The following is a 72,089-nucleotide window of genomic DNA, read 5'->3' on the forward strand; positions in this document are numbered from 1 at the left end:
AGTACCAGAGATGGTCATGAGTTGGATTAAATATCAGGGTGAAATAATGTCAACGATAAGATTCGCTGATTACATTGATATCCGCAGTGGAAGGGAAGGAGAATTACATGAGCTGTTGAATGAAATGAGCAGTCTAATGAGTACAAACATGGACTGGTGTCAAATCAAACATCGACCTTAATTTGAGGAAGAAATTCTGAGAATTTGGTTTTGAGGGCAGCATTGTTTGGTAGTGAAGCATTTGTAATGGAAAACCGGAACAGAAGGGAATCGAAGTGTTCGAGAAGTGTTTCTACAGAAGAATGGACTAGTAAGAAATGTACGAGGAATTTCTCCGCAGAATCAGTGAAGAGAAGAATATACCGAAAACACTGACGAGAGGAAGGGACAGGACGATACGACATATTTAAAACATCAGGGATTGGACTAGGGGGAGGGGGGGTGGCTGTGCAGGGTAAAAACGGTAAGGGAGGACAGAGACAGGAATATATGCAGCAAATAACCGAGAACGTAGGCTCGCGTTTAATGTGAACCATTGATAAGAATAAACGAGATCATTACCTTTTCTCTAACATACGTAACCAAAAATTTTGTATATAGATACTTTGTGTTGTACAAGAAGTAAGTTACTTATTATATTTGTGTGTCTGAACTACCGAGTCCGTTGTGAAGCTTTTTAAAATTTATAGAGGCATTTTTAAAGCAAAGTATGTTGATATAGCAATGTAAATAATATGGGAGAGTTATTTAATTACAATGTCATTAACAATGCACTGTAAGCCCCAAAATAAAGCGTTTGAGGTGTAATGACATGGAAATGGAGTTTCGTGAATGAAAGTTTCAGTGTTTATGATTAAGCTCTAACTATGAAATGTGTTTTGCTTAGCATATAAGTTACTGAAGAAGCAGTAGATGGAAGATATTAATAAGTTTCATTACCACTCATGTTCCTTCCAAAATTTTTGAAGATCAAGGAATCTACGACGGAAATCTGCAAAGTCAGTACAATTACGTGAAAGACAGAGCCGCTAAAATGCTTCCTTCAACCGTAAGAGGTACTAGCCCTTTGCTTATTATCTGCAAGAAAGTAATTTTCTCACACCAATGTAATTTCGCAGCTATTTAGTCGGTCAGCATCAACATTTGTATGCCAGTTTAGAAAAGGGGATAAACCATAAATTGGCATATCGAAACATTTACTGTATCTTACATAAAATAAATGTTCTCATGTTTGTAATTATTTTCTTATAAAAATATATATCTGTCCCCTTAGCTGAAAACTTTTAAGCAGTATTACTGAAGAAAGAATAATTTACACGTCTCTCGAAAATTATACAAAATAGTAAATTCAGCACCGGAACGTTACAGTCGGTTTACTTGTAGGCTATCTGTTTACTCAAAGAACTGTTAAGATAGCTAGTCATAACTGACACATATTCCTAGTACCTCTGGTACCCTCTTGCCGGGCACTTAAGTGTGATTTGCTGAGTATCCATGTAGATGTACCTACATTCTTTTTATTTTTTATGTATGGTTGTGAAGGCGCAAGCAGCGTATGTCATCAGCAAGTGCTAGTAGCTGAGTCTAAGCCAAGGTCGGCGAACGCAGTGCTTCACTGGAGACGATAGGGACCCAGTGATTCCACAGTTGACATCTTGTGGATCTCACCTCCCATTACTTTCACCTGTCCACCCATTGTACTGCGTCCAGTATCCTGCCTAACTGGTCACAGCACCAAGACCTTGTTTAGAAAACTGCCCTGTTAACATTCAACTCTGAAGATATCATCTCGGCTTCCGAATCTTGGATGTGACATACACTCACAAGAGATCTGGCTCGTTGTTATTTAGAGATTTTTATAAGTTGATACCCAAACTTTCTGTTCTGGTCATTGTGAAGAACGTAGTCGGCGACATCACTTAATTGGAGTGTAAATCCCCGGAGACACTGACGGAGATGCGCTACAGTATCAATTAGGAAGCGGTAGACAATCCCGAATTAGAGCAAACCGTGCCATCTGTTTTATCCATTAGCACGGGACTGCGTCGTTACTCTCATATTGATCAGCGACTATTTCCGTGAAAGTGCCGGCGTTACGTCTGTCAGCGTCGAAGCGAAACCAGGCTAAACAGAATTCCAATCGAGTTGCCAGGATTTACGGAATCCACGACCGTTCCATGCAGTGCGTTCTATGGCAACTACGTAAGAGGATAAAAGGTAGTGTCGCGAAGGACCCCTAAGGAAAGAATATTATTTTATTGTCCATAATGAATAAACTAACCAAGTTACAAATTATTAGACACTATCAGAAAATATATTCCTACCAAGATAAATTTAATCAGCAAAACTAACTTGATATTTCCGTCGTATTACGTGTGATTGTGTGCGGCTGGTCCCGGCGGAGGTTCGAGTCCCCCCTTGGGCATGCGTGTGTGTGTTTGTCCTTAGAATAATTTGGGTTAAGTAGTGTGTAAGCTTAGGGACAGTTGACCTTAGTAGTTAAGTCCCATAAGATTTCACACACATTTGAACATTTTCGAACGTGTGATTGAGGGCGTCGTGCTTGCCTACATTAATAGGAAAGCAAAAGCCGAGCGAATAAATGCGATTACGGTGTACACATCTCGTCTGAGACCTATCACGCCCAGTGATACCATTACATTTTTTTTTTTTTTTTAATGTCTGAAGCTAACTTCTGTTCTCCCCTTGTCCTTTGACGTCACTGGAAGTATTCTTAGCTACTCATGCGGCTGTGGTCCTTGCAACTTCGTGCTGATTTTCCGTCACACCAGGTCTTATAAGTACCCAACGAAGGCGAAATTTGGGTGTCTACCGCTATATGCGTGACAACAGCCTCATATACGATTAGTTATTCAGTAGCAACAGGGGTTGACTGAAATAGTGTGTAACGTGTAACAAGTATGTGAATCTGACTCCTAAGTTTGATATTCTTCTATGGAACACAGTGTCGATAAATCACTACGATGGGAACAGCTTAAACGAAGATGACATGGAAGAACATCAATTGAACTCTTAACTGTAGTTCATTCAAGCAGGAAAGAAATAACGTCTGCTTACAAAATAAAGCACTACTTTACTACGTAATATCCTACCGAAAAAACGCCCTCTAACTGCCTGCTCTACCTATCACAATGCTGATTCAGGTGTAAGGCTTTGGATGTACGCCAGTCTAATGAGTAGTCATTAAACATGTACAGTTCGCTTTATTATGTCGTGTACTAGCTGGACTCATAATGTCGTTCGCATTCTACCAGACTGCATTTCTACAGTAATTTAGTTAATCATGTGCTATGGACATTCATATAAAGCGTATTCAGAAAATTATGTAGCAACTTCTTTAGCTGTTCCTGACCTCCTTGCAGGGAGGGTTTCCAGATTTTCTTCAGCAGACATCCTTGGTTACTCATAATTACACAAATGAATCACAGTAAAGAACGTAATTGACATAAGGAATGGAATCTGAATAAATGAGTCTAATTTTAAATAACCTAATACAAATGTAAAACCTATATACAAAAAAGCATTGACACTATGCATCTGTCAAAACTACAGTTACAGGCATAAAACATTTTATCAATTAACTATTGAAATTTGTAAATTGGCACACAGCACACAGACTACTTACACAAAAATCAGTACACACATTTAAAGAAATATTTTCCAATTACAACCAAGTTACATTGAGTGAATCATTTATAATCGAAAGACATTTTGTTGGGCTGAGCACTTTTCATACCATAAGGAAATATTGGGTACTCTGCTTTGGTGCCCTACCTATAAGCTGAGCAGAACTTCACACGATTTCACTAGGGGAAGTGGCATCGTCGCCGCTGAGGACTCACAAACACTATACGTAACCCCGCACTTGTTACTCTGCTTTTATCACTGTTCTATGTGTTGAGCTGGTCGTCACACGCAGTTACGACGTTTGATCCAAGGGAAAAGTGACATCGACGCAGCCGGAGACAGATCTAGGAGCTTTTGTGACGCCCATTCCATCGTACGGTTGGTCGGCGGCACGTTCCCGTTATGTTGACAAGTGCCGGATGCCAGTCAGCTGTTCGTGACGTCAGCCACCTCCTCCTCCCCCAAACCGTAGCGCGCCGGGCTTCGAAGGTCATTGGCAGACACGCATGGAAACAATAAAATAACATTACGGCAGCGTGAGGTAACAAAAGACTAACGCGCTGCGCGCTTAGCTGTGCACTGTTGCCTGCTTCCTGAAAACCAAAACACAAGCTACAAGCGTCGCTGCGTTGTCCACTGCTGCGCCTGTCACAGGACATAAGAGAAAGTGTTGTGTTGGCAGAAGAGCCAACACCGTGTTACTAGTGGAGGCCGAAATGCACGCGTTTTAGCTCACGCAGGCTGGCGTTAGGAGCGAAGAACTTTACTGACGTGAGGTCTGGAACATGACAAGGAATTAGAATTCAGAAAGCGGGCGTAATTAGTTTGATACTTAACTTTAATCCATTAATGACGAACGTCACTCTTGACGGTACATGATTCACAATATTATCTGTTCAGAATACATTCGTAGCAACTGAATATGGCGCCTTGCTAGGTCGTAGCAAATGACGTAGTTGAAGGCTATGCTAAACTATCGTATCTGCAAACGAGAGCGTATGTAGTCAGTGAACCATTGCTAGCAAAGTCGGCTGTACAACTGGGGCGAGTGTTAGGGAGTCTCTCTAGACTAGACCTGCCGTGTGGCGGCGCTCGATCTGCAATCACTTATAGTGGCGAAACGCGGGTCCGACGTATACTAACGGACCGCGGCCGATTTAAAGGCTACCACCTAGCAAGTGTGGTGTCTGGCGGTGACACCAAATTCCATCCCCGCACATGGGCGGACGGTTGTGGTATAAGGCCTCCGCCCGCTGTGGGGAGGACCCCATGTTGAAGTATGCGATGAGGTGGGGAGCCTAACAACAGGCGAGGCTGTGCCACCCGCACCCTGCCACTCGGACCGCCGGGAGCTAGGGAACGTCTGAAAACCTAGTCCAGGGTGCACGCCAACATGCGGTGTATGCGCCCGTACAGAGACAGGAGGGGCCGAAGGGTCGACCTCCATCGATCCGGGGCACCCGACGGGTGAGAACGACATATGATCTGGAGTGGGCAACAGTTCCATGTAGGAGGACAACTGGTTCTGGAGAGCGATCGGCCGCGCGTGACCCAGGGGGGCGCCCGGCGGCTGCAGCGACACGTCCACTGCAGGCGGCGCCGGCGGGAGAACAGGCGGCGGCGGCTGCGCGTCGCCATGGGGAAAAATGGAAGGCAGCGACGGTAACACCTGGGGCTGAGGCGAGCCAGTAGAAGTGTCTCCGGGGCGCTGACCGGACGGCACCGTCGCTGAAAGCAGACGGCGAGCGGCAGATCCCGTGCGACGACAGAGGCGCAGCTGATTGAGATGCCGGCGCACCTCACCAGAGGCTCCCAAAACCAGATACATAGCGCATCCGAGGCAGCGAAGAATACGCCCTTCGAGCCAACGCCGTGAACCTCGATAGTGGCGGTAGTAGATAACGTCGCCTAGGGCAAAAGCACGTGTCTGCCGCTGCACAGGATCCGGATGCGGCGGATGTAGTAAAGACATCAAGGTTCGCTGATGGCGACCGTGGAGCAACTCAGCCGGTGGGCGACCATCTCGGGGCTGAGAGCGATACGAGGACAAAAAGAGCAATAACGCGTCCTCCCGAGAATGTGACCATTTCAACTTCAACATCTGTGACTTGAAAGTCCTGACCAATCGTTCAGCGGCACCGTTTGACTGTGGCGAAAACGGCGCAGACATCAGATGTTGAATACCATTGGCCTTGCAAAACGACTGAAATTCTGCGGATGTGAATTGTGGGCCATTGTCGGAAACAAGACCTTCAATGCAAAAGATAGCAGATAACGCTTGGATGGTGGCAGATTATGCCGTGGAAGACATCAGGACAACAAAAGGAAAATTACTGAATGAATCGATCACAACCAACCATCGAACATTCCAGAATGGACCAGCAAAATCGATGTGTAAGCGTTGCCAAGGGAAAGTGGCTTTTGGCGGTGATGCTGATTGTTGTTTGGTACACACCATGCAAGAAGAGCAAATATACGTAATCGCGGCATCGATTCCGAACCAAGTACAGTGCTGACGTGCAAGTTGTTTCGTTCTCACTATACCCAAATGCCCTTGGTGGAGAAGCTTTAAGACAGAGGACTGTAACGAACGTCGTATCACGACCCAGGACTGATCATTATCAGAACGCAACAGCAAAACACCAGGTCAAACAAAAAGTCCCTCCCTGTGAGCAAAAAATCGGCGAACCCACGGGTCCCCGATCCGTGACTTTGACAAGCTCCATTGCGTAGCAACAAAACGCAGAACGGTAGCGAGGACAGGGTCGGCAGTTGTGGCTGTAGCTACATGACGAAAATCAATCGGAAACGATTCGACCACGTCATCGGTTTCCGAATCAATGAACATGCAAGCAAGTTCGGAGGAATCGAATGCTCTATCCTCAGCAACAACCAAACGGGACAACGCATCGGCGTTTCCGTGCTTAGCAGTGGATCGATACAAGATATCATAGCGGTACTGCGAGAGGAAAATAGACCAGCAAATGAATTACTGCGCTGTGCATGGAGGTACAGGCTTGTTCGGATGAAAAAGCGATGTCAAAGGTTTGTGGTCTCTGATTATTGTAATGTGACGACCATACAAGAAGTCATGGAACTTTGTAACACCAAATACGAGAGCCAACGCGTCTTTCTGTGAATAATTTCTTTGCGGAGACGAGGGCAATTTGGACGCAAAGGCAACAGGGCGATCGTGCGAGCCATCTTTGTGCGCAAGCACAGCACCGATCCCGAAATCCGATGCATCCACCATCAACAAAAGGGGCTTCTGGGGATCGAATGGCGTAAGGCAAGTATTAAAAAGCAACGCCGATTTCAACCGGCGAAAGGCGCGTTCGCATTCCGTCGTTAAGACGAACGGAACAACTTTACGGCGTAAGCGATGAAGCGGAGCTGCAATGGAAGAGGCATGCGCCACATATCTGTGATAATAGTTGATTTTTCCCAGCACACTCTGTAGCTGCTTCAAATTCTGCGGCGAAGGTAAGTCTTGTATGGCACGGAGGTGCGTGGGACTGGGATGTATGCCTTGGGCGTTGAGTACATGTCCCAGATATGGCAAGTCGCTAGCAAAAAACACACATTTTTCCTTCTGTATCGTGATTACTGGGTGTTGTGTGATGTCCTTAGGTTAGTTAGGTTTAAGTAGTTCTAAGTTCTAGGGGACTGATGACCATAGCTGTTAAGTCCCATAGTGCTCAGAGCCATTTGAACCATTTCCTTCGGTAAGCGAAGACCATTTTGTCGTAAGACCTGAAATAATGTTCTGAGATTGGCTAAATGTTCTTCTTCCGTCTTTCTGGAGATCACAATATCGTCCAGATAGTTTGCTGCAGTAGGAACGGACACACAAACAGTTTGTAGATATTGCTGAAACAATGCAGTGGTGGATGCACACCCGAATGGCAGTCGTTTGAATCGATAGAAACAAAGATGCATGTTAACCACCAAAACGCGCTGGGTTCTTCGTCCACCGGTATTTGCAAGTACGCATCTCCTAGGTCCAACTTCGAAAAATATTTGCCCGGGCGGGGTAAAGGAAAAGTTGCAATCACTAGATGTGGATTCACTGTCTCCTTGAAGTCCACACACAGTCTCAATTTTCCCGAAGGTTTTGGCAAAATTACTAAGAGTGATGCCCAGAGAGAAGCCTGCACACTTTCATTTATACCTTGTGATTCCAAATCGTGTAATGTTTTTGCGACCTCATCACGCAATGCGTGGGGAACATTGCGCGCTCTGAAAAATTTCTGTTGCGCGTTTACTTTCAGTTCCAAATGTGCCTTATAGTTCTTAGCGCAACCGAGGTCTGGTGCAAAAATGTCTGCAACTTCTCCACATAGACGAGAAACACTGTCTGATGGCGCAGTCTGGTTCACTGATAGGACCTTATGTTCTATAGAAAAGTTAAACAATTGAAATGAATCGAAACCAAACAACTTCACTGCAGAAGAAGAACGAAGGACATAAAATGACACAAGTTTTGTTTGTCCTTTGTATGTTGCAAGTAGGGTGCACTGTCTTAACAGAGGGATGTCTTGACCTAAATAGCTAGTTAACATTTGCGGCACGCGACGTAGGTGTGCCCAGCAGTTTTTAAGTGTCTTGATTGATCAGTGAAACTGCAGCTCCGCTATCGAGCTGGAATGGGATCCCTTTGCCGTTAATGTCCAAGTCTACAGAAAGTTTATTGTCCTGCTGTCGACAAGAGCGACTATCTCGTGCAACGTGAACTGACACTGGTACAAAATCACTTGCGACTTGATGAGAGATCCATCGATGTCGACGCACACTATTTGTGGGATGAACACAGTCACTGTTAGAGAGAGTGGCACTGGGCGGAGTGGAATGAACGACATGAATTTCCATGGGCGAAGTTTCGCGAGCCTGAGTATCCTTGGTTCGATTCCGATTCCGGCACGAAGCAATGGGCCTGGAATGGTTTTGAGTTTCCGATTTGAGCTTTTTCTGGCTAAGCAGGCATGGCTAGAGGATAAATGTAAGGATGTAGAGGCTTGTCTCACTAGGGGTAAGATAGATACTGCCTACAGGAAAATTAAAGAGACCTTTGGAGAAAATGGAAACACTTGTATGAATATGAAGAGCTCAGATGGAAACCCGTTCTAAGCAAAGAAGGGAAAGCAGGAAGGTGGAAGGGGTATATAGAGGGTCTATACAGGGACGATGTTCTTGAGGACAATATTATGAAAATGGAAGAGGATGTAGATGAAGATGAAATGGGAGATATGATACTGCGTGAAGAGTTTGACAGAGCACTGAAAGACCTAAGTCGAGACAAGGCCCCGGGAGTAGACAACATTCCATTAGAACTACAGACAGCCTTGGGAGAGCCAGTGCTGACAAAACTCTACCATCTGGTGAGCAAGATGTATGAGACAGGCGAAATTCCCTCAGACTTCTAGAAAAATATAATAATTCCAATACCAAAGAAAGCAGGTGTTGACAGATGTGCAAATTACCGAACTATCAGTTTAATAAGTCACAGCTACAAAATACTAATGCGAATTCTTTACAGACGAATGGAAAAACTGGTAGAAGCCGACCTCGGGGAAGATCAGTTTGGATTCCGTAGAAATGTTGGAACACGTGAGGCAATACTGACCCTTCGACTTATCTTAGAAGAAAGATTAAGGAAAGGCAAACCTACGTTTCTAGTATTTGTAGACTTAGAGAAAGCTTTTGACAATGTTGACTAGATTACTCTATTTCAAATTCTAAAGGTGACAGGGGTAAAATACAGGGAGCGAAAGGCTATTTACAATTTGTACAGGAACCAGATGGCAGTTATAGGAGTCGAGGGGCATGAAGGGGAAGCAGTGGTTGGGAAGGGAGTGAGACAGGGTTGTAGCCTCTCCCTGATGTTATTCAATCTGTATATTGAGCAAGCAGTGAAGGAAACGAAAGAAAAGTTCGGAATAGGTACTAAAATCCTTGGAGCAGAAATAAGGACTTTGAGGTTCGCCGATGACATTGTAATTCTGTCAGAGACAGCAAAGGACTTGGCAGAGCTGTTGAACGGAATGGACAGTGTCTTGAAAGGAGGGTATAAGATGAACATCAACAAAAGCAAAACGAGGTTAATGGAATGTAGTCGAATTAAGTCGGGTGATGCTGAGGTAATTAGATTAGGAAATGAGACACTTAAAGTAGTAAAGGAGTTTTGCTATTTGAGGAGCAAAATAACTGATGGTGGTCAAAGTAGAGAGGATATCAAATGTAGATTGGCAATGGCAAGGAAAGCGATTCTGAAGAAGAGAAATTTGTTAACATCGAGTATAGATGTAAGTGTCAGGAATTCGTTTCTGAAAGTATTTGTATGGAGTGTAACCTTGTATGGAAGTGAAACATGGACGATAAATAGTTTGGACAAGAAGAGAATATAAGCTTTCGAAATGTAGTGCTACAGAAGAATGCTGAACATTAGATGGGCAGATCACATAACTAATGAGGAGGTATTGAATAGAATAGGGGAAAAGAGGAGTTTGTGACACAACTTGATAAGAAGAAGGGACCGGTTGGCAGGACATGTTCTGAGGCATCAAGGGATCACAAATTTAGTATTGGAGGGCAGCGTGGTGGGTAAAAATCGTAGAGGGAGAGCAAGAGATGAATACACTTCGCAGATTCAGAAGGATGTAGGTTGCAGTAAGTATTGGGAGATGAAGAAGCTTGCCCAGTATAGAGTAGCATGGAGAGCTGCTTCAAACCAGTCTCAGGACTGAAGACCACCACAACAACAACATGTTATCATCCTCTTGTTGTAGTTGACCGTGTATATCGAGACTTAGTTCATTGTTAAATGCAATGGTGTGTTACTAACTGGTGGAGACACATTAAGAACTGGTAAAATTTCCTTTATCACACTGCACAAACATAAGCACACAATGATTCAAACTGTGTGCCACTACTATTAAACATAGAGATAAATCCTTCCCTACGCAACCACCTTTGGGTCACGCAGGCTACACTTTCCACAGCCTCTAAATAACTACCTCTGCTTGCACCTCTCTGCGCCACTGGTCATTGTCGCCCTCCAAAGAACAACCACTTACAGATACTATACACCAGTATCCTTACAAACTGCGGTCGCAGTTGAGTGTAACAGTGAAATCATATGGTCTTGCATATCAGGTGCAGGTGAAACCAAGTTAATTGTTGAACGTTTTTAACGGGCACCCGATTCTTAGAGTGACAGTTCTAGATTCATTCAAACGAAGTCTACAGCTAATAGCGCGTAAATACCCACATCATGCAGTACTGGTTGGAGGCGACTTTAATCTGCCGAGAATAGACTGGGACGTCTATGTATTCGTTACGGGGGAGGATATCTTTGAACACGTTTTCCGAAAATTGCCTTGAGCAGCTAGCAAGGCAGCCCCCACTAAACGGAAATATCTTAGTCTTTGTAGCGTCTTTGATTAGTAATCGAAACGTCCTCGATTCCGGGTTCCATCCCGCCGCTGCCTAAACTATGATTGATAATCAGCACTGGCGATCGAAGACTTCTGGCGTAAAATGTCACCCTCATTCTGCCAACGACCTCGTCAAACAGGCGAAAGAGAGGACAGAGGTTCGGGGCCCTCTCTTGTCCCAGAGGTGGGAAACTGCCCCTCAAGGCGGAAGAATCACGAATGATCAACGCCAGAAGGCAACGGAAACCACTGCATTAAAGACACGTAAAGTGTATCCACAAGACATTTGGCCCGAAACTGAAAAAGTGTCATGATGATCTCTTCATTGGCTAAAGATTCCGGATTAGTCCCCCATTCGGTTCTGTAGGAGGGGACGGCCGAGGGGGGAAGGGGGAGGTGACAATGAGAATAAGAGTGAATAATCCACGAAAGAATAACGTTCTACGAGTCGGGGAGTGGACTGTCAGATGATTAAACGTGGTAGGGAAACTAGAAACTCTGGAAAGGGAAATACAAAGGCTCAATATAGACATAGTAGGGGCAGTGAAGTGGAAAGAAGACCGGGATTTCTGATGATATGAGCATAGGGTAACATCAACAGCAGCATAAATTGATGTAGCGGGAGTAGGATTCTTTATGAATAGGAAGGTAGGGCAGAGAGTGTGTCATTGTAAACAGTTCAGCAATCGGTTGTTGTTATCAGATTCTACAGAAAACACCGACAACTATAGTTGAGGTATACAAGCTGAAGAAGAAGAGACGAAAGTATATAAGAATGTTGAAATTGTAATACAGTACGTAAAGGGCATGAAAATCTAATAGTCATAGGGGGCTTGAATTCAGTTTTAGGGGAAAGAGTGGAAGAAAAGCTTACAGGAGAGTATGGGCTTAGGACAAGGAATGAGAGAGGAGAAAGTGTAATTGAGTTCTGTAATAAATTTTAGCTAGTAGTAGCGAATACTCTGTTCAAGAATCACAAGAGAGGGATGTATACTTGGAAAAGGCAGGGTATTACTGGATTATTTCAATTAGATTACATCATGCTCAGACAGAGATTTCGAAATCAGAAATGGGATTGTAAGGCGTACCAAGGAGCAAATATAGAGTCACATCACAATATAGTAGTTATGGAGGAAGTTTAAGACATTAGTCAGGTAGAATCAAAACGAATCTAGTGGGATACGGAAGTACTATGGAATGATGAGATACGCTTGAAGTTCTCTAAGGCTATAGATACAGCAATAATGAATAACTTGGCAGGCAGTACAGTTGAAGAGGAATGGACATCTCTAAAAAGGGCCATCACAGAAGTTGGAAAGAGAAACATAGCTATAACGAATGTAACTGCGAAGAAACCGCGGGTAACAGAAGAAATACTTCAGTTGATTGCTGAAAGGAGGAAGTACAAAATGAATGTTACGGGAAACTCAGGAGTACAGAAACACAGATCGTTGAGGAATGAAATAAATAGGATGTGTAGGGAAGCTAAGACGAAATGGCTGCAAAAAATGTGAAGAAATCGGAAAAGGAGTGTTGTCGGAAGCACAGACTCACCATACAGGGAAGTCAAAACAACCTTCGTGTGACATTAAAAGGAAGGGTGGTAACATTAAGAGTGCAACGGGAATTGCATTGTTAGGACGTCAGGGACTGACTTCATTTGTACTAGAGGAAGCTGTACAGGGCAAAAACTGTAGTGGAAGACATAGATTGGAATACAGTCACCAAATAATGGAGGACGTAGGTTGGAAGTGGTACTCTGACATGAAGAGTTTGGCATAGGGGAGGAAATCGCGGCGGGCCGCATCCTTCCAGTCAGAAGACTGATGACACCAAAAAAAAGTCTACTAATAGGCCGGACTTATCAACAGTGTCAGTACTGAAACGGGGATTTGCGATGTAATTGTAACAACCATGATTACCATAGTTAATAAATCAGTTAAGCAGGCTAGGAGAGTGTTTCTGCCAGACAGAGCAGATAAGCAGTTATTAACATCTTACATAGACAGTGAATTGGTGTCTCTTAGTTCCAGTAAGATGGATGTAGAGGATTATGGTCTGGAGAGTTATGTGCATAATAAGTGAACAAAGGACCCACATAAGTGAACAGAAGACCCACCATGGTTTAATAACGAATTTCGGCAAATGCTGAAGAAGCAAAGGCTGTTGCACTCTCTATTGAAAAGGGAACGCATAAATGACGACAACGAAAGGTTAGAAGAGATTCCTGCGTGTATGAACAGATCTATGCGCGAAGCATACAGCAACACAACCGTCTCACATCAGCAAAAGTTCTGGCAAAGAACCCGAGAAAATTCTGGTCTTACGTAAAATTGCTAAGTGGGTCTAAGGCTTCCATTCAGTTCCTTGTTGAGCAGCCTGGTGTGGCAGTTGAAGATAGCAAAACGAAAGCCAAAGTTATAAATTTCACGTTTAAGGAATCTTTCCACACAGGAGAATCGTACAAATGTATCGTCATTTGCCCATGGGACAGCCTCCCGTATGGACGACATAGTAATAAGCATACCTGGCGTAGAGAAACAACTGAAGGATTTGAATGCAAATAAACCACTAGGTGCGGATGGAATCTCAGTTTTACGAAGAGCACTTTACGGCATTGATCCCTTACCTAGCTTCCATTTATCGTGAATTTCTCTCCCAGCGCAAAGTCCCTAGCCACTGGAAAAAGTGCACGTGAGTCCAGTATTTAAGAAAGGTTGAAACAACAGACCCGCAAAGTTACAGACCAAGATCCCTAATTTCTTTTTTCTGCATAACCCTTGAACACTGGCTCAGTTCGAATACAATAATCTTTCTTGAGATTGAGAAACTTATGTGCACGGATCACCAAGATTTTAGAACGCAACTCTCGTCGGAACTTCAGCTTTCCTTAAACTCACATGATACACTGAGAACTACGGGTGACGGGCAACAGGCAGATTCCATTTTTCTGGATTTCCGAAAAGCATTTGACATGGTGCCCCTTTACAAGCTGCCAACGAAGGTACGAGCATATGGTATAAGTTCACAAATATGTGAGTGGCTCGAAGACTTCTTAAGTAACAGAACCCAGTATGTTGTCGTCGATGACGAGTGTTCATCAGAGACAAGTGTATCGTCAGGAATGCCCCAGGGATGTGTGATAGGGTCGTTGATGTTCTCTGTATACATAAATAATTTGGCGGACAGGGTGGGCAGCAAAATCCGGTTGACTGCTGATGATGCCGTAGTGGTTTGTAAGGTGTCCAAGTTGAGTGACTGTAGAAAGATCTAAGACGACTAAGACAAAATTTCCAGTTGGTATGATAAATGGCAGCTAGTCATACATGTGAAAATATATAAGTTAATGCAAATGAGTAGGAAGATCAAACCTGTAATGCTCGGTTACAGTCTTACTAGTGTCCTGCTTGACAGGGTCAAGTCGATTAAATGTCTGGACAGCGATATGAGGTGGAAAAAGCATGTGAGAACTGTGGTAGGGAAAGCGAAAGGTCGACTTCGGTTTATTGGGAGAGTTTTACAAAAGAGTAGGTCATCTGTAAAGGAGACCGCATATACTGCAAGGACCCTGGTGTGGCATGTTTTTGAGTATTGCTCGAGTGTTTGGGATCCATACCAGGTTGGATTGATGGGAAGACATCGAAGAAATTCAGAAGCGAGCTGCTAGATTTGTAACTGGTAGGCTCGAATAACATGTGATACGGAGATGCTTCGGGAACTCAAATGGGTATCCCTGGAGGGAAGGTGACATTCTCGTCGAGAAACGCTACTGAGAACAATTATAGAATCGGCATTTGAAGCTGTTTACTGGAAGATTCTATCACCAGCGACATACATTGCGTTTAAGGACCACGAAGATAAGATATGAGAAATTAGGGCTCATATGGTGGCAAGCCGATCGTCGTTTTCCCCTTGCTCTATTTGTAAGCGGATCAGGAAAGGAGGTGGCTTGCGGAGTATCTATGTAGATGTAGAATGGAAAAGATCATACATATCAGAGTCACGATAATTAAATGTTTCTTGTAACGTTGGGATACATGTATATCAATCACATATTACTTCAAGTATCCACAGATAACATATATTTTACTACGAGGCATATCAACTTTAAAAAATTAAAAATTATAATGAAGTCTTATCTATTTTTATGCACTTAGTTACATAATGACTTACATCAAAAAATAAGCATACTTTCTTCCGGCTGAAACCACTACTACTACATTTGCTCATCCGATTATAAGAATAATCATAGTTAATATAGCTTTGAAAGAATTAGCGTATTCAGTAGATGAAGATGAAAGGATGTATGTATCATCCATAATAGGTTGTAGGTATGATACTGTCAATTAAGTTGTACTGGCAAAGAATCTTGTAGAATGGTTTCTTTGTTATTATTTTGTTATATAGCCATCGAGCTCTACCCAATGATATATATATACCAATTGCTGTAGAACCTTGTACAAAGGCTTTTCAGTTAAGAATTTAAATAGTTATCGAGTTCGGCCAGATGTCATGTAAATAACAATTGCTGAAGAACAGGACCTCAACTGATGCGTTTTTAATGAATTGGATATCATTGTTTTTTAGCCTCCTTAAAAAACTTATTATTCACTGTTTCCATCATTGTTATGAATATTCTTACTGCATATCCCTCTGTATATCAAACACCATTTTCTTTCCTCTCAACTAGTATTTAAATTCTAGTTACGTTTTCCTTTTATTTTACACGCATCATGAGTGCATTTTTAGCTACATTTTGCCTGTCCTGACTGTTTCTGTATTTCCTGTCATGTGATCATAAGTTGAGACACTCTTCAACTTTATTTCAAAACTTCCAGTTGATAGCACGAGACATGCGATCACTTTTGCTGGAAGATCTGCTGCTGAATATGTAGACACTAACAGATTTGATAGTGGTTTTAGTTTTTCATTTATTTTTTATTTTTTCAACAATTAATACATGTTACATCTGATTCTCGATCCATTTGCTGATTTTATAACAAAAATTAATACAAAATGTATTAGTACATGTTCTTAAACGGTGCCGTAAAGCCCTCAATTCTTTAAACAGACCCTAAAAATCACTCCTACCAGTGCATGTAGTGTTTACTGTTGCAGGCTCTGCAGTTTATAGAGAAACTCCCAGAAAATGAGTACATACCTAAGCATTAAGCGTTTGTAGGATTAGTGCAGTTCCTGTGACCACGTGTCGATTAGGGACTTGGAACCTGCTGTTGGGATAGCCCTTTAAGCCTCAATCAGCATCCATCGAGATCTCAGATAACCTGGGGCATCGGTCTTGACTAGTAAATTACAAATAATAAGTACAAAGTCGTCAGCAACTGCCAATAGTAGAGCCAAACAGTTTATCCGCGGGTAATTTCTAATATTTGTGTCAACAAGGAAATAACTTGCTGAATAATCGGTACTCCTCTACCGCCAGCATTCTCCAATTACGCGGAATTCATTCTTGCGTTAATATTGAGTTGGTGCATAAGTTCGTAGCGCTTTTCCATAAATTTATTAAACACAACAGTTACACACAACAGTTCGTAGTAATAGACGCCAAATCATCGAGTAAAACTGAAGTGATATCAGGTGTTCCCCAGGGAAGCGTCCTGGGACCTCTGCTGTTCCTGATCTATGTAAATGACCTGGGTGACAATCTGGGCAGTTCTCTTAGGTTGTTCGCAGATGATGCTGTAATTTACCGTCTAGTAGGGTCATCCGAAGACCAGTATCAGTTGCAAAGCGATTTAGAAAAGATTGTTGTATGGTGTGGCAGGTGGCAGTTGACGCTAAATAACGAAAAGTGTGAGGTGATCCACATGAGTTCCAAAAGAAATCCGTTGGAATTCGATTACTCGATAAATAGTACAATTCTCAAGGCTGTCAATTCAACTACCTGGGTGTTAAAATTACGAACAACTTCAGTTGGAAAGACCACTTAGATAATATTGTGGGGAGGGCGAGCCAAAGGTTACGTTTCATTGGCAGAAGATGCAACAAGTTCACTAAAGAGACAGCTGACACTACACTCGTTCGTCCTCTGTTAGAATATTGCTGCGCGATGTGGGATCCTTACCAGGTGGGATTGACGGAGGACATCGAAAGAGTGCAAAAAAGGGCAGCTCGTTTTGTACTATCACGTAATAGGGGAGAGAGTGTGGCAGATATGATACGCTGGAAGTCATTAAAGCAAAGACGTTTTTCGTCGCGGGGATATCTATTTACGAAATTTCAGTCACCAACTTTCTCTTCCGAATGCGAAAATATTCTGTTGAGCCCAACCTACATAGGTAGGAATGATCATCAAAATAAAATAAGAGAAATCAGAGCTCGAACAGAAAGGTTTAGGTGTTCGTTTTTCCCGCGCGCTGTTCGGGAGTGGAATGGTAGAGAGATAGTATGATTGTGGTTCGATGAACCCTCTGCCAAGCACTTAAATGTGAATTGCAGAGTAGTCATGTAGATGTAGATCTAGATGAAACCTTTGTCATCAATAACACATTCTCCTTCACTCTGTCCGACAGTCTGCCAACGCTGGAGGAAACTTTTCGATTCCGCGAATGTAGAAATCACATGGTTTTGAGGCGAAGGACTCGTGGAGCCATCTTCGGTATGCATTTTCACCAGGTAAGGAAGTTTCTTTAAGGTTGCTCGACAGAGAGCGGAAACGATGAAAATCTGAGGGCGCAGTATCAGGTAAATAAATGGGTGCGGAATGATTTCCCAACCAAACTACTGTATAGAGTTTTTTTGTCAGTCTAGCAGAATGCGGCCGTACGTTATCTTGGAGTAACATCACTTCACGCACTCTTCCTGGTCGTTGTTCTCGGACTGAATCTGCAAGACGTCTAAGTTGTTTACTTTAAATATCTTCTGTGACTCGAAATTTGTGGTAAATTCCTATACGACCAAACTACCGACGTCATCGGTCCCTAGGCTTACACACTGCTTCATATAACTTAAGCTAACCTTCGCTAAAGCCAACACACCAGGGAGGACTCGAACCGTGGTAAGGCGTGCTAGCCCGCGGGGCTACCCTGCGTGGCTCTCAGCTGTGATGGTTACACCTTGCGCCAGAAATTCGTAGCTCACTGTCCCCGTTCTACCAGATGTATAATACTATCTTTGTGGATGGCAGGTATTTGTAGAGAGTTCTGATTTTGGTTGGGCTGATCCACCCTTTTTTTTAGCATGGAACCCTAGTTCTCGTCACCAGCAACAATACAGGCTAGTAATGGTCGGTGTTGTTCACGATTCATATTTTTTGTAGTTCGGCTTATAGCATGCTGTACGCACACACTCGATTTTTTAACCTTCTCCATTCCTTGCAAATGCCACAAGATGGTGAAATGATCATAGTTTATCACATCCGCCAGTCCTCTAGTACGCTGACGTGGATCGTTCTCGTTTAATCAAATATCGAAGGTCATCCTGAACGTGGAGAGTCACTAACGCAAAACGATCCTCCTTAAAAAGAAAAAAAGTTTTCTTGCCGTACTCTGTCCAATAGCAGTATCCCCATATACGGCGAAAACGTTTCTGGCTGCCTCCGCTGCCGTCACACCTCTACTGAATTCAAACAGCATATGTTGCATATATTCCGATTCCTCCACTCGGTACTACATTTTCTAGCGTCCACAGTCCCACTCACTATTTCCAAATGACAATATGTAAACTCAAATAGCAACAGTGAATTCCATATAGAAAATAACAATAGACAAATACACCTATAGCAAATGGAATAGCAAAACAAAAGCGCTATGACCTTTTACACAAATACACTCCTGGAAATTGAAATAAGAACACCGTGAATTCATTGTCCCAGGAAGGGGAAACTTTATTGACACATTCCTGGGGTCAGATACATCACATGATCACAGGCACATAGACACAGGCAACAGAGCATGCACAATGTCGGCACTAGTACAGTGTATATCCACCTTTCGCAGCAATCCAGGCTGCTATTCTCCCATGGAGACGATCGTAGAGATGCTGGATGTAGTCCTGTGGAACGGCTTGCCATGCCATTTCCACCTGGCGCCTCAGTTGGACCAGCGTTCGTGCTGGACGTGCAGACCGCGTGAGACGACGCTTCATCCAGTCCCAAACATGCTCAATGGGGGACAGATCCGGAGATCTTGCTGGCCAGGGTAGTTGACTTACACCTTCTAGAGCACGTTGGGTGGCACGGGATACATGCGGACGTGCATTGTCCTGTTGGAACAGCAAGTTCCCTTGCCGGTCTAGGAATGGTAGAACGATGGGTTCGATGACGGTTTGGATGTACCGTGCACTATTCAGTGTCCCCTCGACGATCACCAGTGGTGTACGGCCAGTGTAGGAGATCGCTCCCCACACCATGATGCCGGGTGTTGGCCCTGTGTGCCTCGGTCGTATGCAGTCCTGATTGTGGCGCTCACCTGCACGGCGCCAAACACGCATACGACCATCATTGGCACCAAGGCAGAAGCGACTCTCATCGCTGAAGACGACACGTCTCCATTCGTCCCTCCATTCACGCCTGTCGCGACACCACTGGAGGCGGGCTGCACGATGTTGGGGCGTGAGCGGAAGACGGCCTAACGGTGTGCGGGACCGTAGCCCAGCTTCATGGAGACGGTTGCGAATGGTCCTCGCCGATACCCCAGGAGCAACAGTGTCCCTAATTTGCTGGGAAGTGGCGGTGCGGTCCCCTACGGCACTGCCTAGGATCCTACGGTCTTGGCGAGCATCCGTGCGTCGCTGCGGTCCGGTCCCAGGTCGACGGGCACGTGCACCTTCCGCCGACCACTGGCAACAATATCGATGTACTGTGGAGACCTCACGCCCCACGTGTTGAGCAATTCGGCGGTACGTCCACCCGGCCTCCCGCATGCCCACTATACGCCCTCGCTCAAAGTCCGTCAACTGCACATACGGTTCACGTCCACGCTGTCGCGGCATGCTACCAGTGTTAAAGACTGCGATGGACCTCTGTATGCCACGGCAAACTGGCTGACACTGACGGCGGCGGTGCACAAATGCTGCGCAGCTAGCGCCATTCGACGGCCAACACCGCGGTTCCTGGTGTGTCCGCTGTGCCGTGCGTGTGATCATTGCTTGTACAGCCCTCTCGCAGTGTCCGGAGCAAGTATGGTGGGTCTGACACACCGGTGTCAATGTGTTCTTTTTTCCATTTCCAGGTGTGTATATTGTGCACACGTGTTAAAATGCTCTAGCTTCTCACGAACAGTTATCAGGAGAGACTCAGGAATTTTTCTTCCTGTCACAATGTACTGTCTCAATTGGTAGCCAATTTATATTGAGTATTCCTTTGCTCTTCAAGACGTCACCATTTCTTGCAGCTATAGGTAAGCGGCTACACAGCCGATTATCATGTTGGTCACGTGAATACAAGTATTTACGAGTACTGCACGACATTTGTTACCTAAGTTTTGTTTTTACATTTAATCGAACATATTTCACCTTGTTGTTTTAAGAATCTTCATTACAGAGGTAGAAACTAAGGAAAACCTATCTACTACATAGTTTGTAGTGCTCACAGTTGTGGAATGATGCAGCTACCACATTTTACTTGCTTATTGTTATGAGAACAATAAAGAGGTACGACAGTGAAAAACTGATTGAAACCGATATGATATGTGATAACACAACACTACGAAGTCCCACAAAACTATTGAATTCCATGAAGTCGGTCAGTTAAGCTCCTAAGCGTTAGTAAAGACCTGGAGATGGTGTACTGAGGCACTGAAATTGGTGGCCAAACTAGACGTAACATCGTAAGGACGGCATTAGGTGTTCCATTTTGTTATGCAAATGAACGTCCGAAGTCCCTCAAACCTCCCATCAGAAGTACGGACATAAAAATCTTACTATTGTTCGAAAAGACGTATTGAGCAAACGTCACAATGTAACAAGCAGACCAAACAATCGAATAGCAAACAAGGCTGTATGTAATTCCGCCGTTGAAGATAATAGACTGGAGAACAGGTTCAGGTGTGGTATTCTTTAGCTTGATCGAAGGTGATATGTCGGCCTCTTGCGACGGGCGTCGGTTTGATTTGTTAGGACTCTGAAGCATTTTATAGAGAACTGCAGACACATTTTCTGGTTTGCGGGCACGCTTCCGAATGTTTTTGACTGGTTCGAAACAAATCCTGTCTGACCCCATTTTCAGACTAAGCGTTGCGGGGCACTCGTTCCTGGCACCTTGACACCTTTAAACTTCTCAGCAAACAACTGACCACACCGTTTCCCCGACTTTGATGTCGTGTAACTTTCCACAATGAATATTCGCAGCTCCACAGTGAGTACCATCGTAGCCTCTGCACTGCTCCACTCACACTGACAGAGGCCCCACTACGCTCTGAACTGATGTGGATCACATGGGAGGTACACAAGGGCTGTGGGTATATGCATAGACTCATGTCCAATCGTATCCAATCGTTCGGACCATCCTGCATTTGTCATTGTTGGGAACTAGAAAGACAGAAAGACATCTAATCCTGTTTTAGATTCGGCACTTAGCAGTTGTCATTGAGCCACTCCGATTACCGAGTCACTCCTTATAGACTTAAACGTCGGTTTTGACCAAACTGTCCTTTTTGGAGTAGTCAGCCTTCTGACTGCTTTGATGCGCCTTGCCACGAATTCCCTTCCTGAGCTAACCTCTTCCTCACAGAGTTGGATGTGCACCCTATTTCCTCAATTATTTGTTGAGCATATTCCAATCTCAGTCTTTTCCTACAGTTTTTACCTTCTACAGCTCCCTAACGTACATGGAGGTTACTCCATGATGTCCTAACACATGCCCTATCGTACTCCCTCTTCTCCTCAATGTTTTGCATGCTTCTCCGATTCGGCAGCGAACCTCCTCATTTTCTTATCGTACAAGTCCACTCACTTTTCAACATTTCTCTGTAGGAACATATCTCAAACGATTCTCCTCTGTTACTGTTTTCTCACTGTTCATGATCCAATGCCATAAAATGGTGTCCTCCAAACCTAATTTTCAGAAGTTTCTTTCTTATATTGAGGCCCAAGTTTGACACCAGTTGGCTTCTCTTGGCCAGGGATGCCCTCTCTGCCTCTGCTAAACTGTGTTCCATGTCCTCTTTACTTCGTCCTTCATACATCATTTTGCTTCCAAGACCGTAGAATTTCTGAACTTCATCTGCTTCGAGATCATCAGTTTTGTTCGGAAGTTACTAGCTATTCTCAATCCTGATTCTCATTAGTTCTTTTTCCGATTTATTCTCAATCCACATTATGTACTCATTGGAATGTCGTTTCATTAAAACATCCTTTAATTCTTCTCCACTTCCACTGACAGCACTGTCGTCAGTGAGCCCTATCACTGATATCGTTAGAGCCTCAACTTTAATCCCACTCTACAACCTTTCTGTTATTTTCCGTTATTGCTTCTTCGATGTAGGAATTGAGTAATATGGGTGAGAGACAGCATCCTTATTTTACACCCTTGTGTACTGTGTGTTATCGCAATATTCACATCCTTAGCAAACTTCAAACGCTTTTTCTCATTTCTCCTCACTTCAGTATTTCACTTCCTTCCGCACTGATTCTTCAGGAGAATTTCCTTGAACTTCAGTCTACTCTTCATCATCACTAAATTGTAAACTGAGCCCATAACTGCTTCTGGGCACCCCTTGCTCTCCAGTATCTGATGCCAAAATTCTCTCTGGACCAACATGTAATCCAACTGGAATCTTCCTATCTCCCCAGGTCTTTTCCAAGAACATACCCTCCTCACCGGTATTCGTTATCAGTATCTGAAATTTATTGCCGAACCCAATTAGTCTTTCGCCTCTCACATTCTTAATGCCAAGTCCTCAATCTCCCATAACCCATTCTTTTATTCCTTCCCCTATACTGCATTCCAACTTCGAGCTATTAACAGATTTCCTTCTCCCTTTCCATATTGAATTACCCTTTCAATAAACACATAGAGGAAAGTACCCAAAAGTGGACCCCCATTTTAATTTTATTTTTTAAAATATATCATATCAGAAATTTACGCATTATGAGCATTCTGTATATACCAAATTTAGTTGTCAACTTGTTTAAGTGAAATTTATGGCAGTTTAAAATAATTTTCTTACTCTAAAAAAGTTACAAAAAAGCTTGCTTTTTTCCTTTTCGTAAAATTGGTGCCTAATTCACACCACTTTTTAAAATATTTTTAACAGCAATGAAAGTGAGTCACAGAGATGTCACAGTGCAATAAAACACAATTAAGGTTAGAAGTAATGCTTTAATGAAATAAGTATGTATTTTTAAGTGGAAAAAATTACAAAATTAAACAAAAACCGAACAATTTATGAATACATTGCCATTAGCAGCAGAAGTCACAATTGTAATAGTCTTCTTCAGCCCCTGCACACTCTTTATGTGCCCATAAGCTACACATCAGGGACATGAGCCACAACGTTCCTATTGTGGCTTCATCATCTTGGGAAGACTAACTCCTGGATTGACTTCTAATTCAGACGTTCTACTAGAGATGCTGGCATGTTCATCTTCATTGCTGTATTTATAATCATCTTTCTTGAAATGAAGTCACTTTTTACTGGTGCTTCTCCTTTTCCTGAAGGCCTGAATGATACGGAACCGTTACTGCGACCACGTCTGTCCTTTTGTCCTTGACCACTTCTCTGTTGCTTTGTAGCTGCTTTTTCTTCTCCAGCTTTCTGAGCTACAACCAGTTGTATTTTGTAGGGCGAGGAAGTGATCGCAGTAGAACTACAACCTTTTCGTCCCCTAGTAGAGGTTCGCTTTTTGATATGCAGGACCGGAAATATGTCGAATGGACTTTTTTTTGGTAGGAGCTAAATTCTGGTGATGCACCACACGGTGGTGGAGTCAACCGCTAATCTGCCAAAGAGGTTGATGGCTTGTTTGGATTGAATGGCTCTGGCTGAGCTGCTGAAAATGTCGATGGTTTGTTTAGATTGAATGGCTCTGCCTGGTTTGCCAAACAAGTTGATGGATTGTCTGATATCAACGGTTGTGTCTTAACGGTTTCATAAAGAGGCTGTTCGCTTTTTGTTTGCTTCGTCAGTGTATTCCGCATCTGAAAAAAGCGTATTGTTCAAGGATATATCCCTGTATATTCATAGCAATTGGGTGAGCAGTTTGACATTTGACATAAGCTCTGCCAAATAACTCCATGATGTCATAAGCACAGAGAGCCCGTCGATTTTGTCTCAGCCATTGCCTGACTTCTTCGCTGTTATAGACTTTCAATGAACTCATAAGCGTCCTATCCAATGGCTGCAATTTATGCGAGCTATGAGGAGGCAATGACACTATGGTAACATGGTTTTTTCACCAGAGCAATTAAATCAATGTTCTGTGTATGGCTAAAGTGCCCATCCTGTAGTAGTTGGTGTTAGAGCTGCACCTTTTTTAGATTGAAGTCAGCTGATAGGTATACCTGCTTAAAGGAAGTCCCTCTAACTAAGAATTAACATATTTCATCAAAATATAAGAGGTATTGGGGATAAAGTTCCTGAACTGCTTGTAGATGTTGACTCTGAAATTATTGATATGTCTTTGCACCCGTTAAATATTTTGACAATTCGGATGATTCCTTTACCAGGATACAAATTAGCTGTCTGTTTTCAAAGGAGTTCCTTGCGGGGTGAGGGAGTGGCTATATACATAAAAACAGTATTCCATTTGAGTCCATAGATGTTTCGCGACACTGCACTGAACAGATATTTGAATGTTGTGCAACTACTAATTGTTGTTGTTTATAGGTCCGCTAACTCAGACTTCAGAGTATTTATTCTCAAGCTAGAGAGGGTTCTTGATTCACTTTGTAGGAAGTATCAGAAATTAGTTATATGTGGTGACTTCAATATTAATTTTGTGTATGATGGTGCAAGAAAAAGGATGTTGGTAAATCTCCTGAATTCATGTGTTTTTTCCAACTAGGGTGCTGGGGAACAGTAGGACAGCCATAGACAATATTTTTATTCATTCTTCATTACTAAATGGGAATTCTGTTAGTAAAAGAGTGAATGGCCTTTCGGACCATGATGCACAAATTTTAACACTAAAGGGTTTTTGTACTCAAACCAATGTCACATTTAATTACAAACTATGTAGGAAAGTTAATCCAACAGCAATAGAGAGTTTTTTAAACCTTGTCAAGGAACAAGAGTGGCAGGATGTTTACAGTGCTGATAACATAGATGATAAATACAATGCTTTCCTTAACACATTTCTCACGCTCTTTGAGAGTTGCTTTCCATTAGAATGCTCAAACGGGATACTAGCAGCCCGAATGGCTGACTAGTGGGATAAGGCAATCTTGTAGAACAAAGCGGGAATTATATCAAAATGTTAGAAGTAGTCACAATCAAGCTACAGTAGCCTATTACAAACAGTATTGTGAGGTGCTCATAAATGTTACTAGGAAGGCAAAGAGTATGTGGTATGTAAGCAGAATAGCTAATTCACAGGATAAAATTAAAATCATATGGTCAGTTGTGAAAGAAGTGTCGGGTCAGCAGCAGAAAGTCGAGATATAATGTCATTTCGTTGTAAAAATAATTTTGTTACTGATAAATCCGATATATGTAATTTAACAATCATTATCTGAGCATTGCTGGTGAAGTAAATAAAAATTTAGTTTCTACAGGAAATCATGTAACTTTCTTGGCAAATGAGGGAGATTGAGTCAATAATTAAATCACTAAAGACTAAGGTCTCTCATGGTTATGATGGAGTTTCTAGCGGAATATTAAAGTACTGTGCTGTACATGTTAGCCCAGTATTTTGCCATATTTGTAATATTCCTGACCGATATAAGTACTCAGTAGTGAAGCCGCTTTATAAAAAGGGGGAAAGGGACAATGTAAATTTTGGACCTATTTCTGTGCCACCAGTGTTCATAAAAGTTATTGAAAAGGCTGTGTATATAAGGATAATTGATAGTTTCATATCACACAAGTTCCTGTCAAATGTACAGTTAGGCTTTAGCAGTAGTTTAACAACTGAAAATGATATATTCTCTTTTCTCTGTGAGGTACTGGATGGGCTAAACAAAAGCTTTCGAGCGCTTGGTATATTTATTTAACTAAAGCATTTGATTGTGTTGATCACAAAATATTGCTCCAGAAGTTGGACCATTACAGAATATGGGGAGTAGTTCACAACTGGCTCATCTTTTACCTCTTAATTTAGCAAAAGGTCATTTTTCACAATGTTGATAACGGCTGTGATGTGGGGTCTGAGGGGGGTACTGTCAAGTGGGGGGTGGTGCCCCAGGGATCAGTGTTGGGGCCACTCCTGTTCCACAATTATATAAACGATATGCCCTCTAGTATGACAGGCAACTCTAAAAATATTTCTGTTTGCTGATGACACTATCTTGGTGGTAAAGGATGTTGTGTGAAACATTGACTCGGTTTAAAATAGTGCAGTACATGACCTATCACAGTAAGACACAGTTTTTACAGTTTCTAAAACACAGTTTAACAAAGCCTAACGTTTTAATTTCACAGAATGGGCATATGATTAGTGAATCTGAACAGTTCAAATTCCCAGGTGTTCAGATAGATAGTAAGCTGTGATGGAAAGCGCACTTTCAGAAATTTGTTCAAAGTCTTAATACTGTAATTTTTACTATTCGAACAGTATCTGAAGTGAGCGACCGTCTGACACGAAAATTAGTGTACTTTGCTTACTTTCATTCGCTTATGTCGTATGGTATTATATTTTGGGGTAACTCTTCCCATTATAAAAGGATATTTTTGGCTCAGAAACGGGCGGTTTGGGCAATAAGTGGTGTAAGTTGACGAACCTCTTGTCGACCCCTGTACACGAGTGTGGGTATTTTGACAATGGCCTCTCTCTCTCTCTCTCTCTCTCTCTCTCTATATATATATATATATATATATATATATATATATATATATATATATATATATATATATATTCCCTACTGTCATTTCTTGTTGATAATATTAGCTTATTCCCAAGAACAAGCAGCTTTCACTCGGTTAATACTCGGCAGAAATCAAACCTGCATTTGGAGCGGACTTTCTTAACTCCTATGCAAAAATGTGTGCAGTGTACTGCTGTGGCCATTTTGAATAAACTACCACCCGAATTCAAAAATCTTAGCAGTAATACATGCGCTTTCAAATCGAAACTGAAGAGTTTCCTCATGGGTCCCATCTTCTATTCTGTCTAGGAGTTCTTTGAAAAATTAAGCTGATTCTTATTGTATTCTTGATTGCGTTTACTTAAACTTATGGAGTGACGTTTTTCGGGTTAATAAACATTTAATTTTTATCTGCTATTACTTTTATATTGTAATTTCATGTACTGACACATTCCACTACCTCGGAGACTTGCTCCTCAAATTGGTCCTACGGAACTTGGAGTGTAAATAAGTAAATACAAATAATGATCAGTAGCATGGGCTTTTCCTTTGTAGTATAGGTGTTTTCAATGATGTGTTGGAACCATAGAGTGAATAGATTGGTTTGTATCCAACCAGAAGGACACTCTGCAAATACTGTGCCTGGCGGTGATCCTTTATTTAATTGGTCACTCATATTTTTGCGCGGAAAAATTACCAGAGGAGGTACAAATGAACCAGCAGCATTCATACAGCAGACTATAGTAATAAGAGCTCCTCTTTCTGCTGATGTTAAAGCAGCTATATGTTTTTTCCCCTTCAGGCTGATTACTTTCGCAACTTTGAATTGTATGACAGTAATTCCGCTTTCGTCCACTTTCCTTTATCGTAAACTTCCCCAGACGTTTGTAGAACTTCTTTGTGTTTTCTTAGGCGAAACCAAAGGCCCTGCAGTAAGATGTATCAGTAGGTTTCCTTTCTGATAGTTAAGCATGATGACGTTTTAAAAAAAGTCCAACCCATTTTCTTCCAGTGATGTCATTATTGAAAGGATGTTCAAGGCCATTGTTTTCTGCCAACTGAACAACCATTCTCCTCAGGTCACTACGAGTAAGCCAGAAAAACGTTGCCTCCATCGCAAGACAATAATATGCAAGCTCATCTTCAAGGATAGTGCCTAAAACTGTACGTCTGCCCCTTTTAACATTCGCTGCTTCCTCTGGAGTGCTGTATTTCATGTTAGATAATCTCATTAGCACAGTTTTCGGGACATTATACTGCTTTCTTGCTTTTTTCCAGCACATCTTTTTACTTCTAATAGCATCTATAGCCTCTTCCATTTTGGTTGGATTGCACCCCTTCTGCATCGTTTTCACCATTTTATTCCCTTGGTTTCTGGAGCAGAAATCCAAAAGAATATATTAAAAAATAGGGGATCCGATTTGGGAATCAGAAAGGGGTCTGATTTGAGGCACCCATACTATCAGATTTATAATTAAAATAACTTTTTTAGATAAATATCAAAATAACGTAACTTAGGGATAAACATGATCCCCAATCCTTCCCATTAAAGAATGTGTATAGATATTAGTACTCATCTTCCAGTATCCTAACGAAAAGTAGCACTATCTCAAAACTTTGATTTCACGTAAAACCCCTGATGTCATCTGAGAAAGTGGCAGCTTGGGCGGATGACGGGAGGCTCCACTACATAGTGGCACAAGCCTAAACAAACGTTTGGAGGGATTTCCACCAGATGTCAGCAAAATGCAGAGTCTGGGACCCTAGGGGTCCACATTGGGCCCGGGGGCCGGATTTATGTATTTTACTCTATACTTTATCCCTTCATAGTTCGCGTGGCATGTTGGCATGTACACCTGAATTACCATTGTCGTCGTTCGTTTTCTGTCGAATCTGATGAGAACAATGTTACTGCTGAGCCATTCACAGTAGCTCACTTTCCTACTCGTAACTAAACCTATCCCCATTATAACATTTTCGGCTGCTGTTGATATTAGCCTATGTTCGTTATATCAGATATCTTTACCTTCTTTCCATCTCACTTCACTAAGACCCACTATATCTAGACTGGCACTTAGCATTTATCGTTTCATATTTTCTATCTTCCCTAGCAGGTGCCAAATTCTGACGTTTCACACTCCGTCTCGTAGACGCGTTAAACTGTTGTTGGTTATTCCACATTTTTGCCTTGGTCACCTCCCCTTGGGCAGTCCCTTTTCTGAAATATGCTGTGGGAACTAGTCCAGTGTCTTTTGATAGTTGAAAGATCATCAGTTACAGCCCTCACTTACTGTGGACACGCATTATGTATCTTTCATGCATTGGTTTCCACTGAGTTCTGCGTCCTCACACCGTTGTTCATTGCTGATTCTTCAACCTTTTCAGGGCAGTTTCCACCCCAAGGGCAGGAGAGTGCCCTGAACCTCTATCTGCTTCACGTTCTTTGACATGGCTGTTGGCAGAACGAGGGCGCCAAATGCCAGAAGTTTTCAGCCACCACTGCTGATGAATTTTTTATTAAAAAATTAAGGAATGGCTGAGTCCCAACACGGGTCCAGGACATTTCTGGCATTAGACAAAGGCGCTGCCCCTAGACCAAAGGTGCGTTTGAGATTATATGATAAGATGTAAGTCTTTTAGAAAATTTGTAGAACTGAATTTGAACGTTTATACAAGTTAGACACGCAAATCTCGTCAATATTAACAGTATATTCATTTTTATTTCAAAAATGTGTTTGTTTTCCTATTCATCGTCATATATTGCGTCCGCTCCCGGTAGCTGAGTGGTCAGCGTAACAGAATGTCAATCTTAAGAGCCCAGGTTCGATTTGCGGCTGGGTCGAAGATTTTCTCCGCTCAGGGTCTGGGGTTGTGTTGCCAGAATCATCACCATTTCATCCCCAAGTGGCGTCAAATCGAAAGACTTGCACCCGGCGAACGGTCTTCGCGACGGGAGGCCCTATTCACACGACATTTACATTTTATCATATATTGCACATTGTGAAAATATAAATTAAATTGTTGTACAGTTTCCTTTAATTTTACTTGCGCTGTCTTCGATATGAAAGGGTTGTTGGGAAGTAGTTGTAAAAGTAGCTGGAACATGAGGTATGGCCTGACCAGCAGAGTAGAAAGTGAGATATGCGTGTTGGATATTTTCTACATCCAGGTAATAGCATTATTTCTAAAACTTCATTTTGTATTATATCTTATACAACAAAACATTACCCGAAATAGTTGTGGAAGCTGATTCCAGAAAAACACTCACTCTAGTAATCACAAGCAGGTAATTTCCCCGACCAAAGCTACCAGACGCAGTTCTGAGGGAAGGAGAATTTTGCAACGGAACGCCTGTCCCAGTGTTCGGCTGAAGCTTCAGATGCCAGAGCCACTGCGCAGGCCATCGGCTAAACCTGCCCGTCCTTGTCCCTGCTTTTAATGATGACCCTTGTACAGGACCTTTCTAGAGGAACACAGTGGGAGATTGTGGAGAAATGTCTAGAGAAACCCAGCTCAGAACAATGGAGACTTACTGTAGCTATCTGTGTTAAAACTCACATGAAGAAAAAAGCTGTTTATCTCATTATTACGTAGGAGAAGTTAAACTCTGCCCTATGAAAGAAAGGACGGGTGTGATAGGCTACACCCTATTGGGTGGAGTTATACCAAGTATGAATGCTATGATTGGCCAGAAAGAAAATACGTGGCCACCAGCTTTGATATAGGCAAATTGTAAGGAGACAAATTCATTCTTTCTCTTGCAGCGAATCGTTGAGTGTTTGAGCAAGGTGACTCGCGCCACACTGAGACGATTGCGAGAGTTTTATGTGAACACTTGTTCACGGGCCCCTTCTTCACTCCTAGGGAGTTAAACTGCAAAGTCTCCTAGTATGGAGAATCGCACCGAGAACTGACAGTTAACGGTTGTGAGCGATTTGAGGACAACGACGTACGCATTAATCCAGCCAAATAGCGTGTACCATGACAATTAACTTTGATAGGGAACAACTAGGAGCCTCGGCTTTACCAAAGATGTAGGAAACGTATCAGACTGGTGCTTAACAGTCGAGAGAGATTTAGAATAGATTCTCAGGTTCATAGCTCGCCGCTACAGCCACCACTGCCAACGACGACGAAATATAAACACGTGCTCTCGTGCTACACTGGCAAGTGATATTCAGTTGACACTCAGAACTGTGATCGTCTCCATCTCTGCGATTTTCAGTACATTCAATCATGACCAGTAGTTAACCATTTCGACGATTGTCAGGCTTAACTGAACCAGAAACGCGAGCTATCCGATTTAGTGAAAAGAACTGATCAGCCACTGAAGAGTGCTTTATAACCTAAAGTTATTGAATTGTTTTAAATGAGTAATTCTTTCTGATTGCTCTTTACCGAACCCATCTATTAACTGGTTATTTTAATTGTGCATTTTTTCTTAAGTGATATCTCTGGCCCCTCGTGTATTTAATTTATTTGTATTTTATCGACCCCCAGACACGGTCATCAACCATCTTATTATTAAAAAACCTTAGAATAGTCGTGAACACCCCATATCGGTATTTTACCACCCTGTACATATTATGATACGTCATGAAGGCATATTTTGAATAAAAATAAACCTTAATAACGAAAATCTAAGATTTTTATTTCATGCTAAGTTATAGTTACACCTGAACCCGTACACTAATTTCTGTTAGCGATAACGTTTCCTTTACAGGGAGTGTAGTGGAAGGGACATTGAGATCATTGTCTGATTACATCACTCTCCATACTGCTGCACTCTTCTGAACTCCGTGTGTGGGATGTTGTCTTCCTATCTTGCAAGTCACAAGTAAGGACACTCACAGAGCGTCCTTGCGCAACTGTGGTAGGAAGATAGATCAGAATCGGTCTCATACATGTTACAAAGTGTTGTATATGTCGCCCTTGTAGAGGAGCTTCGTTATACAAAGACTTTCTCAATAAATCGATGTCGACCATTCGCCTTCCCTAATACCATCCGTATGTGCTCGTTCAAATTCATATCACTTTGTCATATTACGCCTAGATACTTATTCGACATAACTGCGTAAAGCAGCATACCACTAATACTATAAACGTACAATACAGGATTTTTCCCTAACTCATCTGCATTAATTGAATCTATTCTGCACTCAGAGCAAGCTGCCATTCGTTATGTCAAATAGAAGTTCTAAGTTATCCTGCACTCATCGGCTGTCATTCAACGACGATACTGCCCGTGTAACAGAGCGTCATCAGCAAACAGACACAAATTGCTGCTCAACCTTTCCGTCAGATACATTATGCATACAGGAAAAAGGGCAGTCCAATCATGTCTCCTCGTGCACCCTTTTCTCTGATGAGCACTTGCGTCGAAACAATTGAGAGTTTCCCCCTCATCTTTTAACGTGTGTGTGGGTTTATGTGTGTGTGTGTGTGTGTGTGTGTGTGTGTGTCTGTGTGAGAGAGAGAGAGAGAGAGAGAGAGAGAGAGAGAGAGAGAGAGAGGGAGAAAGAGAGAGTATCTAGGTAGGAACATTTGAATGGTAACGTATAAAGACTTCACATAGGATACAATGGATGAAACACATTGATTTCTTTTAGAAAGAATTCTCCACAAATTTTCCATAAATTCAATCAGACCAAGAGGAGGAACAATTTTCTGTGCGTGGGGCACCAAAATGCGCTCCACTTTATCAGTTTCTGGTGTTCTCATGGAAGATATATGGACAAATATACTGACAGGGGATTGATGAACTTTAATAGATAGGTCTATAACTGACTTGAATTTACTAGCATTTGCGATCTGTACTTGTAATTCGCCTTGCCTTTGGTGTCTGCCCTACGACGCTACGAATTTAAGAGAATAAAAGTGTTAATGATTTCATGGGCATCGATTATTGAGATCCAGTCGAATACATGGAACTCTGGGGATTACAGGATTAATTAATTTCACCATTACACTTGGACTCTCATGTACTCCATCACACGAGAACATGCTTTCGATGACAGTATGGGAATGATTGTTCTAAACAATGGAGGAGGGATAGCAAAACGCGATTAGGCAGTTGGAGCCACGAGACCTGATAAATTGCATGCAAGGTGAAACAGTATGAAAGGTATTATGTAACTTGGGGGGGGGGGGGCACACGGAAACGAAGACTCGTCTTATTGAAGACCAAGTGGTGACCATAACTGCTTACACAAATGCAATCATAACGCGGGTTCCCGTCCAGACATTCCGCTGCACTACTGACAAAGAACGAATCCCCAAAATACCTAGCTGTAACATCGCACAGTAGCCACGTCCCACTTTGTTCTGGAGATGTTAGGTGATTTACCGTCTGTGAGATGTGCCACATTTGAGACTACACTCCTAGAGATAGAGGCCACTCAAAATACCAGATCTTGTTCTGGACGGCAGTTTCATTTCATCCTTTACCTACCAACTATCATCAGAGAACCATCCGTGATGTTTAATATCTTCTCTATTAGTAACTACACATTTCATTTTAATGAAGTTTTAGGACTTTCTGTACTTCGTCAAGTTACTCATAATTTTGGGAAAAAGTTATAAAAATTTACCTACAGATTTGTTGGAGCACGTTTCCTCCCTTACGGGCCTCGCAAGCCTATGCTGTTAGAAGCAATATTTCAACAAACAGATGTCTGTCTGTGCAGCTTCTGTTACGTCATTTACCATTGTTGACTCGTCCTGTTATTCTTCCAGTATTCAACAATCCTCTTCGTGGAAAGCACGTGTTTATTTTGGTGGATTATTTCATAACAGTTGTCTGTTCTACGATTGAAAATGTTACGGAGAAGAGGACTATCAGATGTGGAGATAAGGGAATTGTTGGAGCAGTCTTCTGATCCTGAAAACCTATCTGGTGAATGTGAATCTTCCAGAGATGATGATAATGAGGAAGATGTCACTGAACACTTAGAACTACACGAAGATGATGATAATGAAGAATATCTTCACGACGATGGAGAAGAACAATTTAGTTCAGATTCTGTTGAGTGTGACTTATTGTTTTCTCGTAATAGGAACGAAATATGGGCTTCAGCTCATCAAACTGGAATTTCTGGTAGGTGGAGCGAAAAAGCTTCATTGAAAGAATACGAGAGACCTACAGGTTATTCGATTAGGAAGTGTGATAATGAAGTATCTTGTTTTATGTTGTTCTTTTGTATACCCCTCATTGGCAACATGTGTATGTGATCCTGACTGGGGTTTACCAGTCACGAAATGAAGATACCAGGCAGCTTTGTAGTGTTGAGAATGGTCGACCACTGTTCAATATTATTATGCCTCGCAACCGCTTACATGCTATTCTGAGGATCTTGCGCTTCGACAGTACAGCAGGCCGACTGAACATAGGTCAAGTGACAATCTGGAACCAATCAGAGAACTTTTAGAGATGTGACATTACGGCTAGAGATGTCTAGGTTCCAGTATGGCACATGACCGGTAATGAAGAGTTTGTCACATTTCAAGGTCGCTATCCACTTCGACAGTACATTCCTTCAAAACCTAGCAGATAGGAAATAAAGTCTCTTGGCAGTTTGTAACAGTGCAGCAACCTACTACCGTAAAATGAAAGCGTAATTTGGGAAGGAGGAAGAAACGAGAGCCGGGCGACTTGGAGAGAATACTGTGTGAACCCTAGTGATTGGACTTGAAAAGTCTGGACGTAATATCACTTGTGATAATTTTTTTAGATCTCTCGATTTAGCTCATTATCAGCTGTCGAAAGATCTGACACTAGTAAGTACTATCCGCAAAACAAAGGTGAACTGCCTGCCGATTTTATTACTCCTAAAGGACGTGAAGTATAGTCTACATTATATGGTTTTCACGCAGATGGAATGATAGCCTCTTATTTTCCTAAGAAATACAGAATTCTTACCGTCCTTAGCTCTCTTCGTGACCAACGAACAGTATCATCATCATCATAAGTATAGAAGCCTGAAGCTATGATGACATATAGTGCCACAAAAGGACAGCGATGACGCCCTGGAGTAGAAGCGATACTACAGTGTGAAGAAGAAAACAAGGCACTACCCAACGACATTTTTTCATTTTTTTTTTTTACAAAATGATCGATGTAAGAGTAATGAATAAATACATGATTTGGATGATGGTGGCTATTAATAAAAAAATGATACGTAGGACGTTCATCGTCAATTTGGGAAAGCAGCTAGCAGGGGTAAGGAAGTAATTGAATTCATTAGTACCGGCTACAGGAAAGGCAGTGAAACCACGAACTAAGGAAAGGAGAAGATGAGCCTATTGTGTAGAGAAGAAAGATAGGAAATGCCAGATTACACGTTAGTGCGCCAAACCTGTAATTTCGGAAGATTCTGCTATTCTTTGCAGATCCTGCACAAATTTGCAAAAAGAATATAAACCAGCAGTAAAAGTATAAAAATTTTGTTTTTTTAAAGTGTTAATTTTAAATAAATTATATCAAAAGTATTTATATCTCTAAAGTCGCTCACATCGAAAGCAGTAATTTAAACAACACGAGCCTGAGAGGCCCAGCTGGTAAGCAGTGCAATGTGGATTTTCTGGTACGCACAGGGTTAATCTCCTCAGTTCTTATACCACATCACTGCGTATTTTACTCAAAAGCGTTGTGTGGTAGGAAGAGCCATTTTTAACAACTATACATGTGGTGGGGGGGGGGGGGGGGGGAGGGACTGAAACCTGATAATGAATGTTGATACTAAGAGAATTTAACGCAATATCAAACACGGACGGTGTATCTCAATATTCTATATACTGCATCGTAATCTATCATACAGAGGAGTACCTGCTTCTTCCAGACTGCACAGGTAATTTTAGTAAACCACCTATCTCATTAATTTCACTCAACGAATGACATTCAACATGAATACGACAATAAAATAACCGATACCATTACCCGCGATGTACTATATACTAATGACCCCCATAAGAAGGTGCGGTCTCTAAATCAGACAGACTTCCACAATTATTCGAGGTCCGCACCAGGTGGACGGAAAGGCGACGGATCTGCATCATGATTAAATTAATAACATTAATAACATTTGCATTCTCCTTTAGCCAAGACTCTGAGTGTTCGGTGATACACGAAAGGAAACACAATAAAGAGGGCTACTCAAAGCCATTGATGGTTGTGCATTACATTATTACAAAAAATAAACAAGACGTGTGCAATTTAAATGGAAGAGTGTCTAACTGCTAATGAAGTTCTTCTAGCGTTGCGGTATTATTTGAGAGCACTTGATAGTTTAATTTGCATCACGGTAATACATTATAGAGAGATAAATAAGGCGATCTCAAAAAGTCCCGGAGACTTCACTGCCTATGACGTCTCCACTAACCACCCTTCCCTTGAACGCGTGGTAAGGTTGCTTGTTTGCTTCGGTCTGTTGCTGCATCTTGTCTAGACGCCTAGGTAAGGCTTCTTCCGATTACTAATTATCTGATTGGTGTATAGACGAAGTTGTCACGAGATGCTCAAAACTCAGAACAGACCTTCGGAAACCACAAGTCTTTGGGTCAGTACAAAGTAGACAACTGTTACAACGATTTTGGCATTCTCAGTGGATACTGTCGTAGCATGCAAGTATATAAATGTTTCCCGACGGAAACGATCTATGACACTTAGAAAGTCAAATGGAAAATTGGACGAACATTTCAAAAAGTCATGATTACTGTCTTGAGCTGCTGATTAAATCTGTCTCTAAACAATGAGTTTCCGTCGACTGACCACCATCAGGTTCTCAAAAGTATTTACAGAATCATAATAGGGGAAACTATAAACACAGGCGACAGATCATAAAACCAGGAATCTGTCACTGTTGTTAATAGTAAAATAAATTACGTCACCAATACCAGTATATAAACAGTGCTGGACACTACACTCTTTCATGTTACACCAGCATGGAACCAACTGTAGAGCTATCGGCTCTGTGTGGTGTGCATACTTTCACTGGGTTAACACCCACTGCTGTGGTTCAGGGATATTTATCCTACAAAACAAACAGATAGTCTCTGATTTTTATGAAGTGTTACTGAATAAATAAAAATTTCCTAAAGCTATAAATGTGTTCTCTTTAAGGCACTGTAAGTGAAAAGAGGTACTGCAGCCATATATTGCAGGTTAACCAGTTTTTGAATCTCTAATAATGGTACACGATATACGGAATTAGTCCACCATGGTTTCTAAGAGATGGTTTCTCTTTTGAGGAGAGTTTATTTCGGCATATAATGAAATATAGTTGAAATATTTTAATTAACCCTGATTAATTCTAAATAGATAATTAAAGTGTGTAAGGATAAAAAAATCTCATTTAGGGGAAGTCTACTTGTACATTACTACTTAGCAATTCCCAGTTAAGTGTCTGACAGGTGGTTTTATGGAACCATCACCATGTTTTTCATGTTGCTGAGTAACAGTCATACAGTATTACTTAAAGGAACGCACAGCCATTTGCCTGTTTTATTGTTTATAAAGCAAACAATAAAACAGTTAAAAGGTGATGTGTTTCTTTAAAAAGCATATTCAATCTGTTTCTATTCTGTCCCACTCTCAAACAACGGGGAACACGAATACTTAAATCTATCTGTTCGAGCCCTGATTTCCCATAGTTTATTACGACGATAATTTCTTCCTATGTAGGTGGTCGCCAACTAATAAAACTGACGGAAAAATCCGCAACAACTTAAACTATTAATGTAGAGTAACGAAATTTCACGAATACATTTGTCTGGCAAACATATAAGCGCGGCATAAGCCACTGCATATGTGAAATGCTGGTACATGAATGACCTAAGAGGTCTCCTCAGATTGTCTCCCAAATAGCTTATACAAATTAGGAACAGCAGAGAACCTATAATGCTTCCTTGGGGAACGCCAGGTATCATTTTCATCTAACTCTACGATTTTCCATAAACTGCTACGAACTGCGATCTTTCTGACAGCAAATCACGAATCCACTCACAAAACAGACACCACTTTATTTGCAGGCAATTTTTCATTTCATAAACATTACCTACCATAAGTTAACGAAAATTGTGCTCACACACATTCAGACACAAAAATAGGTGGCACAGAAAATGTACACATAAAGTATAAAAGTGAAAGAAAACACAAACTGTGAGGCATCTTATTCAATCTAATGATGGCAAACATTCCACAATTTTTGTAGGTGGAACGTACAAAATGCATACTTTATCTAACGATGTGTCTAAAGTAGAACAACAAAAGTCTTCAGTTTTCATAAAGGATAATTCTTTCTGCCAAATGAAGAACACAGATGACAGAAACAGAGTCAAATGCAAAAATCGTCGTATATTGTTACCCCGGAAATCTCGTGAAGTTATAATGCGTATGTGTCATTATATTCAAATGTCTGGGAGCAATTTATATCTGACTAAGTAAAATTAACGTACATATCTGAGTGACGTTTAGGAAATGCGGTCGGTGAGTCGTCGTAAGTTTCTCTGAACTTGTGAAAAATCTGAAAACTGAGGGATAACCACAGTTCTTGAATTAATGATGTTTGGAGGAACTATAAATCATAACAAGACAGAGTTTGCAGGAGTTCATCTGATAACTTCACTACTGTGTTAATTTGGTTTTCGTATTGATGAACGAAGTTGAATTTTCAATTTGTGCAAATGACAAATATTAAATTTTGGAATTATCTACATACGATGCCGACAAGAATTTAGTTCATAAAAGAATGATTTGTTTTTCTAAATTGCTGGTGTTTACGCAGAATGATTGGAATTTGATTACCAGATGTGAAAATTAAAGTAAGGGGGATTCTTTGATATTATTTTTCTGTACATTAGGAATTTATACAAAAAAGTGTACTGTGACATTAATTTTCTAAACCACGGTTTTCAGGAAGAGAATGTTTGGGTAGTAATTACAGGTGTGACCATTGCTATGCCTCTAGTGTACTGAATAATTTTCTGTTATTCCAGTTAGGGAAATATGTATCTAAATATGAGTAATAACCACATTAATTCGCTAAATTTCTCTCTTCGGCGTCAACTTCTTAAGGTGTACAGTCGTTTACGGATTATTTTTATGATGTGTAGGAATGATTAAGTAAAATTACGATATCACCATTTTTAAAGATTGAATAACTCACCGAATCGAGAAAAACAACTTTGGCCCCGTAAATGTAATTTTGTTTTTAGGTACTATTTTTACATTTTGAGAAAAGTGCACGTATGCGTATTGTCTTTGGTAAACTGTATGGCCAGCATACAGGTTGAGTCAACTATTGCCTCTAAGAAAAACTCTTAAAGAATGATAGGAGCTGAAAAGTGTTTAGGACAAAACTTGCACAGGACAATGGGGGCCATAATATGACGTGGTTTTTTGTTGCTAGGTGGGGCCGCCTCAGAGATATGGTCAACTTCTTTTTTTTTTTTTTAATGGGATGCTATAGTTTACTACTTTTTTCAGATAAGGAAATCCATGATAAGATGATTGTAAGACTGCACTGATACCAGTGGTCATCCTTTCGAACACCTTCTGTAAATGGACGTTTCTGCCATCTTTGTGACCTTCGTTGACCTTCAAAGGCCTTACTGTTACACATCACTGGATTTCTTCTCGATAGCCGCTATCAGAAAATAAGTATCAAACTATAGCATCCCATTAAAAAAAATTGTCCTTCATATCTTCTTATAAGTACTTTCTCAATTGCCTGAACCAGCTGTGTTTTGGGACGGTCAAATATATTTTAGTCAGTGCTCCCGGGTTCATTCGTACCAGGAGACCATAAAAAGAAATTATCCTTCTCCTGCGAGCATCAGACCATTCTACAGATTGGATGTATATGTGTTTCTTTTTAATTTCTTCAGCTCGTCCACGCACTCCCAACTATTGTTCAAGCGAATATTTTCCGTAGTACCTTCCTTTCCTTTATTTCTAACACTGCAATTTCTCCTTTTTGTTGAGAACTGAATATTCCACTGCAAAGAGTCCCTCTCCATTCACCGTAGTGTTATACTGTTATTTTTTTTGTTTTTACTCACAGTGATTTTTTTGTGGCATATGTCCGTCGTTAATTAATTAGCTATTTCCATTTTGTGTGCACTGTTTCTTTTTTTTTCTTTTTTATCTAAACGTTTTGGCTGTATTAGTCCCCCCAAATACTTACATTTATTCACTCTTCAACACTACCGCATCTTCTGCCTAGGAATTGTGAATCAATTTTCGTTATGAATTCTGTCTTCGCAAAAGAAAGCTGTAATCCAGCTTTTCCGCCTTCTCTTTCTACTGGTCTATTTGCTCAGTTGCTTTATAGATGTTTTCGTAAAACATTGCTAAGGCATCTGCAAAAGCTATGATATTGTTTGGCATTCTGATTTTACATCCCAGTGTGATTGTTTGGTTTCCCTTACCTTGAAGTCTGTGATTAGATTCCTTTATTAACTTTTCCAGAACGTAGCTGAAGAGCAATGGTAAATTTTAGTTGTTATGGCAACTGGTTCTAAAATTTATCTAAAGGATTTCATTTTGGACTTCGTTTCTGTTAACGTTTCTTTAACTACTGCCGAAGTTTATTGGTCTGTATCGGTTTCATCTAGTGCACTGAGAAGTATTTCTGTGTCAGCACAGTCTTACGCTTTTTTGGAATCTACGATGCATACGACAAGATTTTTACTTCTTAGACAGTAGTTTCATACAACCAGATTCAAATTCGTAATCTGTTCAACGACCGTCTTCATAAATCCCCTTTGTTATTCACCGAACTGATGGTCTAACAGCTTTTCCAATTTGCTCTTTGTGACGGTCGCTGAATGGATTCCTCTATAGCTGTTAATATCTACGTTATTTCTTATCTTGTGCAAAGGTTTTATGAAAGCGCACTTCGCATTTCGCCGTCTCTGTTTCTAAAATTTACACGAAACGTTTGCCAATCTTTTCAGTCATGTAGTCGCTGGTTTTTTTCACATTCCCGCAACAATGGAATCTTCTCCACCAGGCTTGTATTGAACTCTTTGATTATATTCCGAAATATATAACCACCATATAAAATTTAAATCCTTTATATGGTGGTTTCATATTTCGAGAGAGAATGTCACTTCCTTCTTCTGTCAACAGGTATCACGTGTTTCTCACAATTGAGAAGCTTCTTAAAGTCCTCTACTTGTAACTTACAGTTATTTGTTGTTAACGGCTAGTTCACCAGTTTCTCTTTTAGTACATAGACATGACGGTTTCATATGCTTTCAGATCTTTCCATTTCATCAGTAAGTATTCTATCCATGCATAAAATTTGAAACAGCAATGTGTCGTGAACTTTGTTCAAACAGAAGCAAGATAAGCCGTGATTGACCGAACTTCTATTGGAGTTTCTTGGAAGTATTCACTCTATAAATCCATATGAAACCTTTTCAGTTACCAATAAAAAATTAATTATGAGTAATCACATCCTCCATAACAGAAATAACTTCTTTGCTTTATAGACGGTCGTTTAATTTGTACACTCAAGTATAAATCGCTTTTGGCGTTCTAATCCCAATGTTGCGCTGTGTGCTCGGTAACATTGACAAGCGTTCGTCGTAGCTGCTGCAACCATTTACAATATGCAGGAACTATTCCAGGACGCACTATTTTATATTCTAGACCACCGAACATGAGTCGCTACCTGTAGCATGATATACTGCAGTCTGGCTGTGACATATTGCCTGTGTGTCGAAACAAAACGCAGGTGAAATATAGCTGTTATTTACGATCGGCTGTTATTAATGGTCTGTACAAATCTTCTCGTATTCCGTGACAATGATGAATGTTATTGCCCTAATTGGACAAATTTTTATCTGCCTGACTTAAGAAAGGTTCAGAGCTCAATAGTGGATTCAGTATTCATAATACTGTTCTATCCCACAAAAGACACACTATGTATGTAGATCAGTTTTTACTCTTTCCACCGGCCGTCGGACGATGAAACTATGTGAATGAAGAATATTTTGGATTTCTCTAAACAGACCATTCCAATGTAGGTAAACGATGTATGACAGTTTTCGGTTCTGAAATTCTACGGGGCTTCGTTCTCACATAACGGGTGCCTACGCGCAGGCGGAATCCGACTATGTGTATTGGAATGATTCGGTGCACTTCGACTTCTCCTTGCCGTTGTCTGCGTATACGCTGCTGACAGTTGAAACATTAATAGTATTGAAACTTCCTGGCAGATTAAACCTGTGTGCCCGACCGAGACTCGAACTCGGGACCTTTGCCTTTCGCGGGCAAGTGCTCCACCATCTGAGCTACCGAAGCACGACTCATGCCCGGTACTCACAGATTTACTTCTGCCAGTATCCGTCTCCTACCTTCCAAACTTTACAGAAGCTCTCGTGCTCGGCTAATCCCGCGCGGCTGGATACAAAAACCTTACTGGATCAGAATATGAATTTCATTCCAGTCAAAACTCGTATCACGCTAAACAATATAGGAAGTAAATATTTTTTTAAAGTGAAGAATGACAACAGTGGCCAATAATAGATATCCTACAATATTCAGTCGTAATATAACAAATACAGTAACAAAGCATATGGCGACTGATACTTAACCAAATAAACTTATGCTATAACTTAAGATTTCGATACATGAACGACCATCGTGCCAAAACTGTAAGAGATATATTGACTCAGATAAAACTGTTTTACACATTTACAGAGCAGAAAGGAACGAACACGGCGTACTTAATCAAGAGATATATTCTCTTACACGTACAACTTCTATTCCCAGCAATGAACGTTATTTTACTGAAAGGAACCATTTCAAAAAATCATTTCGATGGAGTATAGAGGATATATGAATCCTTCGAAATGAATCTGCACTTCTTTGTAACTGTAAAAACGAATTGTATTGATGGATTCTGATGAAATGCAAGGGCTTTATGTAACTCGTAATACATTCTGCACGGGAAAACACAGAAAGAAATCCACTGCTTCCGTTTAGTTATTATTTTCTTATAACACGAAATTACAAGCGAACAGTAGTAAAAGTAAAAGCAAGGCGAGATAATGTAATTTACCGGAAAAACCAGGGTGATGCATTAATAGAACTCTCAAATGGTAATAAGCATACAATATAAAGTATTCTATAATTTTCACATAATTAAACTCAAGCTTCATGGTGACCAGCTATTTCTTGTTCATTTGAAGAGAACACTTTTTCTTCGTTGGAAAACAACTAGTTTACTTTTCTTCTGCCGTTGTAATAAGCGTGGAGCCATTAAGCTGTTGCCTTGAATCAGCGCAACTTACTAGACATAAACACAAAACACTACGTTGGTGCACAACTTCGTAGCGTTTTTGCATACGTTTCAAAAACGCATACACATAACAGACACATTAATCATCAAAAATATATTGTCCTTCACTATTTACAACAGTCTAACAATGCTGCCGTAACTTCCTGATTCCACGATTGTAGAAATTACGTGACTTTGAGGAGAAGAACTCTCTGAGCTATGTTTGAAGCGCATTTTCATCCAGTAAGGAAGTTCGGTAGAGAGCTGTAAATGTGAAAATCTGACGGCGCAAGATCGTGTGAGTAGACTGGATGCGGAATGACATCCCAACCGAACTGAAACGCACAGTGGCCGGGCGGTTGGAGGCGCCGTGTCACGGATTGCATGGCCTCTGCCACCGGAAGTTCGAGTCCTCCCTCGGGCGCGCGCGCGTGTGTGTGTCTGTGTGTGTGTGTGTGTGTGTGTGTGTGTGTGTGTGTGTGTGTGTGTGTGCGTGAGTGAGTCTGTTGTTCTTAAATTAGTTTAAGTTAGTCTAAGTAGTGTGTGAGTCTAATGACCCATGACCTCAGCAGTTTGGTCTCTTAGGAATTCAGACACATTTGAACATTTTGAACCCAACTCAACTATTGTACAGTGTTCTGCAATCAGTCTAGCAGAATATAGGTGGGCGTTATCGTCGAGAAGCATCACTTCACGCAGTCTTGCTCCTGAAAGACGTCTCATTGTTGACCACAAATATCAGTACTGATGGTTACATCTCGGGGACATAATTCGTAGTTCACCACACCTTCGCTGTTCCACCAGCTGCATGACATTATGTTTTGTGGGGCGCGCTACAGCTTTCTTAGGTCTCAATCATCGCTATCTTTTTCTTATTTCAAGCATAAAGACACTATTTATTTTCACCAGCAACGATATTGGATAAGAACTGTTGGTGTTGTTGACGAGACAATTGGTGACGACCAAGCAGAGATCCACATATAGTCACCCGCTGATTTTTGTGATTTTGGCTTACAGCATGCGATACCCACACACCTGATTTTATAAACTTTCCCATTGCATTCAAATGTCACACGATCGTGGAATGACTACGGTTCATCACATTTGACAGTTCTGAAGTACGCTGACGTGAACAAGTGTGGCTTAATGAGTTCATACGATCTTCATCAATCTAAGGTCAAAATTATCCTCTTCAAACCGAGAAATCCTGCTGTGAACTCAGATAGAAAAATACGTCTGAAATGTTCCGATTTCTCCAATTCCCCATTTTCTAGTGTCCACAGCTCCACTCACTATCTTCAATTGACAGAATTGCAATACGTAAACCTCAATAGCTATATTGAACTACATGTAAAAAATGGTAATCGGTAAATAAACCCATAGCAACCAAAATACCAACATACAAAACATCTACATGCACATCTACACCTACATGACTACTCTGCAATTCACATTTAAGTGCTTGGCAGAGGGTTCATCGAACCACAATCATACTATCTCTCTACCATTCCACTCCCGAACAGCGCGCGGGAAAAACGAACACCTAAACCTTTCTGTTCAAGCTCTGATTTCTCTTATTTTATTTTGATGATCATTTCTACCTATGTAGGTTGGGCTCAACAGAATATTTTCGCATTCGGAAGAGAAAGTTGGTGACTGAAACTTCGTAAATAGATCTCGCCGTGACGAAAAACATCTTTGCTTTAATGACCTTCCATCCCAACTCGCGTATCATATCTGCCACGCTCTCTTCCCTATTACGTGATAATACAAAACGAGCTGCCCTTTTTTTGCACCCTTTCGAAACGTTATCAACTTATGCACCAATCTAACAACTGCGATTGCAATGCATTACGTTTGTAATGTAACATATTCGATTTTTCTTCATGAAAATTTGAAGTTGGTAGCTACAGCTACCTTGTTTCTAATTTCTCATCTATCCCTCATTATCTGTGGAGTATCTCCTTCCGACTGGTGCAATGGTTTCCATTTTCATTAACATTGGGGTCCTGTTAAGTGTACAGAAAATACTCGTAAGATATTCAGCTACAAAACGCGTTAGAATATTGCTGATTAGATTGTAAAGAAACAGCGCTGTCACTAAATTTATGAACAATTTACTCTCTGCCTAGCGAGTAAATGCTTTGGTTGGGATACTAAGCTTCAGGGCTTATGTGGTGCTTATCAACGATGTACTGGCTACCATCTACGTAAAAAATATTTAAGAAATAGCTGCCAACCATGTGACAAGCACTAGGCCATTTCGTTCAGCTTCGTCGTTTCTTTCCATATAATTGTGCGTACACACCCGTGCGCCGGGCTTTAGCAGACTAACGGTGCGGACGTGCTGCGTGTGTCCGCCTACAGAGCGAGCACGTTCGCCTTGTTTACTTCCTCCAGCCGAGGTTAACGTGACGTCGTAGTGCGACAAGATCATGGCGAACAAATACAGATAATCAACGTTGAAATTCGCATTTTAAATGTCTGTGCCAGGCTAAAAGCTCTCAACGTCAAGCGTTTTTAAAGGAGGAGGTCAAGATCTCTGCTGCCGACGTCGTCGGCGTCCACTTTTCGATAGTAAGTAACACGGTCTATATGAAACTTACTAACGACGCTACATGCGGCAAGGTTCTCCGTGAGATGAAACTAGGACTCCGCTTTTGCCACGCAGACAGAAATGTCGGCAAGTCGAGCTTGACCACGCCGGACTGGGATGTGCACAATACGAATATTCGAACCACCCTATGAAACCCCGGCGGCAGACGTCATGGGCGCACTACGCCCCTATTGCGTGGTACAAGGACCGTGACAGAAAAGTGGACCCAATTCAAGACGCACTTAGATTTCAACGCGGTACACGTATCCATCATATCTCAAGACAGAAGGTTGTCAGACCTTCTTATTTATGACAGTCTGGCTATTATATGATCCTCATCATCAGATCACACAACCCTCGACAGGAGGACCTTGTACCTGCAATGGCGGCGATGATCCTCTCACTGACACAGGCGGCGGCCCTCATGGCCTCTCCGCCTGTGCAGAAGCAACAGACTGGTATGGCAGTACTGGGACAAGCCTGTACGGACTGACGCCTGGCCAGTCAGCCAACCTGGCCAGTGGCAGAACTCTCTGTGATGCGATCGATACGACCAACAACAGCAGGGGGCCAATAGATTCACTTATCATACAGACCGACGCCTTTGTGCTGGCGAGGAGTGAGTATATGCCGTCGCACAACATAGAACGCCACGCACGGAAACATCGTTCACCAAAACGCCAAAAGCGACACCGCAGAACTGTATCGGAACACAGGAAGACAATCGCACAGGACGCCAACCACTGGGCTGACGCCATTACCATTGACGGGCGGCGTCCGTCTGCCAGTCCTCTGTGGCGGTGATCAGCAGGAAGTTTCCAGTGCAGCCTGCGAAGAAGCTGCTCCGTCCCTTTCTGTCAACTTTTGCAACCTTATAGTGCCTGAACATACTTCTGTGCCCTCGACGCAGATCGAGGACGTTGAGACCAGGCAGGACCCCGATCCAAGACTCCGCTGCAGTCTCACCAGTCCATCCAGTCTGAACATCATTGGGATGTCTCCAGTTGGAGGGATGTGACGTCACTCATGATGTCCACTTGTTTCCAACATAACCATGGATAACCCTGCCCAGCTACCACACTGCCAGGCTTGCCACTTGGCAAAGATGAATATCAACATAGTTAGCTACCCTGACGTCTTGTGAGAAAAACAATACAAGCCACAGGCGTGACTTTTCATTCCGCCAAGAAGTGTGAGTTAATGCATTCCAGGATTTGTTTGCATACATGAAGTAAGTGATGCACAGTAGTCCTGTAGACACCAGGGTGGCGATTTTAGTCAATGACAATTCTGAAGCCACTGAAATCACATATCTCCCCATTGTTCGAGGATTGGCGGCAACGGCGCTCGACGATCAATTCATTAATGTTGATGCATTGTCAGGCAGCACGAAACACCGTGATCCAGTCAGGTTTATTCCACAGACATCGGCCTCCTTTTTCTAGGATGATATGAATACCAACCGACGCCTTTGTGCCGGCGAGGCGTAAGTCAATGCCGTCGTATAACATGGAAAGCCACAGACGGAAACATCGTTCACCAAAACGCCAAAAACGACGCCGAAGAACTTTGTCTGAACACAGGAAGACAGCGTCTTCGCCAGCGTTTCAACTGCAGCCTCCATCCCAAGGACTAAATCCAGCACTACACGCATTCTCTAGAAGTGTCTTGAATGATTCACGATATTCACTTTTGCGATGCGCAGGAAAAGCTACATGATGACCACTCTCGAACTGCTTTCCATTAGAACGTTCTAAACGGGTTACTAGCAGTAATAGGCAGCATGGCTGGCTGACTAGTGGGATAAAGATATCATGTAGAACAAAGCGGGAATTATATCAAAATGTTCGAAGTAGTCACAATCAAGCTACAGTAGCCCATTAAAACAGTATTGTAAGCTGCTTAAAAATGTTATTAGGAAGGCAAAGAGTATGTGGTATGCAAATAGAATAGCTATTTCACAGGGTAAAATTAAAAACATATGATCAGTTGTGAAGTAAGAGTCGGGTCAACACCACAAGGTCGAAGATATAAAGTCTGTTCGTAGTAAACATCATTCTGTTGCTGATAAATCAGGAATATGTACAGTATTTAACAATCATTTTCTGAGCATTGCTGGTGAATTAAATAAAAATTTAGTTTCTACAGGCAATCATATAACTTTCTTGGCAAATGCCTTTCCGAGAATGAGGTCTGAAATACTCCTCCGTGATACATAAATCACTGAAGACTAAGGACTCTCATGTTAATGATGGAGTGAATAGCAGAATATTAAAGTACTGTGCTGCACGTTTTAGCCCTGCATTTAGCCATATTTGTAATTTTTCCTTTAGGAATGGTCCGTTTCCTGAACAATTAAAGAACTCAGTAGTAAAGCCGCTTTATAAAAAGGGAGAAAGGGATAATGCAGATAATTTTATGCCATCAGTGTTTGTTAAAATTATTGACAAGGCTGTGTATGTAAGGATAATTCATCATTTTATATCACACGATCTCCTATCAAATGTACAGTTCGTCGTTAGTAGTCGTTTAACATCTGAAAATGCTAAATTCTCGTTTCTCTGTGAGGTACTGGGTGAGTTAAACAAAAGGTTTCGAACGCTAGGCATATTCATCGATTTAACTAAGACGTTTGATTGTGTTGATCACAAAATATTGCTCCAGAAGTTGAATCACTGCGGAATACAGGGAGTAGCTCACAATTGTTTCACCTCTTACTTTAGCAACAGACAGCAAAAGGTCACTATTCACAGTGTCGAGAATATCTGTGATGTGGGATCTGAGTGGGATACGGTCATGTTGCGGGTGCACCCCGGGATGTGTTGGGGCCACGCCTGTTCCTTATTTATATAATTGATATGTCCTTTAGTACTACGAGTAACTCTAAAATATTTCTGTTTGCTGATGACACAGGCTTGGTAGTAAAGGATCTTGTGTGCAACATTGGCTCGGTTTCTCAAATAATGCAGTTCATGACCTAAGTTCATGGCTTGTAGAAAATAAACTAATGCTAAATCAAGGCAAGACAAGCTTTTACGGTTTCTAAAAACAATTCAAATAAACCTGACGTTTAAATTCACAGAATTGGCATATGATCAGTGAAAATGAACAGTTCAAATGTCTAGATGTTCAGATAGATAGTAAACTGTCGTGGAAAGCCCACGTTCAGAAACTTGTTCTAAGATTTAATGCTGCCATTTTTACTATTCGAACGATATCTGAAGTGATTGATAGTTCGACACGGAAATTAGTCGGCTTTGCTCTTTTTCACTCGCTTATATCGCATGGTATTATGTTTTGGGGTAACTCTTCCCATTCTAAGAGGATATTTTTGGCTCAGAAACGGGCGGTTCGGGCAATAAATGGTGTAACTTATGAACCTCTTGTCGACCCCTGTACACGAGTTTGGGTATTTTGACATTGGCCTCTCAATATATATATACTCCTTACTGTCATTTCTTCTTAACAACATTAGCTTAATCCCAAGAATAAGCAGCTTTCACTCCGTTAATACTCGGCAGAAATCAAACCTGCATTTCTTTCCTTAACTCTTGTGCAGAAAGGTGTGCAGTATACCGCTCCAGCCATTTTCAATAAGCTACCACTCGAATTAAAAAAATCTTAGCAACAATCCACGCGCTTTCGAATCGAAACTGAAGAGTTTCCTCATGGCTCACTCACACTACTCTGTCGAGGAATTCCTTAAAAAATTAAGCTGATTCTTGTTGTATTGTTGACTGCGTTTACTTAAACTTACGGACTGACTTTTTTCGGGGTCGAGCGGTTCTAGGCGCTTCAGTCCGGCACCGCGTGGCTGCTACGGTCGCAGGCTCGAATCCTGCCCCGGGCATGGATGTGTATGATGTCCTTAGGTTAGTTAGGTTTAAGTAGTTCTACGTCTAGGGGACTGATGACGTCAGATGTTAAATCCCATAGTGCTTAGGGCCATGTTTTGCCTATTTTCGGGTTCATAAACATTTTATTTTTATCTGTTATTACTTTTGGTCCTATGGAACTTGACGTGCAAATAAATAAATAATAAACATGTTACCAGTCTTTGGCAAGCCGACAGGATAGTATATACACATCACAAGGTCTTAGAAGGGGAGTTGTTGCCACCCACCAATGGCCTATGGCCTTCAATGATAATAGTGCCTTTATCCAATTAGGCTTCTCCACCCCAACTAGTCTGGTATAGCAACAGCTCTTGAATATTTGGATGCAACTCCCCTCAATGGCTCGGACTACCATTGGAAAGTAGCTGTACCATGGGCCAACTGTGAACAACATGACTCTCAGTATCAGTCGATTTTGTGGTGGTGACTGCACTGCAGTGAATTGACAATGTGGAAGATGCTGATGCAGTCTGGCAAGAACACGGCTGTATGGTACCGTCAGATCCTGGACTTTTAGTATGTGATGTTCAGGGACCTCGACCCTAATCCATCGCTGGACAAAAAAGAGAATTCCACTGAATTAGGCTTTAATACAATCTTGAAAATGCACCGATTAGAAAGCGCCATGGCCTGCTCACATCACAACCAAATGACCGCAGAGATACCCAGAGTTTATCACGTTGTGCTGGACATGCCACAACATCGTTGACAGTTAATCACACGCTTTAAGGCGCTATGCGTTCGCTTCTGTACAACCCAAGCAACCATAGCGAAATCACGCAGTATCCTTTTCGTAATCTTTACCAAGAAAGAACCGTAGATGGCGACACCACTTCAGAAACATTACAGCAGGTCACACGCATTAATGACATGTAAACAGTGAAGGTACTGTATTAATGGAGGAAGTCTCGCCTAAAGTGATGCATTCAGTAAGTCTCCAGGTCCCAGTGTATTACTAATAGGGTTTTATCGGACCTTCTGTGACTTCATGAGGCCCAATTGGGTTACAGTGTTCAACAAACTCAGCAAACTCGCAACTGGAGCAGCTGACAGTGGGTGATTTACACTCGCAATTGTTCGCTGTGAGAACGCATCTCTACTTAGACTAGAATCTTTTGCCGACCGAGATGTCATCGTCTACAAGACCTGGCACTGTGGAATAGACACAAAGTAGACCTAGTTTTGTTTATAGTAATATGCCTTTTACTCTGTATACCCTTTCCTGTAGGAAAGTGTCTAATGATGAGAAAATACATGTATGGATGAAAGGACTTGGTGTACTTGCTGAGAATGTAGCAGTAACGGGTGATATTACTTTGTATTATAATTATTAATAAAGTTTTTTCCTTGACTACTGTAACCGGGGGCGTCAGCCGAGAACCGCTAGTCGTACATCTCGGAACGGGGGCTGAAGGATGTAACAATATGAAAAATTAACAAAGCATAGTGCCGCACTGCCCGCTGGGCGCCCAGCCTGCCGGTTATACAACCCGCTTGGCTTGGCGCTAGGCCAGCGCACCAGCGGGTACGCGCGCTCCTAGTAAGACCAGAGCGCGCGTACGGCATAACTCTCGCCTGCTGGTGCCTGCAGAGTCTAAGTCCGTTATCAGCGCTTTACTTTATCAAGGTCACGCTGGCTCTATATAAGCGGGCAGTGCACGCCAGCGGAACCATTGTTGAAGAACTTCTCATAGTGGTAGGTACTCATGCCAGGGGCGGAAATCGGTTAACGACTTTTGGCCACTTCCAATGTTGCATGCCGACTACATGATCTTCGCCAAGCTTTTGACAGGCCACATTAAGATGATAGTGTCGATGACCGTCGCCCTGGAACAGACGTCACAGTAGAGAGATGCTAAAATACGAATGGCCTCCAGAAACTACAGGCACTTAACAGCCGTCGCCTGGCAGTGCTGCTTAAGAGCGTATATCATCTCCATCAATTTTGATGGGGCCTTACTTAGAGTGCACTAAACTTCCTCCTGCAGTTTAAGGAATTATAAAGGATCACCCTCGAGACTCATCAATATGCTGTGGCGCCTTTTGGCCGCAACCACCTCTCAAGGCAAGTGAGCCCAATACCTCCTAAGACTCTACAACAAGGTTTCTCCCTTTCTATCTACCTTTATAGAATCACGTTCGAGGCACACCTCGAGGTTCTCCACCACAAGCTAGCTGACATCAGCATATGGGGCTTTACCTTCCGCATTAGGGCATACGCCGGACGGACTACTGCTTATGATACGTTCGACAGATGGGTTCCGCAGCATACTAAACTAGATAAAGCTATACGGACTGGTCGCGAGCAGTTTACTGAAAATCAACAGTTCAGTGGAACTAAATGTCATTTACAGTCTAGCGCCGAGCGCTGTTGTCCCCGTCCTGCCAGTTATTGAAATGAGACATTCGGGCGTCACATTTACAAAGGATTTGCATGGAATGGCCGCAGGCATGTATCTACGGTTACTAAGGATCATACAAGTGATGGTGCACTAGAACTTGCTCCAGGACTTGAGCCAGCTGCGACGTTTGAAAAACCTGAAAATCTTTTTTTCTTTTTTTGAGTCATCAGTCTTCTAACTGGTTTTATGGGGCCTGCCACGAATTCTACTCCTGTACCAACCTCTTCATCTCAGGGTGCAACTTGTAATGTACGTCCTCAATTATTTGCTAAATGTATTCTATTCTCTGTCTTCCTCTGGAATATTGCCCTCTACAGCTCTCACTATTAGCATGGAAGTAATTCCCTCATGTCTTAACAGATGTCCTATCATCCTTTCCCTTCTATTTGTCAACTCCCTACCTTATCAGTCACATAATTTTCAGCATTCATCTGTAGCACCATATCTCAAATGCTTCGAGTTTCTTCTGTTACAGTTCTCCCAAAGCCCACGTTTCACTACCATGCAATTCTATGCTCCAAAAGTGTATTCTCAGAAATTTCTTCCTCTAAACCAAGGCCTACGTTTAATATTAATAGACCTCTCTTGGCCAGGAATGCCATTTTTTGCCATTGCTAATCTGTTTTTGATGTCTCCCTTGCTCCATGCGTCATTGGTTATTTTGTTACCTAGGTAACAGAATTTCTTGACTTCATCTATTTCGTGACCATCAATCAAGGTGTTAGGTTCCTCCCAGTTCTCATTTTTGGTACTTTTCATCACTTTCGTCTTTCTTCGAATTTCTCCAAATCCTTATTGTGTATTCATTAGATTGATCATTCCATTCAGCAGATCACTTTCACTCAGGATAGGAATGTCATCAGCAAATCATTTCATTGATATCCTTTCACCTTGAATTTTAATCCCACTCCTAGAATTTTTTTTATTTCATGCATTGATTCTTCGATGTACAGATTGAACAGTAGGGGCGAAAGACTACATCCCTGTCTTTACAACCTTTTTAATCCGAGGACTATGTTCTTTGCCGTCCACTCTTATTATTCCGTCTTGGCTGTTGTACGCATTGTGTATTATCCATCTCGCCCTATACCTTACCCCAATTTTTCTCAGAATTTAAAACATCTTGCACCATTTTACATTCTCAAACGCTTTTTGCAGGTCGAAGAATTCTACGAACGAGTTTTGATTTCTCTTAGTCTTGTTTCCGTTATCAACTGGAACGTCAGAATTGCCTCTCGGGTGCCTTTACCTTTCCTAAAGCCAAACTGATAGTCATCTAACACTTCCTAAATTTTTCTTTCCATTCGTGTGTAAATTATTCTTGCAAGCGACTTGGATGCATGAGCTGCATGAGCTGACTGTACGATTCATTTCGCATTTTGAGCTCTTTCCGTCCTCGGAATTGTGCGGATGATATTTTATTCCAAGTGAGATGGTATGTCGCCAGGCTCATACATCCTATAGACCAACGTGATTAGTCGTTTTGTGGCCACTTCCTACAATGATTTTAGAAACTGATGGAATGTTGTCTATCCCTTCTACCTTATTTGATCTTGAGCCCTCCAAAACTCTCTTAAATTCTGATTTTAATACTGGATCCCCTATCACTTCTAAATCGACTCCTGTTTCTTCCTTTACCACATTAGACGTAGCTTCCCCCTCATAGGGACTTCAGTATATTCTTTCTACCTATCCACTGTCCCCTTGCATTTAACAGTGGGAATTCCCGTTGCACTCTTAATATTACCACCCCTGCTTTTAATTTCACAGACGGTTGCTTAAACGTTCCTGTACGCTGAGTCAGTCCTTTCGACAATCATTCCTTTTTCAATTTCTTCACATTCTTCATGTAGCCATTTGGCCTTAGTTTCACTGCACTTCCTATTTATGTCATTCCTCAGTGACTTGTATTTCTGTATTCCTGAATCTTCCTGAACGTTTTAATACTTCCTTCATCCATCGATCAACTTATGAATTTCTTCTGTTACCCATGGTTTCTTCCCAGCTACCTTCTCTGTACCTATGTTTTCCTTCCCAACTTCCGTGATGGCCCTTAAGGAAATGTCCATTCCCCTTCAACTGTACTGCGTACTGAGATATTCCTTATTGTTGTATCTATAGCCTTAGAGAACTTCAAGCGTATCTCGTCATTCCTTATTACTTCCCTATCCCACTTCTTTGTCTATTGATTCTTCCTGACTAATCTCTTAAAATTCAGTCTATTCTTCATCACAATTACATTGTGATCTGAGTCTATATCTGCTGCTGGGTACGCCTTATAATCCTCTTTCTGATTTCGATATCTCTTTCTGATTATAATACAATCTATCTAAAATCTGCCCGTATCACCTGACCTTTTCCAAGTATGCCTCATCCTCTTATGATTCTTGAACAGAGTATTTGGTATTTCTAGCTGAATTTTATTAGAGAATTCAATTAGTCTCTTTCTCCTCTCTCATTCCCTATCCTAAGCCCTGTAATGTAACACTTTCTTCTACTCCTTCCCTACAATTGCATTCTAGTGCGCCATGATTATTACATTTTCGTCTCCCTTTCATACTGTATTACCCTTTCAGTATCCTCATATACTTTTTCTATCTCTTCATCCTCAGCTTGAGACGCTGGCATTTGTACCTGAACTGTCGTGGTTGTTATTGGTTTGCTCTCCATTCTGAGAAGAGCAACTCTATGACTGAGGTTTGCAGTAATGCTCTCTCTGCCCTACCTCCCTACTCATAATGAACCCATTTTCTAATGGTGCTGATATTACCTTATACTCATCTGACCAGAAACCCATGTCTTCTTTCTGTTTAACTTCACTGACCCCTACAATATCTAGACCGAGCCTTTGCGTTTCCCTTTTTCAGATTTAAAGCTCCCCTCCACGTTCACTTTCTGACTGTCCACGCCCCGAATCGTAGATCGTTTCCTTTCGTTGGTTGTTCAATATTTTTCTTGTGGTCACCTCCCCTTTTGCATTTCTTTCCTGGAGATCTGAATGGGGGGACTGTTCCAGAATCATTCCTCAATGAAGAGAGCGTCATGACACTTTTTAAATTACAGGCCACATGTCCTATGTATACACATTATTTATTTTAATTCAGTGGTTTCCATTGCTTTCTGCATCCTCATGCCGTTGATCATTGTTGATTATTCGGCCATTAGGGGCAGTTTCCCTCCCCAAAGATAAGAGAGCACCCTTAACCACAGTCAATTCCTCCGCCAAATTTGACAAGGCCATTAACAGAATGAGGTTTACTTCTCATGTCAGAAGTCATCGTCCGCCAAAGCTGGTTTCATTCAAAACTTAAGCTGTGGCGGGTTTCGAACCTGGGACCGAGAACGTTTTCATTACTAACAAAACACAGTGCTCCTAGACCACGTGTTAACTCCATAGAGTATCAAAACTCAAACACATAACACAGGTGTAAGTCCTCCCACTGCCGGCGATGATAGGCCACAGAATTCAGGTGGCCTGCAGTTACTACCTATCCGCTGTACACGTATTTAAAGTATGATTTGACACTTTCACTCTCCAACTGCACGATGGTCGGCAGGTACTGGCTAAGGTCTGGGCAAGGGCAGATGACCTCTTGCTCCCTGAGGGCCGGAAGCTAGAACAGAGTCGCTGTATTCTTGCATGTCGTAGGAAGCGATTTAGAGGAGTCTGGTACCACGCAGCAGAATTTGAATCCGCGCCAGACGCCATGGACGTCTAAGACCCATAGAGGTCGCTGCACCGTAAGTTGTGGCGGCGCGCGCCTCCTGGCCCGCTTTCAGTGTGGGGGTGCCACCAGTGGAACATGTGGTCCCAGCGACCAATAGCGGCGCCCCCGAGAGCGTACTTAAGCGCCGGCCACTCGCACATCAAGTCACCACACTCATCTCCTTTACGACGAGCTTAATTCCCGTCGCTCCGCAATCTTCCTCTCCCTGGACCTCGAACGAGCTTATGACCGCGTATGGCATTCCGGTCTCCTCTTCAAGCTCCAAACCTTCGCCCTTCCCATTAACTACGTCCGTCTGATCGGCTCCTTTCTCTCCCACCGTCCTTCCTACGTCGCCATCCATAACACCGACTCCTATACCTTTTTCCCCTCCGCCGGTGTGCCCCAAGGCTCCGTCCTCTCCACCCTTCTGTACCTTTTGCATACGGCGGACATGCCGCCGTCTTCACCCCCCGTCCACCTCCTCCAGTTTGCCGATGACATCGCCTTCCTTGCCCTTGCCCCCACCCTGCAGCGCTCCCAATATCTTCTCCAATCCCATCTTGACCGGTTCACTGCTTGGTGCAACCAGTGGTTGCTCAAGGTCAATCCCTCCAAAACCCAGGCGATCGTTGTAGGCAAAACCACCCCTTCCTTCCGCCTCCTTGATTTCTATCTCATCATCTACGGCCATCCTATCGCCCTCACTCCCACCCTTAAGTACCTTGGCGTCACCCTCGACCGTCGCCTCTCCTGGACTCCCCATCTCCAGACAATCCAAACCAAGGCACGCTCCCGACTCCGTCTCCTCAAGCTCCTTTCTGGCCGTACGTGGGGTCGGGACCCCTCCACCATCCTCCACACCTATAAATCCCTCATCCTCACTATCCTTTGTTACGCCCATCCGGCCTGGATCTCCGCCCCCCCCTACCTTTTATAAATCCCTCCAAATCCTTGAATGCCATGCTCTCTGCCTCGCCTATCGCATCCGTCTCCCTCCCCCACGCGGATCCTGTATGATCTCATCCTCTTCCCCCACCTCCTCCTTTTCCTTGAAAGGCTATGGAACCTGTACACCTAACACAAACTCGATCCTCCTCATCTGCTTGTCTCACCCATCCTCACCCACCCCCGCCCGCTGCCGGACCTGTATTCTCACGTCCCACCCGATCTCTCCACCCTTCTTACCCTCTCCCAAGGTGGCTTCCGCCAGCTCCCCCTCCCTGACGATGTCCTCCAACCCTCCATCTACCCCTCCTATCAACTTTGATCCTCCCCCCACTTCCTGTGTCCTTTCCTTTAGGCACCCTCCCTCCCTTCTCTTTCCTTTTCCCCCGTCCCCTCCCTCCACCCCTCTTCCCCTGGGCTTCCCCTCCCCCTTCCTCCCTTCCCCCTATCACCCTGCCCATGGCATCTGCTCTCCCCTCTCCCACCTCCCCTCCTAATATCTTGGCAGGTCCCCGGACTCGTACACGGTTAGTGAACATTTGCGCGCCAGAGATCAACGCCTAGTGTTCTGTATGTGCCGTCGTTTTGTGCTTAAGTGGTTCAGTGTTGTGCATCTTAAGGTTTTGGTGGCGCAACGACTGTTCCATTAAGTTTCGGGTGTGCAGCCGCAAGAAATCTCCTTCTTCTTCTAATATTTCGGCTGCATAACGTTCAGCCATCTTCAGAGTGAGCCGCAAGACTGCCGCTCCAGTGCTCGCTTCGTCCCTTTATACTTGTGTACCGCGCGACTGCGCATGCAGCCATGCAAATGCGCCAGAGACGTTGGTCGCCGGCAGAGACGTGCATAATCCGCGAGTTGTATCTATGACTCCGTAGTTGATCTGTGTTGGCACATCGATATATTATCGTGAGCTGCACTGTGACGACGTCTTTGTGAGTTTATTACAGCAAGTGCCGGATTCCATGATTTATCAAGATTGAAACCACTATCTCTATTAATTAAATTCGTCGTCAAGCGAATTTCAATCGCCTCCTTCACTATCGAGTCCCAATAGGATGATGTAGTTGCCAAAATTTCGACGTTGTCATACAACATACTGTGACCATTATCAATACAGCGCTCTTCCACTGCCGACTTACTAGGTTGTAAAAGTCGTGTGTACCTCCGGTGTTCTGTACATCTTTCTTGGACAGTACGAGTTGTTTGTCCGATGTAAGAAAGGCCACGAGTATAAAGGGACGAAGCGAGCACTGGAGCGGCAGTCTTGCGGCTCACTCTGAAGATGGCTGAACGTTATACAGCCGAAATATTAGAAGAAGAAGGAGATTTCTTGCGGCTGCACACCCGAAACTTAATGAAACTGGTTCATTGTTATTCGTTTTGTGCACCTACGTTTGCGTGTGACAATTTTCGTCTCTGTCTGTGACCAAGTGTCGGAACAAATTTTATCTTGGACTCTACGCCCGTGAACGGCTCCATGTATTTTAAAAAGTGTTTGTCTCTGTTTCTATGTCCACCATGATTCTTCTCTCAATGACTTCATTTGTAACTTTTGTGTTTCTCAGAGGACAAAGAGCGGCGTAGTATGCTGCTGCTGGCCTGCCTGTAAACAGGTTTAAAAATAACAATAAAGGAAAAAAAAGCACATCACGTCAGTCTTATCTCGCTTACGTGGGTTTGCACCTCGCTTGCGCTTGATTGCTTTCTTCCTGGTTCGTGTACGAGTTTGTTTCCTGGTGACTCTGTTGTTCGGTCTTGTTGTATTCGTTTTGTCCTACGTCGGTCTTGTCCGTCCTCTTCCGTTGTGTTGTTGTTCGCAGGCCTCTCCGCGGGTACCGCCGCGCCTTTCGTCAGTGCTACCCCGCGACCGTCCTGGTCGCAGTTACAACAGGGGGTCTCCTACTTTTCGCCCTAATCACTTATCGTCCTCTTTTATACCATGGTCCTCTTATACACCATGTGCAGAGACCTTCTGCACCTATTGTAATTACACCTGTAGTCCAGTCTTTTGATCTTACAGAGTGCGTACTTGACATCCATTGTGCACTGTCGTTTCCCGTTTTTTTCTTTTTTTTTTTTTTTTTGGTCATCAGTCTACTAACTGGTTTGACGCGGCCAGCCACGAATTCCTTTCCTGTGCTAACCTACGTCCTCAATTATTTGCTTGACGTATTCCCATCTCTGTCTTCCTCTACAGTTTTTGCCCTCTACAGCTCCCTCTAGTACCATGGAAGTCATTCCCTCATGTCTTAGCAGATGTCCTATCATCCTGTCCCTTCTCCTTATCAGTATTTTCCACATATTCTTTTCCTCTTCGAATCTGCGTAGAACCTCCTCATTCCTTACCTTATCAGTCCACCTAATTTTCAACATTCGTTTATAGCACCATATCTCAAATGCTTCGATTCTCTTTTGTTCCGGTTTTCCCACAGTCCATGTTTCACTACCATACAATGCTATACTCCAGACATACATCCTTAGAATTTTCTTCCTCAAATTAAGGCCGGTATTTGATATTAGTAGACTTCTCTTGGCCAGAAATGCCTTTTTTGTCACAGCGAGTCTGCATTTGATATCCTCCTTGCTCCGTCTGTCATTGGTTATTTTACTGCCTAGGTAGCAGAATTCCTTAACTTCATTGACTTCGTGACCATCAATCCTGATGTTACGTTTCTCGCTGTTCTCATTTCTACCACTTCTCATTACCTTCGTCTTTCTCCGATTTACTCTCAAACCATACTGTGTACTCATTAGACTGTTCATTCCGTTCAGCAGATCATTTAGTTCTTCTTCACTTTCACTCAGGATAGCAATGTCATCAGCGAATCGTATAATTGATATCCTTATATCCTTTCTCCTTGTATTTTAATTCCACTCCTGAACCTTTCTTTTATTTCCATCATTGCGTCCTCGATGTACAGATTGAAGAGTAGGGGCGAAAGGCTACAGTCTTGTCTTACACCCTTCTTAATACGAGCACTTCGTTCTTGATCGTCCACTCTTATTATTCCCTCTTGGTTGTTGTACATATTGTATAAGACCCGTCTCTCCCTATAGCTTACCCCTACTTTTTTCAGAATCTCGAACAGCTTGCACCATTTTATATTGTCGAACGCTTTTTCCAGGTCGACAAATCCTATAAAAGTGTCTTGATTTTTCTTTATCCGTGATTCCATTACTAGCCGTAACGTCAGAATTGCCTCTCTCGTCCCTTTACTTTTCCTAAAGCCCAACTGATCGTCACCTAGCGCATTCTCAATTTTCTTTTCCATTCTTCTGTATATTATTCTTGTAAGCAGCTTCGATGCATGAGCTGTTAAGCTGATTGTGCGATAATTCTCGCACTTGTCAGCTCTTGCCGTCTTCGGAATTGTGTGGATGATGCTTTTCCGAAAGTCAGATGGTATGTCGCCAGACTCATATATTCTACACACCAACGTGAATAGTCGTTTTGTTGCCACTTCTCTCAATGATTTTAGAAATTCTGATGGAATGTTATCTACCCCTTCTGCCTTATTTGACCGTAAGTCCTCCAAAGCTCTTTTAAATTCCGATTCTAATACTGGATCCCCTATCTCTTCTAAATCGACTCCTGTTTCTTCTTCTATCAAATCAGACAAATCTTCACCCTCGTAGAAGCTTTCAATGTATTCTTTCCACCTATTTGCTCTCTCCTCTGCATTTAACAGTGGAATTCCCGTTGCACTCTTAATGTTTTTACCGTTGCTTTTAATGTCACCAAAGGTTGTTTTTCTGACTTTCCTGTATGCTGAGTCTGTCCTTCCGCCAATCATATCTTTATCGATCTCTTCACGTTTTTCCTGCAGCCATTTTGTCTTAGCTTCCCTGCACTTCCTATTTATTTCATTCCTCAGCGACTTGTATTTCTGTATTCCTGATTTTCCCGGAACATGTTTGTGCTTCCCCCTTTCATCAATCAACTGAAGTATTTCTTCTGTTAGCCATGGTTTCTTCGCAGCTACTTTCTTTGTACCTATGTTTTCCTTCCCAACTTCTGTGATGGCCCTTTTTAGAGATGTACATTCACCTTACAACTGTACTGCCTACTGCGCTATTCGTTATTGCTGTATCTATAGCGTTAGAGAATTTCAAACGTATCTCGTCATTCCTTAGTACTTCCGTACCCCACTTCTTTGCGTATTGATTCTTCCTGACTAATGTCTTGAACTTCAGCCTACTCTTCATCACTACTATACTGTGATCTGAGTCTATATCTGCTCCTGGGTACGCCTTACAGTCCAGTATCTAATTTTGGAATCTCTGTCTGACCATGATGTATTCTAATTGAAATCTTCCCATATCTCCCGACCTTTTCCAAGTATACCTCCTCCTCTTGTGATTCTTGAACAGAGTATTCGCTATTACTAGCTGAAACTTGTTACAGATCTCAATTAGTCTTTCTCCTCTTTCATTCCTCGTCCCAAGCCCATATTCTCCTGTAACCTTTTCTTCTACTCCTTCCCCTACAACTGCATTCCAGTCACCCATAATTATTAGATTTTCGTCTCCCTTTACATACTGCATTACCCTTTCAATATCCTCATACACTTTCTCTATCTGTTCATTTTCAGCTTGCGACGTCGGCATGTATACCTGAACTGTCGTTGTCGGTGTTGGTCTGCTGTCGATTCTGATTAGAACAACCCGGTCACTGAACTGTTCACAGTAACACACCCTCTGCTCTACCTTCCTATTCATAACGAATCCTACACCTGTTATACCATTCATACCATCTGCTGCTGTTGATATTACCCGATACTCATCTGACCAGAAATCGTTGACTTCCTTCCACTTCACTTCACTGTCCCCTACTATATCTAGATTGAGCCTTTGCATTTCCGTTTTCAGATTTTCTAGTTTCCCTACCACGTTCAAGCTTCTGACATTCCACGCCCTGACTCGTAGAACGTTATCCTTTCGTTGATTATTCAATCTTTTTCTCATGGTAACCTCCCCCTTGGCAGTCCCCTCCCGGAGATCCGAATGGGGGACTATTCCGGAACCTTTTGCCAATGGAGAGATCATCATGACACTTCTTCAATTACAGGCCACATGTCCTGTGCATACACGTTACGTGCCTTTAATGCAGTGGTTTCCATTGCCTTCTGCATTCTCATGTCGTTGATCATTGCTGATTCTTACGCCTTTAGGGGCAATTTCCCGCCCCCAGGACAAGAGCGTGCCCTGAACCTCTATCCGCTCCTCCGCCCTCTTTGACAAGGCCGTTGGCAGAATGAGGCTGACTTCTTATGCCGGAAGTCTTCGGTCAGCAATGCTGCTTATTTATCAAAATTTAGGCAGTGGCGGGGATTGAACGCGGGACCGAAGACGTTTTGATTATGAATCAAAGACGCTACCCCTAGACCACGGGGCTTCCTGTCGCCACGACAATAATGGATCTTTTTGCTCCCAATTTCCAGTCCGTTTTGGAGGATCGTCATGTACTCTCTTGGTTGTAGCTCCCTGACAACACACGTATCACACTGCTGATGCCTCCCTATCTAAGCCAAGGAGTAGATGGCCATCCTCTTGGGGCAACAAGATTCTCAGCAATTGCCATTGTGCGAGGTGACCTTTGCTCCGGCTGGATGGCAGTTATGGGGAGAGCCTCTAGTCAGAGTGAGCATCAGGGCAGATGATCCACTATGAAGTGGACCGTGGCCAACGAGAAAGACCTCGTTGGCCTCTAAGTGGACCAAGTCTTTATTTGCTAGTGGCCGAATGGCTCCAGCAGTCTCTGTGAAAGAAAGGCTAATTTTCATTGCTGAGAAGTATGACTCCAAATCGTATGACTCCAAACATGGTACAGGGGATTATTTTTCATTGAGATCTCCTATTTCAGTCCAATGACGAGCTGCACACCAATTTGGAAAACGGAGTGTTCTCTTTGTCTGTCGCGTCCATGGGGAACCAGACGATAATTGAGTTGGTACTAGTGCCTTCATCTTGGCCTTTGGGGGTGATTCGTTACCTGGAAAGGTCAAAGTTATGCATAGCAATGTGACATCAAACCATATGCCCTCCCCCTGTGCAGTGTTATAAGTACTGAAAATTGGGGCACATGGTTCAAAATGGCTCTGAGCACTATGGGACTTAACATCTAAGGTCATCAGTCCCTGAAATTAGAACTACTTGGTCCTAACTAACCTAAGGACATCACACATATCCATGCCCGAGGCAGGATTCGAACCTGCGATCGTAGCGGTCGCGCGGTTCCAAACTGAAGGGCCTAGAACCGCTTGGCCACACCGGCCGACTTGGGGCACATGTCTTACCAGTGCACTTCTAGCGCCACGCGTAGAGATTGTGAACGTCCATTGCATCCGATTATTCCATGTGCGTCCTCCGACCTGTATCACCTGTAGAGAGCACAGCTCGCCCTGTTCGCCAGACTGCACAGTTCTTCAAAAAGAGAGGAAAATTATAGAATACATGTCCTGCACAGGCTCATTTACCAAGACACTGAAAAGAAATATGATCAGTTAAACCTCATTTGATTGATATCTTCTTGTGCTGCAGCTACAATAGCACCGCCCTTGTTGGTGATGGTAGAACCTTCGTCTACGCCTCCTATAGTTGGTCTTCTGGTCTACCGGACTATATCCTGGCCCACCCCCCACCCCCCACCCCCCACCCGCCACCTGATGATTTGTGGCACTTCTTCTTCTGTTGCTCCCAAAGCAACTACTTTGGGAGCAATCCGCCCCAAACGCTAGTGCTTTGGTTCCACCCTGAATTGCCCTCTCTGTTTATTGATTGTATAGCCAATGAATTGCTATTTATTTATTTAACGGGATAATAATAATTATTAAAAGGTGACAATTTTATTTAAGCACTGATTTTACTCTTTCGATTGTCGCGAGTCAGCTATAGTGCAGTGTTGCTCGCTTTGGAGAATACACATTTTATAAGAATTATTTGGTCCAGGAAACACTTTTGCGATCACGGTTGCGATGTAGACGGTATTCGCGTAATTGTACTGATTAAAAGTCATCGTTTCCGATAGACGCAGGTTCGATTAAAGCTGTGTGCACTTTTGCGCGTATAATGAAAATATTCATAACACGTCGCGTAACAAAAAGAAACATGCGAATCACAACCGGGATCAAATGAAGAAAATATATGATAAGATAAATGTTCTTCGCTGTTATTCAGGACAGGCTCAGATTAGACCCTGCAATTTTTAGTTATAGGAAATCACAAGACGTTACACTTTAGAGATATTTGTTTTGAATAACTTGTATTTACCTTCTCCCTCTCTCCTTTTCACAGCCTTTATACCTTCACATCGATTAAGGAACTTCTCCTTCTCTACCGACCAGTACGAGAACAAAATTCAGACTCCACAAAATGTCTTACATCAAATTATTACATGCTTAACCCTTAACAATCAAACATAGTTCCGTACTACAAACAATGCTAATTTATTCCGTGCACTAGAAAGTCTTTGATACACTGAGCACAAAAATGAAAATAATAAAACTATAATTACATTTTTAATATCATGAATACTTCTTTAAATCATGAAAATAAGGTTTGACATCGTCGTAATATTAATTTTCATCGTTGTAGCACTACAACCCCCCCCCCCCCCCTCCACAGCCACATAGCCTCCTGAGGCTCCTCTCACGTAGAATGCGTCTCTTGGGGCTCTACCTTCCAAGGTCTCCACCCATGCCAAAGAGAACACCAGCCAGTGGCTGAAGGAGCAACGAGCTGCTGATCAAAGGGCTTCATGCTCTTCATCTATCTCTGAAATTAATTCAGAGAAGCCCTCTCATCAAGTCCCTAAAGAGCAGCGAGAAGACAAACAGACGAAGATTGTTAAGAGATGGGAGACTCCGGTGACCCCCCCACATCACCTCTCTCTACGGGTTCTATGGGTGAGGATGAGGTGGAAATTCTAATGTACCCCAAGGACCACAATCTGGTCGATGCCTCCAAAGCAATGGTAATGGATACACACGCTCAACTGGGGGCCATATATAACGCTTAAGCGTAAACTGCCTCCTTGGTCCCTTTCTGACACAACCCTGAGCCAGACCGAATCCATCAACGAATGATTAAACATCTGTCAGCAGCTTACCAACGCCACTTCCTTGCCCTCTTCAACCGCATCCGGAGCGACGGCGAATTCCCATTGCCATGACGAGAAAGTATCATCGTTTTGCTCTAAGACCTGGTAAGATCCCTCTAGGTATTGATAGCTTTCCTCCTGCTAGCCTCACAAACGTTCTGTGCAAACTTCTCGAATGAATGGTGAGCTGGCAGGTGTTGGCTTTTTTAGTCTCGAGGCCTTCTAGCTCCGTATTTGCATCATGTAACAAGAATATATATGGACATGACCTTTTGGACAAGATTCTGTGAGGTATTAGCGGTGACGAACATTTATAATGTGGACTTCATGCACAACTTCTCATGAGGCCAGAGTAAAATGAATATGAGTTACTACAAAAAAAAAAAATTCAGACCCGAAGATCATAGCTAAGACTGTTGAAACCGATATCTTGAATAAAAATTAAACAGATCCCCCTTCAATACTCTTATAATGAGAAAATTTCCTTTTGCTCATCTACTATTGTTGTGGCTGAACGTTGACTGCAGGGAGCCATGTGAAATGAGCAGTCACGTGCCCTCATCCACAGCTTTCAGTTCCCAGCCTCCGAGACTTACGTCATGCACATCTCTCACAGTCGTACAGCTTACCTACATCCACAACTCTATCATAATTACAATCTTGTTAACGTAGTGGACTCTTATTGCTATTCAGGACCAGTTTTCGAGGCCCACTTAACTTGGCTACCTCGTCTTCATCAGTTTAAGCAACAGTACTTGCAGTGTCTCATTCTTTGTTGTCTGGGTCACACCGACTGGGGTGCAGATCACCCTACACTGATGCTGTTGTACAAAGTCATTGTACAGTTCCATCGTGCCTGTGGGAGCTTGGCATATAGTTCGGCATCGCCCTCAGCATTTAAGATGCTGGACCCTATACACGGCCGTGGAGATCGACTTGCAACGGGAGCTTTCCGAACAACTCCTTTGAACAGCATTGGGGAATCTAGGGTTTCTCCTTTGCGGATCCGGCGACAACAACTGCTTGCCAATTATACTACACACATTCACAGCTCGCCTAAACATTCAAATCACCGTCTCCTTTTCCCTAACATGGTGATCTATCTCCCACAATGGCGACCCAGATCGGGGATTACAGTTGGTGTCCATGTCTTGTCCCTTCTCACTGAACTCGAGTATTTCTCTCTACATTGTGTTCACTGCAGAGCTGGTAACCATCTCTCTCGCCTCATTTATAGCAACTCCTTCAGCGCCTTAGAAGATCCCGATCAGTAATGGTCATCAAAGAATCCGCTTATGTCCTCAGACAAGATGGACAGTCAGAGATATTCATATGGGCCCCAAAACATGACGGAGTCCTGGGAAATGAACTTGGCGACAAGCTATCCAAAGAGGCTACACAAAAATCGAATCTGGATGTGGGCGTCCGGAATCTGATCTGCGATCGGTAATGCTCCGTGAAGTTTTTGGGCTCTGGAATGCAGAATGGCCCTCCCTAACTTTACCGAATAAATCAGGTGATAGAGGAGACTAAGAACGTGTTGTCGTCCTCCATGCGAGCCTCTCGCAAGATCTTCATTGTTCTTTGTCGGCTTTGCATCAGCGATACTTCGCTATCTCACGGTCACCTTGTACGTGGCGAGGACCCACCTCAGTGTCACTGTGATTCGCGTTTAACAGTGGTCCACAGCTTGTTGAGCTGTCCAAATCTAGCCGTCCTGAAGTGGGCTTTTAATCTCTGACGCGTCTCGTTCCATTTTAGATGACAATGCCTCAATGACTAACATAGATTTAAGTTTTATCCGTGAAGGGGTTTTTATCATTCTGTTTAAGGGTACCTGGACGTGAAATGGCTGAAATTTTCGAAAACATTTTTTGTCACCATCTGAAAGACAATTTCATCCCGTTTCAAAAATGTATTTCTTAGCTACTTTTCAGTTCTTTATTTGGTCTTAAATGCTGTTTGAACAAATGTCTGCAAACCTGCGACGCTCATGCGACAGGCAAGGAATATCATCATAAACATTTCTTGCCTGCCACAGTCATGGAAACAATAAAGCCAATATACAGGGACCTTGCAGATACAAAATTACTCAGCAAATGTCTACGTGGCCGTACACAAAACCCTAGTGAGAGTCAACAGTTGCGTATGGGAACGAGTACCAAAAACAGTGTTTGTTGGACGGATACTAGTAAAATGGATGTGATGGATGCTGTCGCATGTTTCAGTGATGATGTAATCAGCTGGACAAAAGTAATTGACAAATTAGGCATTCAGCCAGGAAATAATATGATAACTGATTTGACTGCCATAGATCGTCAACGACTAGTTGAAGCTGAAAGGGCTATGTAAGCCACCACTAAAGAGTCCAGAGTAGGGAAAAGACTCCTGAAGAAGTCTACAGAGGATAAAGAAGCAGCTGGCCAGCAAGATTATGCTGCTGGAATGTTCTAAGAAAGGCATACGGTGAGTCAAAAACACTATAAACATTATTTTCTTATTTTCTCGAAACTACATTTTCAGAACATTAGGTACATATAACTTCACAATGGTTTTATCCATGTTCACCAAATTTCTCTCAAGTGACGAATGGGACAGTATCTTTGTATTACGCGTAATACATCGCAGAAATGATCTATGTTTGTCATTCTGTATATAATTTTAGCGGTATTTTTTAGAGAAAATAGTAATGTGGTATAGTAAGGTTTTTCTATTTCCTCAGATATACTCCAAACTACAAAACGAGCGGCATAATGTGTTCCTACGAATGTTGACAGCATTCTGCAACAGTTTGAATGCTATTAGACTGATGATGGACCAGAAAATTATACCAGAATGGGAACATGCATTATAAAAACGCATATTAGGCATAATACTGTCATTCTTAAACTATAACAGGTATTTCAATAAATTTCCTCTTACAGGTTGAGTTATTGTCATTCATTGTTGGTATAAAACCACAATTTCCTCCGCATTACATATCAAGAGTAGTGTGGACTGAGATCGATGTGTAAAAATGCAACTCGTTTACCTCCAGGTCCGCTTAGCCTCACCTTTCAGACCCTCACCCTACCTGCATTTTACCTCGTCCTGTCTCCTCTTGGAGCTGCCAGTTCGACTTGGTGTTCATCTTTTCACCATATGTGTATCTTGCCTTGTGTTTTTAGGCTTAGATTTCAGTGTGTTTGAGAGTGGCTCGCTCATCTATTTTTATTCTAGTTGTCAGCCAACCAAGTCCGCCTACTATATTGCTTTAACTCCCACCATTTTTTCCCCTTTAGTTAATGATCTGAATTTTACTTTCATGCTATCGTTTTTTACTTCAGTGTGGTTACATACATAGTTTTACGTATTTTATTCCTTCCCCCATTTCAGACATTAGGATTCCTTTGGGGTATGGTTTTAATCCGTGATCTCTGTGGCTATGGAAAAAAGAGACTGATATTCTTACAGCTTAGTTCCTTCAATCCACAAATCAACCAACTAACCAGCGCGTAACATCTATGTGGGCAATATGTGAAAACGATGGACCAGTCGGTGTGGCTCTCTCTCAGTCAACATGGCTCGGGCCGTCTATTGGAGGTTCTGACGCCGGTCTCTGAGGTCCCTCCTGTGTCGGTGGCGTACATCGCGAGACAGCTCACAGACGTATCGACATTCAGTCTCGAATACAGCATCTGATATCGGGTCTCCATGCAACACCGGAGCTGAAGGCAAAAGATTTTTATACTACCCCTTCGTGGGTGGTTCCATGTAACATCGTAGAAACCAATAACCAAACTGTCCATTGGCCACTAATGTGGGAAATCATACACAACCACTTCGTGCCCACCACTGTGCGCGTGACATGGAATCAAGTCATCAACAAGAAATATATGACGAGACGCAGACTCCGCGGTATTCGATTAACGTACTCCCCCCTTACCCTGACTGTCTCCTCGTGGATACCTAAGTACGTCGCTACTCGTGTGTGTCTTTCTCCAGCATTTGGCGACTGACGCAAAAGATTTTGCTTGTTACCTTCATGTCACATCTCACGTGACTGAACCATAGACCCTCCTCTGTCCAGACGACTAATACTTACCCCACCAAAATACCATGCGGTTACATTGTTCAAGGGAACTTCCATTGACTATATCTTCGGTGGAGTGGACAAAGCGGAGCTTGGTTACTGGTGGTACCCACAAAACGATCACAACGCTCTCCAGTGCACACCAAGGTACAGTACGCTCTTCGCAAATTATTTAATCAGTTCGGGGGGGGGGGAGGGGGGGCAGGCTCAGTCCGACGTTCTAAGCAGCATCACATTATCACATTTAATAGAGAATGTCATGATTTGGAAGCAGTGAGGAATAAGAGATTGCTTGTTTCATTCATTTATTGAGGCAGTAGCGAAGCAGACAAGTGTGTTGTAGCTATTTTTACATGGCATTGCTGAAGTGGGAAAATGCCAGCGGCAGTGCACAAGAAGAATCCAGTTGCACCATTTTCTTTTAGCTGAAGTTGTACAGATAATATACGCATGTTACTTTAGCTGATCCTTGAATAACTCTTTTGTAACGTTACAATTTATACGATTTTCATTAGTATACGTGTACTAATTATAATCATGTAAGCAAATCAGAGAACCTTGCATTCTATCACTTTGAGAGAATTCTTGGGAACAGTTAGGTGTAACGCGTGAAGAGGAAAAGTTTATTTTTGATGGTAGTGTAGTTTCGATTTTTGATCAATTTTTTGAGTATTCAACGGACAAAAACAAAAACAAATAAAAATCATCAAAAGTGGTGACCGCAGGCTTTAGGCATAAGAAATCACCCTTCTTCTGCCAGCGGTCTCGTCAAAGATGGGGGGAGGAGCGGACAGAATTTTTTGACGATCTCTTGCCATTGGGGGTGGGATAATGAAGGTGGAAAAATCAACAATGTTCAAGGCATGAAAATAAAGAAGGGAATGGAAACCACTGCATTAAAACCAGAGGACATTTAACCTGTACTTGAAGAAGTGTTAAGACGATCTCTTCATTGGCAAAAGATTCTGGGCTAGTCACCAGTTCGGATCTCTGGAAGAGGTCTGCCAAGAACAGAGTGATCACAAGAAAAAAATAATCAATCAAAGGGTAACATTCTTCAAATGAGAGCTAGGAATGTTAGAAGTTTGAACATAATAGCAAAGCTAGAAAATCTGGGAAGGGCAATAAAAGACGCTATCTCGATATATTGGAGGTCAGTAATGTGAAACGGAAAGATGAAAAGGATTTCTGATCATAAAAGTATAGGGTAATACCAAGAGCAGCAGAAAACATTTTAATGGGAGTATGGCTCGTTATGAATAGCAAGGTAGGTCAGAAAGGGTGGCTGCAATGCGGTTGTAGGGGAAGGAGTAGAAAAATGTGGGACGGGAGAAGATAGGCTCCTTAGTATAAATGAGAGAAGAGAAAGGCTAATTGAGTGCTGCAATACATTTCAGTGAATAATAGCGAATACTCTGATCATAGATCACAAGGGAAGGAGGTATACTTGGAAAGGCCGGGAGATACCCCAAGATTCCAGTGAGATTGCATCATGGTCAGACAGACATTCTGAAAACAGATATTGGAATAAAAGTCGTAACCAGGAGCAGATATAGACACACATCACAATTTACGACTGATGAAGAGTGGACTAAGGTTTAAGAGATTAGTCAGGAAGAATCATTGAGCAAACAAGATGGATGCGGAAGTGCTAAGGAATGAAAGGTAAGCTTGAAGTTGAAGACATAAATACGAAGTGCAGAGAAGCTAAGGTGAAGTGGCTAAATGAAAAACGTGAAGAAACCGAGCAAGAAGGGACTGTCAGAAGGACTAACTCGGCATACAGAAAAGTCAGAATAATCTTCGGTGAAATTAAAGGCAAGGGTCGTAACATTAAGAGTGCAATGGGAATTCCCCATACAGAGGAGAGAGTGGATAGGTGAATAGAGTACTTGAAGGCGTCTGTGAGGGGGAAGAGTTGTCTGACAATGTCATAAAGAAGAAACAGGAGTCGACAGGAAACAGGTCGGGGGCCCAGTATCACAATCAGAATTTGAAAAAGCTTTGGGATACTTAAGGTGAAGTCACTGAGGGAAGTGGCAATATAACAGCTACACCTGGGTGTAAAGCTGCTGACAAGTGTAATAAGCAGAAGAAGGGAAAAATGAACTGATGACTATGTTAGATAATGCTAAATTTGGCTCTAGGAAACATAAAGGTAACACAGCGGCAGTTCTGACACACCAGGAACCGCGGTGTTGGCCGTCGAATGGCGCTAGCTGCGCAGCATTTGTGCACCGCCGCCGTCAGTGGCAGCCAGTTTGCCGTGGCATACGGAGCTCCATCGCAGTCTTTAACACTGGTAGCATGCCACGACAGCGTGGACGTGAACCGTATGTGCAGTTGACGGACTTTGAGCGAGAGCGTATAGTGGGCATGCGGGAGGCCGGGTGGACGTACCGCCGAATTGCTCAACACGTGGGGCGTGAGGTCTCCACAGTACATCGATGTTGTCGCCAGTGGTCGGCGGAAGGTGCACGTGCCCGTCGACCTGGGACCGGACCGCAGCGACGCACGGATGCACGCCAAGACCATGGGATCCTACGCAGTGCCATAGGGGACCGCACCGCCACTTCCCAGCAAATTAGGGACACTGTTGCTCCTGGGGTATCGGCGAGCACCATTCGCAACCGTCTCCATGAAGCTGGGCTACGGTCCCGCACACCGTTAGGCCGTCTTCCGCTCACGCCCCAACATCGTGCAGCCTGCCTCCAGTGGTGTTGCGACAGGCGTGAATGGAGGGACGAATGGAGACGTGTCGTCTTCAGCGATGAGAGTCGCTTCTGCCTTGGTGCCAATGATGGTCGTATGCGTGTTTGGCGCCGTGCAGGTGAGCGCCACAATCAGGACTGCATACGACCGAGGCACACAGGGCCAACACCCGGCATCATGGTGTGGGGAGCGATCTCCTACACTGGCCGTACACCACTGGTGATCGTCGAGGGGACACTTATTAGTGCACGGTACATCCAAACCGTCATCGAACCCATCGTTCTACCATTCCTAGATCGGCAAGGGAACTTGCTGTTCCAACAGGACAATGCACGTCCGCATGTATCCCGTGCCACCCAACGTGCTCT

This window comes from Schistocerca americana, chromosome 2 (genome assembly GCF_021461395.2).
Source record: "Schistocerca americana isolate TAMUIC-IGC-003095 chromosome 2, iqSchAmer2.1, whole genome shotgun sequence".
In the NCBI taxonomy this organism is placed as follows: Eukaryota; Metazoa; Arthropoda; class Insecta; order Orthoptera; family Acrididae; genus Schistocerca; species Schistocerca americana.